This window comes from Bidens hawaiensis, unplaced genomic scaffold (assembly GCF_021521415.1).
Source record: "Bidens hawaiensis isolate Kalapana, Puna unplaced genomic scaffold, B.hawaiensis_p1.1 tig00004685_1, whole genome shotgun sequence".
NCBI classification, from domain to species: Eukaryota; Viridiplantae; Streptophyta; class Magnoliopsida; order Asterales; family Asteraceae; genus Bidens; species Bidens hawaiensis.
This window is the reverse complement of record NW_027491287.1, coordinates 479279-551210: the sequence shown is the minus strand read 5'-3', so window position 1 is coordinate 551210 and position 71932 is coordinate 479279. Positions and strand designations below refer to the sequence as shown.

General features: G+C 39.1%; 4 protein-coding genes, 2 non-coding genes and 2 pseudogenes across 8 annotated transcripts in view; 5 read left to right on the top strand and 3 right to left on the bottom strand.

Annotated features, from left to right (window-relative positions):
* Positions 1-22740: 22740 nt before the first annotated feature.
* LOC143627546 (PLASMODESMATA CALLOSE-BINDING PROTEIN 4-like) lies at positions 22741-25505 on the top strand. Its single transcript, XM_077097337.1, has 4 exons — positions 22741-22927; positions 23013-23255; positions 23434-23467; positions 25073-25505. Exons 1-4 carry the CDS (start codon positions 22864-22866, stop codon positions 25308-25310), a joined length of 579 nt encoding a protein of 192 aa, XP_076953452.1. The 5' UTR covers positions 22741-22863; the 3' UTR covers positions 25311-25505.
* An 872-nt stretch (positions 25506-26377) lies between these two features.
* On the bottom strand, positions 26378-32888 carry LOC143627545 (alpha/beta hydrolase domain-containing protein VTE7-like). Its single transcript, XM_077097336.1, has 10 exons — positions 32462-32888; positions 30060-30154; positions 28492-28589; positions 28135-28184; positions 27945-28040; positions 27739-27828; positions 27523-27615; positions 27319-27414; positions 26770-26835; positions 26378-26668 (listed from the first exon to the last, which is right to left on the bottom strand). The coding sequence occupies exons 1-10, from the start codon at positions 32651-32653 to the stop codon at positions 26540-26542; spliced, it is 1005 nt and encodes a 334-aa protein (XP_076953451.1). The 5' UTR covers positions 32654-32888; the 3' UTR covers positions 26378-26539.
* Positions 32889-38827: 5939 nt separating this feature from the next.
* On the bottom strand, positions 38828-38901 carry TRNAN-GUU (transfer RNA asparagine (anticodon GUU)). The gene has a single exon. It is a non-coding gene; the product is annotated as a tRNA-Asn (tRNA).
* Positions 38902-42661: 3760 nt separating this feature from the next.
* Positions 42662-44274, top strand: LOC143627544 (uncharacterized). The gene is made up of 4 exons (XM_077097335.1): positions 42662-43092; positions 43123-43228; positions 43365-43678; positions 43868-44274. The coding sequence occupies exons 1-4, from the start codon at positions 42778-42780 to the stop codon at positions 44219-44221; spliced, it is 1089 nt and encodes a 362-aa protein (XP_076953450.1). The 5' UTR covers positions 42662-42777; the 3' UTR covers positions 44222-44274.
* A 20656-nt stretch (positions 44275-64930) lies between these two features.
* LOC143627483 (putative LRR receptor-like serine/threonine-protein kinase RPK1 pseudogene) lies at positions 64931-66103 on the top strand (annotated as a pseudogene).
* Positions 66104-67635: 1532 nt separating this feature from the next.
* On the top strand, positions 67636-69620 carry LOC143627543 (ubiquinone biosynthesis protein COQ4 homolog, mitochondrial-like). 2 transcript variants are annotated; one of them, XM_077097333.1, is made up of 3 exons: positions 67636-67717; positions 67890-68082; positions 68958-69620. In XM_077097333.1, the coding sequence occupies exons 2-3, from the start codon at positions 67900-67902 to the stop codon at positions 69450-69452; spliced, it is 678 nt and encodes a 225-aa protein (XP_076953448.1). In that variant the 5' UTR covers positions 67636-67717; positions 67890-67899; the 3' UTR covers positions 69453-69620. The 2 variants fall into 2 exon arrangements, with proteins under 2 accessions (XP_076953448.1, XP_076953449.1); XM_077097334.1 differs by having other exon boundaries at positions 67669-67704; positions 67870-68082.
* A 576-nt stretch (positions 69621-70196) lies between these two features.
* TRNAT-CGU (transfer RNA threonine (anticodon CGU)) lies at positions 70197-70268 on the bottom strand. Its single transcript has one exon. It is a non-coding gene; the product is annotated as a tRNA-Thr (tRNA).
* Positions 70269-71633: 1365 nt separating this feature from the next.
* The window catches only part of LOC143627619 (serine/threonine-protein kinase 1-like), a 6617-nt pseudogene continuing 6318 nt past the window's right edge, over positions 71634-71932 (top strand). The window contains exon 1 of the transcript XR_013152623.1: positions 71634-71932. This exon is cut by the window's right edge and continues 454 nt beyond it. The product of XR_013152623.1 is annotated as a serine/threonine-protein kinase 1-like (transcript).

The following is a 71932-nucleotide window of genomic DNA, read 5'->3' as shown; positions in this document are numbered from 1 at the left end:
GGTATGTGATGAACGAAATCAACAAATGGGTATTGATTGTGGGGAGACATTCAGTCCCGTGGTTAAACCCGCAACTATACGCACTGTGTTATCCTTAGCTTTAACACAGTCTTGGCCGATTCACCAGCTAGATGTTACTAACGCATTTCTACACGGCAATTTAAATGAAACAGTATACATGTATCAACCGATGGGGTTTCGACATCGGGATTACCCTGATCATATTTGTCGTCTAAAGAAATCATAATATGGCCTAAAGCAAGCTCCTCGTGCATGGTACCAACGATTTACGGATTTTGTGACCACTCTGGGATTCCGTCAAAGCCGCTGTGACAACTCTTTGTTCGTTTTTAATCACGCCAATCACATGGCGTATTTATTAATATATGTTGATGACATCATTCTGACGACTTCCTCCGACGAGCTCCGTAAGAATCTTATGGCTAGACTTGCATCAGAATTGCCATGAAGGACCTCGGTCCTCTCATTTTTTTCTTGGGAATTTCGGTCAAAAGAACAGGTAACCGGATGTTCTTGTCTCAAAGTAATTATGTTACAGATCTATTAACGAGAGCTGGAATGTCTTCATGCAAGTCAGTCCCAACTCCAGTCGAAACAAAATCAAAGATGCGTGCTGAAGACGGTCCCCCATTTAATGATCCGACGTTGTTTCGTAGTCTAGCTGGTGCGCTACAATATCTGACATTCACTCGTCCTGACATATCATACGCGGTTCAACAGGTATGTATGCATATGCATGCTCCGCACGTCACACACTGGAATGCCTTAATTCGCATCCTTCGATATTTAAAGGGTACTCAAAATCTCGGTCTCACGCTTGGTACTACGGGTACTCAACAGTTACGGGCATACACGGATGCTGACTGGGCAGGCTGTCCGGACACACGGCGATTGACCTCCGGATATTGTGTGTATTTTGGTGACAACCTTCTCTCATGGTCGTCAAAACGCCAATCAACGGTCTCTCGATCGAGCGCTGAGGCTGAATACAGGGGTGTCGCAAATGTCGTAGCTGAAATATGTTGGCTCCGGAATTTACTTCTTGAGCTCTGTAGGCCATTATCGTCAGCCACACCGGTATACTGCGATAACATAAGTGCAATTTACTTGTCGGGAAACCCGGTTCAACATCAAAGAACGAAACATATTGAACTTGATATACACTTTGTGCGTGAACAAGTGCAACGGGGGAAGGTTCGAATTCTACACGTACCTACAAGATACAAGATTGCAGACATTTTCACCAAAGGCCTACCGAAGATTTTGTTCGAAGATTTCAGGTCCAGTCTCAGCATCAGAGAACCTCCCGCTTCGACTGCGGGGGTGTAATAGATAACACTCGTAACTAATAATATTTGTATAATATTTGTATAAATTAAGATGATCTTATCTTAATTTAGAGTAATCTCTTGTATTTGTAATTCCCTATTTAAAGGGCTGAATTAATGAGAATGGGAAAACGATTCCAATCATAATTCTATCAGATATCATATCAAGTCAGTTATAACAATTCTTAATAATTATTATCAAGAGCTTTAAAAAATAAACATATCTAGTTTGATAGTGAGGTACTAATAAGAGACTAAAAAATCAGTTTTGTGGCAATGTATTTGCAAAAAGATCTATGTAATGACAATGGTTTTGGTTTCGTTAATGTATATGGAAAAAAAGGTATGTAGAGCAGAGTCGTAGTTTCAATGATAGTTCTCGGCGTTTAATAATTTAATATCAAAATGTTTTGTATTCGTGTGAGTTCCAGTAGTATTAATTTTACTTATTTTCTCAATTTTGCCACGGTTTTTGCTATAGATTTCGTGTGCAGATTTTTTTCTTAGCAAAACTCTGTATTCGGTATGATTTGGATTGATGAACACATTTTGAGTGTGTTGGGTTGAAACCAGACCGGATCGGATCAAACCAAACCTAACGGGACCCGGACTCGAAATCTCTAAAAATCAAAACCAAAGACTGTAGCGATATAAAGCGGGCCCGTTTCGATATTTATTTTAAACCACTTATTAGTACAAAAAAAAAATCACATTCTTGCACCAAAACAACACCTTTTAACACCACATTAATCCAGTCATAATAATGCAACCATCTCCTACAACCATGGCTGTTTCTGCACTTTCACTTATGGTATTCTTAGCACTAATTGGTTATTCAAATAAGGTTCTTTATCCCCTTTGTTTTCTTTTAAACCCTTAAATCTCACTAATTTTTTCATGTGTGTCATTAACAGATGCAGCATATTGTTTATGCAACCCTGCATTGAACAACTCAGTTCTTCAAAAGAACATAGATTTTGCCTGTAAAAATGGTGCTGATTGTGCTAGGATTCATCCAAAAGGTGCATGCTTTAGTCCTAATACTGTTAAAGATCACTGTAATTTTGCTGTCAACAGTTATTATCAAAGAAAGTATCAAGTTCCAGGAAGCTGTGACTTTTCAGGCACAGGTTCTGTCACACAACAAGCTCCACCTGTAACTCACTCTTCATACTTATGTTGTAGGTGTACTACATGCACCAAGGAAGGAGACTACATACTGCGTTGGTAGAAGACGAAGAGTGCACGGCACGCCTGCTCTATGTCAGACGCTACCTGTCCACCACTCACAGGCAAGGCACGTGCATAGGTTACAGTTGGTAGCGTGTTCGGCCGGCTAAACCCCTTGGATACCCACCTTCGGCTATAAAAGACAGCAAATGGTATTATCATTTCATCATCTACGATCTCGTATAACTTACTTGATAACTGCTCTAATAGTATTCATATACTTTTATATTCAAAGAGCAATATAGACTGATTCTCACGCCGGAGGGTGGTCACAAGGAGGAACCCCCCCCTTCTCAGTGACGAGCTTACGGTGTCTGTTTTGCAGGTTCCCTGAAGTACAACTTACTCTGCTGGACCTAACCTTCGTGGGAAACATTACTTAGCCCCCAGATTACCTATAATCTGCCCGGGGTCACTTAGTGTTTCTTCAATACTTATGTTGTAGGTGTACTACATGCACCAAAAGATGTACACCAAATGACTAAATGAGCTTGTTTGTTTATGATCTACTACAGGTTCTAACCCTGCTTGTTATCCTGAGAAGCCAAGCTAAGGTGTGCATCTTTATAATTGGATTATTATCCTTTTGTTGATATCTCATCATGGTTGGTGTTAAAGTTTTGTCGGTATGTTTCTTGATGCAAAAAGAACCAATTTTTAGTAAGAGTGAACCGCGGTTTTTGTCCCTCTGGTTTGTCTAATAGTTTCAAATTTGCGATTTTTATCCATGTGGTTTCATTTCACTTGCAATTAAACCCGGCCCCACTATCCCCATTAAATCCGGTCGTTAAACTCATCAGCGTACCCCTCACGTGACAAACAATTTTGTCCTTTTTTCCCAAATACATAATACCAGCCCCTCACGTGAGGAGCTTGCGAATTATGACTAAAGTTTATTTGGGGAGAAAAAAAGACAAAACTGTTTTTCACGTGAGGGGCACGCTGATGGGTTTAAACGACTAGACTTAACGGGGTTAGTGGGGCTAGGTTTAATTGCAAGTGAAATGAAACCACAGAGACAAAAATCGCAAATTTGAAACCATTGGACTAAAACCGCATATTTGGACAAACCATATGGACGAAACCAGCATTTTACTCTTTTAGTAATGTTTGCTTGTTAATTTAGTATTTTTTTTTAATATAAAAAAATAGTGTAAATCTAAAGAAAGCTTATTTTTTGTTTGTTAAGTTTGTTTTTTTCTTGATTTATGATCATAGTATGTTTGTTGATGCAAAAAGATCCAATATTTAAGTTTGTTTTTTTTCAACTGAAAAATGTTGGGAATCTAATAAAAGGTTACCTTTTGATTGATCAAAGAATTAAGAAACTCATCTTTATTGGTTATGCAATTTTCTTGATGTTTCTTCCCAGAGCAAAAGTTTTAAATTCCAGATCAATCTCAAGCTTCTATCATTCTATGCATATGTACAAATAGCTTGTTCTGTTTCAGTAACTTTGAGCTCTAGAAAAAAAAAAATAAGTTGACTTTTCAGTTCAATATTTGTGGTTGAAGAGCCTTTCATTGACTTGACTTAAGAAAGCCCACATCAAAATACAGATCATACACGTGTCCTTTAGCATCCACGTGGGCCCAGTGTGTCTACACTTTCATCTCATATCGTCAACAACATATTTAATATGGTGTATTGGCGTCGGTCGAGAGTTATACACTATAATAATAATAATAGAAAAAAAAATTATAATTAATATGTTGTAAATAAGCGTCGGTCGATAGTTTTACACTATAATAGCAGTAAAAGAATTTCATACGACCGACTCCCGTACCACAAGGGTAGGTTCTACCCATATGTGTGTGTCGTAAACGGTTCCTAGACTCGTATAGTTGTTTTGTATTTAAACCTTGTAACTTGGGATAGTGAAATGAGTGTCAAGTTTAAAGTTTTACGTTATGTGTGACGTGTAAGTTAAATAAGTAACAAATCCGTGTCTTGGAATGTTACATTGTTGGAATCATATATTTGAAATATAATCAAAACATTTTATGTTAAAAGAATATTCATGTGCTTTGTATAATGAGATTCATTATTTTATGTATGTATTCAAATTTGATGTCGAGGGGCTCGTGCACCAAGTTGATGATGGCTCTGATATCAGCGATCTAGACCCATATGAAATTCGATGACCCGTAACCCATAGCAAGGATGAGAATATGATGAGATATATTTCTACAACTTGAATTTCAAGTTTAATTCCGTTTATCCTCTTTGTTATTGGTATTATTTTAGTTTGTATCTTTGTTAGTTTTATTTATTTGGCTTTCAACTATAAATAGGGATTTCAAGACAATTTTAGTGTTTTATGAAATTTATCAATTTTCTTTGATCTTGTTACTCTATTCGTTTTTCATTTCTGCTCCCACATAAGTTGGTATCAGAGCTCTGGTTTATCAAATGGTTAAATGGGGAAAATATCAACATCCTAGTCAGAGAAGATAGAACTGCTGATTGAGGAAGCCATGGAGTTGATCCCTACCGACAATATCTTAAGATCAAGAGGCAAAAAAGAATCCGAGATGTTGAATTATAACAAGAGATGCGCAATAAGGAAACCGAGTTGGATATCCTCATTTGTTCAGTGATCGGGTGAAATAGTTAGATTGAGTTTATAGCAAACCGATAACCGATTTAAATAGTTTCCTTGTTTTAAATATCAAAACTTTAGCCTTAGTCTAATATGGTTGTAGTGATTAAATTTGGGTCAATTTATCAAATAGTTTTTAGCCCACTAATGGTTTTGGGTCATTAAGATGGGCTTTTCCAAGTAAATAGAAAAAAGGTCACATATTATGGTTATAAATATAGTGAACTTATAAACTTCTGCAACATGCAATAACAATTTGTAACAAATTTGATATATTTTGCTACAATTAATTGATAGGCAACATTAATGTAATGTAAAATGTCACATATTTTCTTACTAAAGTTAATATGAATGTTACATGGAATAACATGAATGTAATGTGAAGGTAACAAAACGTCGAAAACAAATGTCAAGATTAATGTATTTAAAATATTGGTGTCATGTATTTTTAACCATAGACCATCTCATTCGACATTATGTCTGTTCTTATTATCAACTGAAATAATAAATCAAAAAGTTTAAATTTTTAATGTTAAAAACAGCTTTATGTATTAAAATTCTTAGAAGTTTAAAAACATATACAAATTAGTGTTGGCCTTATAAGATTCCAAAGTCTAGAATAGGCCATTATTTTCAATTCTTCAATGAACACACTTACACGCACTTCTTTTGTAGCTAAAGTAATGCAAAAGCCACCTCATAAAAATTGGCATATTTTGGAGAATACTTCCAACTTTTATCATTCCTACTTTTGAATTTTTAATTTTTAATGTAATTTATTCCTCTTTTGGCTATTCTAAAATGTAATTAATATTATATTCTTTTAATTGTTTAAATTTATATTCTATGGTAGGGGAACTATATATTATTATTATGTAGAGTAAAAGGAAAACACGCATAGCGGCGATGATACAGTGGGACTTCGGTCGGTAAGGATTCAGTACCGTATTATAAATTTGGGCCATCATATTAAAAACTTGTGGAGTTGGTAAGCTTAGGTTTTACGGGTTAGTCAGGTCGGGTTGGCAATTGGTCTAGAGGGGTTGAGCAATAAAAAAAACAATAATATGTAATTTATTTACTATTTATATCATTATAAATTTTAATTAATTGTTGTGCATGTTCATGACGACTGTGAAGCTCAAACATTTGGTTTTGTTCATGCATGCTCATGCCTCAAATAAAAAATAAATGTAATTAACACAACAACCTGTCCTGATATGCATTAATTGTAACATCCCGTTTTTCGGGTTTCGGTTAATAAATGAAAGTATGGGTTGTTAGGAGTTGGGCTAGTGTTGGGTCAAATGGACATGGGTTATGGACTTGGGTTATGAAAGATAGAGGAAAGGACCATGAGCTTAAGCCCATGATCCATATACATATAAACACTTAATACCCATTTTCATTCATTCACACATATTCCATACACTTCTCAAAACACACACTTAAGCTCTCTATCTCTCTCTAGCCGAAATATAGAAGAAGAAACGGATCCCGACCCAAGGTATGATAGTATTTTGTTGTATGAGCTTAAATCCGTAAGATATAAACACGAAACGACGAGCCGACACCGTTAAACCGTTTAAGTCACGAGATCCGGGTGGAATCGGGTATAAACCGAACCTATGATGAGCTTAGGGGTCACCCTAGCTCAGATCTGGATCAAACGAGACGAAAAACGGTGAAAAAAAGGTGGAAAACGAGCTAGATCTCGTTTTTCTGGTGAAACAGCGTTTTTTCGGCGGCGACGCCGGAAAGACGGCTGGTACGAGGTTAGCGTGTCAGAGAATGTTTCCGACATTCTCTGACCTAACCCTAATTCTCTAAGGGTAGTAGCGAAGTAGATGTGATTCGCCAGCCGATTCGCTAAGGAAAGATTAGCGAACTGGCATGTAATTCGTTAAGGAAATAAGGGCAAACTAGGCCATTCGCTAAGGCCATTCGTTAAGGGAGGGACGAATGAACCCCATTCGTTATAGGGTTCATTCGTTGACCAGATCAGTTCGTTAAGGTTCAATTCGCTAAAGGGACCGGTTCGTTAAGATGCCTGATTCGTTACAAAGGCAGATTCCCTATAATGGGTAGTTCGTTATGAATTCCCGTTCGTTAAGGACTGAGTGACGAATCAAAACTTTGAAAGAATGACAGAATGGTCCCTGGACTTAGAAAAGAATGATTTAATTACAAAGAAGCCATTGGATTTTATGTAGCAAATTATTTAATGATTCAAAATCCTAATGAAAATGTGTGAAGACTGTTATTGAAAATAAAATTTTTCCAAGCTGACCTGGAAGCTCGACCCCAGCCAGGGGCTCTGCCCCTTGGACCCTGCTAGGGTCTGCCGCCCCTAGACCCCGCTGCCAGGGGCGCTACCCCTGGACCCCCGTTCTTCGAGGGTTATAATTAGACTAGAAACTAAGATAAATAGTGATAGTAATTGATGCATGTAATTATTATACAGTTAGCCGTGCCCAACGGAAGAAAGGAATAACAATTAACGGTGAACGTAACCGACTTTAGGTGAGTTTCTAGCCTCATTCCTTGTTATGTTTTCGGGGTTGTGTGCATACTCGAGGTGATAGTTAATACACTTACCTTAAGTGGTAAGTGTATGCCTTGTATGTTTTATGTATGATGATTGCTTGACGATGCGTGAACGATCTTCGGATATTGCATGTACCGTCAGGTGGTAGCTAAAGATGTGATTGCTATGTATGATGTAAGATAAGATGCATGTATGAATATATATGATGAGTGCATAATGTACGTATGATATGTTAATGGTACGTGAACGCTCTTCGGAGATTGCACGTATTGTCAGGTAAAGCATTTAAGAACAGGTATAGTATGAAGCTATGGATGAAGGGTACCGGACCCTAATAATATCCGAGGATGAAGGGTACCGGACCCTGATAATATCCGAGGATGAAGGGTGACCGGACCCTAATAATATCCGAGGTATGTAGGGTGAAACGCCCTTTAGAATGTATGGTTAGATATGAATGTGTATAGACGATTGCTGATCATGATATGTATGTAATGTGTACCTTCGGGCACGTATATGTGTATGAAAAGTAAGTTATGTGATTAACTAGAACTCACTCAGCGTAGCTGACTTTTAGTATGCACGCAGGCAAATAGGTTGAGGCAGCTTGCGTGACTGAAGACACATGGCATGGAATCGAAGATACTGGCATCTCGAAGAAATGTTGTGATGTTTTAAAGACTATGTTTTGTTTTAATTGTCTACGAATGTTTTATAAGACATGATTTGATGGTTATGTAAATTGTTATGGTTGAAGTTTTATTATTCCGCGAAAGTTTTTATTAACTCTGATATTTAGAACTGCGTTTATGAGTAAATCCAACTTCCAAATGTGAGGTACCGGTAACGGGGCCCTACAAGTTGGTATCAGAGCAAAGTTCGAGAGATTTAAGCATCCTACATGCTTAGACTCGAACAGAGAATGCGATTAAAGTAAGAAAAGAAAGAAGATGCCAGTACGAGAATGCCATGTGTCACTCAAGCAAGCTAAGTAAAGGTAAAGTATGTGATTAAATTCACATGTAAAGTAGAATGATGAATAAATGTTTGCGTAGTAGCTAAATAAAGAATGTATGAATGCTAGCTTAATTGCTAGGGATAGGGTACGTGATGATATGAACTGTTTGATTGTCTAACTGTTAGAAATAGAACTAGCACAAATAGACTTATAAGAGGAAGTGTATAGGACACGGAAAGTAACGTGATAAGCTAATCACAGCTGGCCACTGTTATTACCTGTTAGCCTTACTATCCTTATACTAAATGGTTCCTTAAGTGATGATGTTTGTGTTTCCTTATAGAATACGAATGGCTGGAGCTACGAAAGCTGCTGGAAAAGGAGGACGCACGGGACGTCGTGGCAGGACACGCGTTGTTCGAGAACCGTCAGTGGAAGCAGCTACTAACAATGAGGGAGAAGGAAGTGCAGCTGGTCGAAATCCGAGTAACATCGAGGGGTATCAACTTGACCCTGCTGTTCAAGCTGCCATTGCTCAAGCAGTAGAAGCTGCTGCGAAGAACTAGAATGTTGAAGGGTCTGCTGGAGGCCGTGAAAGAACCGCTGAAAAGGCGGAAGGAGATGGTAAGAAAAATGATGACGGGGAAGGGGAAGAATCAAGCGTGGTGAAGTCAGTGAAGGTTGACGACAAAAAAAGGGGGCCGAGGTGGGTGCAACTATAAGTCTTTCAAAGGCTGTGGTCCACCGGAGCTAACCGGCTTGGGAGACGCAATCTAGCGAATGTCGTCCTCTCCAACGGATAACCGCGATGGACAAAATTATCCGAATTAGCGAATGTCATCCCGACCAAGCTATGCGGTATGCTACCCAATCATTCGGTGAGGAGGCGATGTACTGGTGGGAGAAAGTTGAGCAGAGAAAGAGTCGAGAAGAGATCAAGGCCTTGAGGTGGGACGATCTGAAGGAGTTAGTGATGAAACGATTCAGTGCTGATGTAGAGACAGAGAAGGTTGAGATGAAGTTCTTAAGTCTGAAGGCGGGTAAGATGACGCACCGAGAATACCTCACTGAATTCAACCGTCTGTCAAGGTTGGTGCCAGACATGGTGAACACCGAGGCCAAGCGGATCAAATGCTACCTTAGGGGACTGCCACTGAATGTTCGTGTCTTGGTCAAGGCTGGTAGACCAGGTACTTTTGATTCTGCTGTAGGGCTCGCGGAAACGGTTTATGAGGATTTGATAGATGAGATGGCTGTGGAAGAGAAGAAGGAAAAGAAGTGGGTCGCGCCTGTCAAACGACCTGGTACTCAGTTATGGAACCCTAAGAACAAGAAACAGAAGGTGTGGGAAAGAAGGACCTGCAAGACATGTGGAAAAGTACATGGTGGCGAGTGCAAGTGGGGTACTGGTTCGGACATGTGCCACAAATGTGGAAAGGCTCATGGTGGAGAGTGCAGGATGGGGACAAATGCCTGCTATAAGTGTGGGAAGATGGGGCATTATGCTAATGAATGCCATGCAAAACCCGCATGCTATAAATGCGGTAAGACGTGTCATTTTGCAAGGGAATGCACGGAAGGGGAGGCTGGAGGTAGTGGGAAGAAAGATGCTGACCAAGCAAGGCCGAGGACTAGGGCCTACATGCTGACCCAGGAACAGGCTAGGCAGATTCCTGATGTTGTGACTGGTACGTTCCTAGTAAATGGTATTTCTGCTTCAATATTATTTGATTCGGGTGCGAATAGAAGTTTTGTAGCTACGACGTTTAGTAAACTAGCTAAAATGAAAAGTTGTCGAGTGTTTGAAACCTTCATTGTAGAAACCGCTAGTGAGACCTCGGTGAAAGTAACGAAAATGGTTAAGGACGGTAAGATAGAATTAGAAGGACATGAGTTCCCTGTTACTTTGTATGTCATGACCTTAGGAGGGTTCGATGTAGTTTTGGGAATGGATTGGTTGTCCGAGTATGAAGCTCAGATAGTATGTAAGAGTAGTATAATAAAGCTAAAGTCCTTGGATGGTAGTGCCGTGACGGTTTATGGCGATAAGGAAAGTTCAGGATTTAACGTCATTTCAATGATAAAAGCCGAAGGTTTGTTAAGGCGAGGGTGCGGTGCCTACCTGGCGTATGTTGTCAACGCTACGGCCGAGACGAAAGAAATGAAAGATGTTCCTATAGTGCGCGATTACCCAGAAGTATTCCCTGAGGATCTTCCGGGGTTGCCACCGGAGCGAGAGATAGAATTCCAGATAGACTTAGTACCAGGAGCCCAGCCCGTCGCGAAAGCGCCTTACCGTCTAGCGGCGTCCGAGATGAAATAAATTATGTCCCAACTGCAGGAACTCCTCGATAAAGGTTTCATAAGGCCAAGCGTTTCCCCGTGGGGCGCGCCAGTGTTGTACGTGAAGAAGAAGGATGGAAGTACGAGAATGTGCATAGACTATCGCGAGTTGAACAAGCTTACGGTAAAGAATAGATATCCTTTGCAAGGATTGATGATCTATTTGACCAATTGCAAGGTTCAAGTTGGTTCTCACGAATAGATCTCAGATTAGGCTATCATCAGTTGAAAGTGAAGGAGGCAGACATCCCTAAAACAGCGTTTCGGACGCGGTATGGACACTACGAGTTCCTCGTAATGTCATTCGGTCTAACGAATGCTCCCGCAGCATTTATGGATATGATGAATAGGGTGTGTCGGCCAATGTTGGCTAGGTCGGTTATTGTCTTCATCGACGATATATTGATTTATTCCAAAAGCGAGTCTGATCATGCTGAGCATCTGCGAGAAGTATTGGAGACTCTGAAGAAAGAGAAGTTGTATGCTAAGTTTTCGAAATGCGTGTTCTGGTTGCGAGAAGTGCAATTTCTAGGTCACGTGATCAATCCTGAAGGGATTACCGTGGACCCAGCTAAGATTGAGGCGATAACCAATTGTAAGACTCCACAAAATCCGACTGATATACGAAGCTTCTTAGGGTTAGCTGGCTACTATAGGAGATTCATCGAAGGTTTCTCCAAGATAGCCGCACCGTTGACCGGTATGACCCGAAAGTCGATAGTATTCAGTTGGGGTAAGTTTCAGGAAGTGGCTTTCCAGGAGTTAAAGAAGAGACTCACACAAGCTCCAATCCTTGCTTTACCCGATGGTGACGAGGATTTGGTTGTTTGTACTGACTCTTCACATCGTGGGTTAGGTTGCGTGTTGATGCAACGAGGAAAGGTGATAGCTTACGCGTCTAGACAGTTGAAAGTCCATGAGAGTACTTATCCGAGGCATGATCTGGAGCTAGCAGCAGTAGTGCATGCTCACAAGATATGGAGACACTATCTGTATGGTACTAAGTGTACCATTTACACGGATCATAAGAGTTTAAAGTACTTCTTCGAGCAGAAGGAATTGAACATGAGGCAGAGAAGATGGTTAGAATTGATAAAGGATTACGACTGCGATATTAAGTACTACCCTGATAAAGCTAACGTGGTCGCTGTTGCGCTAAGCCGTAAGAATGAGGAAGTCATTGCAACAGTAAAGTCATATCAGCTAATTATGAACTCAAGCTTATTTGAAGAAATCATCAAGGTGCAGTCTGAAGTGCTGATAGATGAAGGGCTAGTAAAGAAAGAAAGGATTTTCGGTCAGCAAGACGAGTTGATGGAAAACACGCATGATGTTAGGACTAGGTTTGACCGCATGTGGATTCCACACCATGGAGATCTCAGAGGTCGAATCTTAGATGAAGCTAATAAGTCAAGATATTCGATTCATCCAGGAGCTACAAAGATGTACCAAGATTTGAAAAGAGACTATTGGTGTCCAGGGATGAAGAATGATGTGGTAGATTATGTCGGTAGGTGCTTAACTTGTTTACAAGTCAAGGCAGAGCATCAGAAGCCTTATGGGAAGATGCAACCTTTAGAGATACCAGAATGGAAATGGGAATACATCACCATGGATTTCATAACTAAGCTACCTCGCACAGCTAAGCATCATGATACCATTTGGGTGATTATGGACCGTTTGACCAAGAGTGCTCACTTTCTGCCTATACGAGAGGCCATCTCGTCAGAAACGTTAGCAAGCTTGTTCATCAAAGAGGTTGTGTCTAAGCATGGAGTACCGTTATCGATCGTGTCTGATAGATATACTCGTTTTACTTCGAGGTTTTGGAAGAAGTTCCAGGAAGCCATGGGAACGATATTGAACATCAGTACGTCATATCATCCTCAAACGGATGGACAGTCTGAAAGGACGATCCAAACCCTTGAGGATATGCTACGTGCTTGTGTTTTAGACTTTGGTGGAAGTTGGTATGATCATCTACATCTAGCAGAATTCTCCTACAACAACAGCTACCATTCAAGTATTGGTATGCCACCGTTCGAGATGTTGTATGGGAGACGTTGTAGAACTCCAGTATGTTGGGGAGATATTGGTCGGAAGGAGATGGGAAGTCTAGAGGTTGTGCAAGAAACCTTTTCAAGGTTCGATCAGATCAAAGCAAGAATGAAAGCTGCTCAAGACAGACAAAAGTCTTATGCTGATAAACGGCGAAGACCGATTGAGTTTAAAGTTGGTGACAATGTGATGCTCAAGGTCTCGCCTTGGAAGGGAATTATTCGTTTTAGGAAGAGGGGAAAGTTGATTCAGAGGTACATTGTTTCGTTCAAGATTTTAGATTGAGTAGGTGAAGTGGCTTACAAGTTAGATTTGCCAGAAGAGTTAGAAGGAATTCACTGTTAGGGGCTGCCGCCCCTAGACCTCGCTAGGGGCTGCCGCCCCTAGACCCTGCTGCCAGGGGCGCTGCCCCCGGACCCCCGTTCTTCGAGGGTTATAATTAGACTAGAAACTCAGATAAATAGTGATAGTAATTGATGCATGTAATTATTATACAGTTAGCCGTGCCCAACTGAAGAAGGGAATAACAATTAACAGTGAACGTAACCGACTTCAGGTGAGTTTCTAGCCCCATTTCTTGTTATGTTTTCGGGGTTGTGTGCATACTCGATGTGATAGTTAATACACTTACCTTAAGTGGTAAGTGTATGCCTTGTATGTTTTATGTATGATGATTGCTTGACGGTGCGTGAACGATCTTCGGATATTGCATGTACCGTCAGGTGGTAGCTAAAGATGTGATTGCTATGTATGATGTAAGTTAAGATGCATGTATGAATATATATTATGTGTGCATAATGTACGTATGATATGTTAATGGTACTTGAACGCTCTTCGGAGATTGCACGTATTTTCAGGAAAAGCATTTAAGAACAGGTATAGTATGAAGCTATGGATGAAAGGTACCGGACCCTAATAATATCCGAGGATGAAGGGTACCGGACCCTGATAATATCCGAGGATGAAGGGTGACCGGACCCTAATAATATCCGAGGTATGTAGGGTGAAACGCCCTTTATAATGTATGGTTAGATATGAATGTGTATGGACGATTGCTGATCATGATATGTATGTAATGCGTACCTTCGGGCACGTATATGTGTATGAAAAGTAAGTTATGTGATTAACTAGAACTCACTCAGCGTAGCTGACTTTTAGTATGCACGCAGGCAAATAGGTTGAGGCAGCTTGCGAGACTGAAGACACATGGCATGGAATCGAAGATACTGGCATCTCGAAGAAATGTTGTGATGTTTTAAAGACTATGTTTTGTTTTAATTGTCTACGAATGTTTTATAAGACATGATTTGGTGGTTATGTAAATTGTTATGGTTGAAGTTTTATTATTCCGCGAAAGTTTTTATTAACTCTGATATTTAGAACTGCGTTTATGAGTAAATCCAACGTCCAAATGTGAGGTACCAGTAACCGGGCCCTACATTAATAGACATTAAAACATATTGAATACGCATTGATATTTTTCAATCTATAAGGCCAAAAGTAGTGGGCTACAATTGAGGGCGATGAGGGGCGCAAACACCGCCCCCGGGGGCGAAAATTGGGCGATTAGGGCTGGGGCGTGGTTAGATTGTCGCCGTGTTTGTGTGAAAAATAATAATATAATATTATTATGACCGTTAATCAATGGTCAAATATAAAAAAAATAACTATTTAATTTAAACAATATATATACATATATATATATAAACATACACCCTTCTTTTCCATTTTATATCCATTTCATACACAATTCATACCCAAATTTTTCAAAAAATTTAGCAAAATGAATCCTACAAACAACCCGAACCAACCGACACTCGTGGAAGTCGCCGCTACCATGAGAGAAATCATCAAAAAACAAAAAAAATGTGTCGAGGAACTCAACGATGTCATGAACGAAACCAACAAACAACACGAAAATATTGACCAAATGTTGGAATTGCGGGAATTGAGTGAAAAATACGAATCTCTCAAAGCGGCCGGGTCACACGAAGAGGCCGCATTATTGCAACGACAACGAATTGAAAAAATGCGCAAATATTATGGATATTAGTATGTTATTTAGTTATGTTTTTTAATAATTTTAGTTATGTATTTTTTTTAATTTTAATGCATTATTAGTTATGTTTTTTATTTTTCTTGTATTTCTTTTTAATTTTAATGCATTTTTATTTAATTATTTAAATAAATTAGTTTTTATTTAATTAGTTTAGTTATAAAAAGAAAATAATAAAAAAACACACTGTGGGCCCAACTTGTAGCCCCTACACCATTACACCTCAAAAACAAATTTCCACTCCATGCTGACTGGGCGCCACGCGTCACAATTCGCCCCCAATTATAGCCCCTCCACTACACATGTCCTAAGTGCATGATCATCAAAAACATTAAATTTATAGCATATTCAACCAACTGATGAACACAATTAAAAATGAATGCAATCAAAACAGACAACTTATTATGAAGAACTTACACTTAATAATTAAAACAATTTTAAGACCATGCGTAGTTAAAACTCTCCACAAATAGGCGCTGTAAGACACGTGATATTCCCGTCAGCAATTGAGAGTTTTTCTCCCGTTGAAGATGAAGTCCCGACAATCTATTTTCGAACACAATGACAATCTTTTATTTAGACAAGTTTTAGAACTACATTTTTTTGAATTACAAGATTTTAATTTTAACTTGTTTGGCTTTATTAAGTAATAAGTATGTTGTTCAGGAAACTAGGTGTGACTTGAACAAAATCAAAAGAAGGTGACAATGATTGTTTTTTCATCTTAAAGTTTTATAATATGTAGTGATAACACATTCTCTTTTATTTTTATTGACATGTCAGTATTAGAGTGTCAAATTGACATTAAATATGTGTTAGGTGTACACCACATCAAAAACAAATTTTAACTAAGAACACAAAAGGTAAGCTTTTAAAAAAACTAAGCAGTCAAATCAAAATGTATCATGGTAGTATGGTACAAATCAGTATAATAATATTTGGTGTAACCTAAATAATACACTTAAAACCATTCTTATATTATCTGTCCACTTATCAAACCCAACTCCATAGTGTAGATAAAAAATCTAGAACGTTCGTCTAATTTAATATCTAATTTCATTTATTTTTTATGTCCGGTTTGTGGTGTCATGGTGTGCGCGTATAATGTATGTATATGTGGGCCATCAGGTAGGCAAAAGCGAAATTGCATTAATTTTGACGTTATTCTACTAATTTCGTGAAAATAACGTTAAAAGTAACGGAAGGTTAATCAGACATCATGTAGTGGCGTTGATGGCCGAAAGACAAGGGTACATGCACCGATCGGCCAGGTTCCCGATGGTTGAGTGTTATGTATCTTATCAGTTTGATGCAAAACTATTATCGAGCTAGGGGGTCTCATTGAAAGCAGTCTCTCTATTCCTACATGACAGAGATAAAGTTGTCTATATCTTATTTTTCACTACCATAACTTTATTATTGGTGAAATTTACTGAGTACGATAATTTTTTCTTATGCATGCCATTATATATTCATTTCACATCTGTACAAAACTTCAAAACAAATATATTTATAGTTGACAGAATTACAAATTTTGTCCTTTAAAAAAAGCCAAATTACGGTTCGTGTCCTTTGTTAAGTTTCCTTGCAGGCGGTGTACTTTAAACATTTTTTCCTACACGTTATGTCCTTTACGCTAACTGGGTTAGAAAAACTCAGTTAAGTATGACATGTGCCAGACATGTGATGGGCATAATTGTAATTTTAGTGTATCTTTAAATTAAAAATATATATATATATATATATATATATATAATCCCCTCCTTTCTCTCTTCTTTCTCTCTAAGCCACCACCATCACCATAAACTCCGGCCACCATAAACTCCGGCCATCATAAATTCCGGCCACCGCAAACGATCCCTATCACCCGAACCCGACCCATCCTTTTCCAAAACCCGTATCCCTATCACCCGAACCCGACCCATCCTTTTCCAAAACCCGTATCCCTATCACCCGAACCCGACCCATCCTTTTCCAAAACCCTCCACTGAGATCTGCCCGAATCTCGCCGGAAAATCATTGGTGGTTCGAGATCTTCCCGAATCTCGCCAGAAACAACCACCACCACCGTTAACATGATCAGATATAACCACATCTGTTAGGTTAAGTGGGATAATCATAACATCTTACCGGAAAATCGGGCTAATCATAACATCTTACCGGAAAATCGGGCTAATCATAACTCCGGCCGGAATTTATGGTGGCTGGAGTTAGGTTAAGTGGGCTAATATAACCAGATCTGTTAGGTTAACCCGGATCTCAGATTTGTTAGGTTAAGTGGGCTCGCCGGAAAATCGGGTTAGGTGACTGTAATAGGCGATGGTAGGGGTCGGGTGGAGACGGTAACAGGCGAACCAGTTTTCCACCGATTGTTACCGGGTTCCCTATCAGAACCCTAGGTGGCGGTTGTGGTGGTTGTCTGCTGAAGCGATGAGTGTTACCTACGGTGGTCTGAGTCATTGGCGATGGTGTTCTCCGATGGGGCAAGGTAACCTTGTATCTCTTCATCATTGTTGACCGTCGCCGTCGGGTTCTTCCGTGGAACCCTAGGTGGCGGCGATGTCGGCGTGGTAATGATGTGGTGGGTGGGAGATGTTATCGCCTGTGATTCGAAGCTTTCTTTGTACGTTCTTCTCTTCAGTGTAACATTTTATTACTAATTTTGATTTTGTTGAATGGGTAGCATCAACAACTATGAAATTCGGGCTTTACAGTCGTTGACGGAGAGTATTCGAGATGGAAGGAATTGTGTGACCGGCGGCGGGAGATTGCTGTAGAGATGTTTGAATTAGACACATGACGACAGTTGTTCAGGTGATGGTGGCGGCGGTAGGTGGTGGGTAGTGGTGGCAGTCGGCAACAGGTGGTGGTGGGGTTTTGAATGTTGAAAGAAGAAGGTGGGTGGTGATGGTGGATGCACATGAGAGGAGAGATAGGGGGAAGAAGAAAAGAGGAAGAAGAAGTTGCAGGGTAGACGAAAAGACAAAAATACCCTCACATGCGTCTCACGTGAGGGCATTTAACTGACTTTTTCTAACCCAGTTAGCGTGAAGGACAAAACTTGTAGGAAAAAAAAGTTTAAAGTACACCGCCTGCAAGGAAACTTAGAAAAGGACACGAACCGTAATTCGTCTTATTTTAAAGGACAAAATTTGTAATTCTGTCTTTATAGTTTGAGTCTCATATATTGTAGTAAACATTTGTATGGATTTTAGGAGTATTATTAGAGGGTGTGTTAATTATTAAAAAATAAAGATTTTTTTAAATAATATACTTCCATCCTTAACGTTTGCTTCACTTTCTTCCTTCTATATAATATAAACTTTTCCATTTCAACCCATCACCTTTCTATTTGTAACAACAGAAAGAAAAAGTTAAAAATCAAATGAAGCTAAAAGGTCGGCATGAAATGTATTGGTTGGACATCATGTCACACTTATCTTTTTTTAATTATGAACCCAGACAAACACGTCACACTTTGGACATTATGATCTTCTATAAATTATCCTGTATAAAATTATACTAGCAATTAAGCCCGCGCTACTACGGGGTTTGACAGGTTTTAACATAATCGACACGTGTAAAAGAGATTTTTTTATCACTATAAATATATTAATGATTGACGAATAATTTTACCCAAACCTATTTTGACCCGAAACATTTTGACTCGAACCCTAAATACCCCCTTTTTATGTGGCTTGTTCTAACACGACATGCTACACAAACCGACCAATACGTATTATAACGTGTTATTAAAAGGAGTTAAATAAGTTTAAAAATAAAATATTAAAACATCTAACTCATAAATATTAAGTATTATGTTATAAATAAAATTAATGTCACTAAATCTTATATTATACTCATTAAATATTATGTTGTTAACTATAATGTTAACTGAAATTAATATCACAAGAGGGACAAATAGTAATTAACAAGTTGTTTAGGTATCAATAGTTGTAAATTCTTTTAAGTGTCTTAAAATTAAAAGTAAATTTACCAGCCCCTCCTTGAAATATGGTTTATGCACTATATAAATATGAACAATTTTACATTATATTATTAGCCTAGTATGGCCAAAAGAAGCACAATATAAATAAAATAATGAGTTGGAAATTTAAGGTAGCATGTGAAACAAAAATGGACAGCATCTCCATACACATTACATGATGTTGAACACTATAAAACAAGTAGGAAGAATTGGGATTCATATAATTAAATCAATTTACAAGTAAACATCAATATGAAGGTTACTTATTTTACAACTGTTACTATTTTAATATGAATGTGAAGCTTGAAAGTGTCCGTTAGTTGGTTGAGCTCAAGTAGGGCCCGCCTATTAGAGTGGACCAAGTAGACTATAAACGAGTTCGGTATCGATCGGTACAAGTGGGAACATTATGAAGTGGCTGGTACTATGACAAAAAAACATTTAGAGTGGGTTAATGCTGCTAAATTTGTGACAGAAGAAAGAAGAAATGTGCCTCCTAGGGAACCAGTCGGTCCGAATCAGTTTGGCCGGTCGGACCAGAAAACCGGACATGTTGAACCAGTTTTATATGGAAAAAAATAATTATTTTTTCGAAAAATCAATTTTCTAGCCTTACCCATCATTTTCTGACCAAAGTTGTTCGGACGATCCGACCGGTTCGACCAGTTGAACATGTGAACCGGTAGACCGTTCGATTCGATGTCCGGTTCAGTTATGAAAACATTGTATACAACTCATCTAATAAAACTGGTAGGTCACACTTTATGGTCCAAATTTACAAAAACTTCTAGATTTCAACTATGTTTCACCAAAAACTTTTAGAAAATTAATAAACTTGAAAGTTGGGTCAAATGTTACTTTTCCAATTACCAAATACTCCTCTTCACCAATAAAATGATCGTCAAGCCTCTTTCACTTTGTATTCAACCTCAATTTGCATAAAAGTCACCTACTTTTTTTCCTCAAAACAAACTTAAACACACATTTTAAAGGTGTTCTTCAGAAGTCAGAACGTAACAATTGTGCAAAAAAACAAATAAAAAAAATTGAAAGGCCAAATTATATATAAGAAAAAATAATTGACAACTTACAAGTCGCAAGATGTCACACACGATACAAAAACAAAATCACAACGAAAGAAACAAAAATCAATATGAATACAAACTTCATAATTTCATAAACCTTAAACAATATTCAATAAAATTATCAAAACTAAAATGTTACTGTAGGACATGTGTCACTTTTTTTAAAATTTAAAATCAAAATAAAATAAACACTAAAGATACTCTCATTAGTTATGAGAAATATTCTAATACGATATCGTTTACAAAATTGAATAAGTGAATAAATAAAAAAATTTCATATTCAAAAATTGATCCAACGCTATGTCTTTAACGAGTCTTCATGTAATATCTTCGTTTTGTGTCATCATATTTGGTCTTCGACTAAGCTCCTTGAATCTCGTATTTTTTAAAGATCTTTTGTGTAATCTTTAATGAGAACTTGATATGTATCTTCTTGTATGATCACTTGTTACAGGTTCGAACAAACTAATGTTGATGGTTGTGACTGAGGATTCATGTTAAACACGGTTCCCTTAAAATATATTGTGTCTTTACTAAAAATTTCGTCTGTCTCCCATGATACAACAGTCGAAGCAATGTATACTGTTAGGGAAGACCACGCGCCCGAAGTTACATCAGATAGTTTAGTGTGTTAGAACTTGAAAACACGAAGATGAAGTTTAAAGAATACCCCTCTTCAATATTTCTAGAAAAGTAAATATACCAAGGTTTATTATTAGGGATAATTCCCAAAATAATCCAAAAGAGGAGAGAGAAAAAAAAAATGATCTTAAATGAGTCCACATTCCCAAAGTAACTCATGAAATATGTACTGACCAGACACTTTGGGAAAATAAACGACGAGATTTGTAATCCACTCAAAAGTTGACACGTGTAAAGGTTCTGACACACCAGACGAGATTTTTAAAAATCTCGTCTGTTCCGACCATATGTTTAACTTAATTCACTTTTTATAAAACAGTCTACCAAGACGGTTTTTTAATGTTTCTTATCTGGTTAAAAATCTCGTCTGTTCCGACCATATGTTTAACTTAATTCACTTTTTATAAAACAGTCTACTAAGACGGTTTTTTAATGTTTCTTATCTGGTTAGTTCATATTTTTTCTCCTAACTTCATCTTCTTCATCTTCATCTTCATCTTTAATTCTCCATAAATTCATAAACAAATCTTAAACTACACGAAACTTCCACCACCGAACAACTCGTCGGAGCTTTACCCCGGTTCAATTTCACGGCGTAATGACCGTTATACCCACACCCTCACCACCACCACCACCACCACCACCACAACCTTCAACCAACCCCGCCACCACCACTACCTCCATTTGCCCCACCTCCATCCCACCATAAACCCATCTTGGTTTAAACTACACGAAGCTTCCACCACCGACAGTTTTTCTTTGCCGGATGAGGTTAAGAAGGGTATAATTGGGATTATGACGGTGGTTTGTGGTGGTGATGGGGGTGGAGTTGGTGGTTAGGAAAAATGATGTGGAGAATTAAAGATGAAGATGAAGAAGATAAAGATGAAGAAAATAAAGTTGGGAAAAATAATAATTTGAACGGACCAGATAAGAAATATATAAAAACCGTCTTGGTAGACTGTTTTATAAAAAGTGAATTATGTTAAAAATATGGTCAGAACAGACTGTGTCAGATCCTTTACACATGTCACATTTTGATTGGTTTAAAAATCCTGTCGTTTATTTTACCAAAGTGTATCCTCAGTACATATTTAATGGGTTAGTTTGGGAACTTGGACCCATTTAGGATCTTTTCTCTCTCTCTCTCTTGTTTTGGATCATTTTGAGAATTATCCCTTATTATTATTATTATTATTATTATTATTGTTATTATTACTTTAGTTCCAAGACTTCTCTCCGTTTTCTCAAACCACGTAAGCATTTCATTAGTTTATACCATAAACATCGATAGATGAAGGGTCTCACTTAATTTGTAACATAAATTCTAATAAAACTCATCAACTAACATAAATAAAACTCTACTTAAAAGTTTAATTTTAATACACAATTTTAAGAGTTTCATTAAAGAATTAAATCTCCATTCAACTTACTAAATTTCCAACATTTACATTAGGGTTTTTGTTTGGGATGTAATATTCATACACTACTCTCATGGTAATTGTGCATGTCTATACGTCTCATATTAGACTATACGTGTCAAATAGGTCAAGCAATGACTGATAAGTGTATAAACTGATAAGTATATAAAGGGTACACACAAAACAACCTTTTCCTTACAAGCTGCATAGTTGTTCAACAACTCATACTCTATACCGTCACTATAGCTCTATTCAGTATAGCTCATAGCTCTATTCAGTATAGAGCTATAGTAAAAACCCATGATGATATAGAAGGAGCTTATTACTTTAATTTTACTTCAATTGGTTGTTTTCATTTCTGAACTTACTGCAAATATATCCGTTGTGTCTTGAAAAAAGTTATTATTCACCGACCCATCCTATATAGAAAAACAAACACCACTGATCACTTCTAACTCTCTCTCTCTCTCTCTCTCTCTCTCTAAACTCTTGCACAGTACACACCAAACCAAACACCTTTTAACACCACAACACAACCCATCATATTCAACCACCATCTAACCCATCTGACCACAACCAAACCATGACACCTCTTTCTTTACTTCTACTCCCCATGGCAGTCTTTCTAGCCATGGTCAACTACTCAAGTAAGAATATATTTCATCTTATAGATTTAACTCTTTTAACTCTAAACAAATAAACATAACAACTTTTATTATGTGTTATCAACAGATGCAGCATACTGTCTATGCAACTCTGCATTAAGTGACTCAGTTCTTCAAAAGAACATAGACTATGCTTGTGGAAATGGTGCTGACTGTGCTCAAATCCTTCAAAATGCTGCTTGTTTTAACCCCAACACTGTTAAAGACCACTGTAACTATGCTGTTAACAGTTATTACCAAAGGAAGGGTCAAGCTCCTGGTAGCTGTGACTTTTCAAACACGGCTGCTGTTAGCCAACAAGCACCTCCTGGTAATCCATTTTCTTTATTATTATTATTGCTTTAGTGGGTTGTACCTTGTGCATCAAAAGTTGTACACCAACAACCTCACCAAATGTGTTAGAACTTGGAACTAGTACTTTAGGCAGTAAATGTTCATTGCTGATTTTTATTTATTTATTTATTTATATTTTTTTTTGTGATCTGCAGGTGCAAATTCTGCTTGTTATGCTAGTAGCCCAAGGTGAGTGTTTTTTTTTAACTTTTAACTACAAAGTTTATAAATTTAGTCTTTTTATAACTAGATCTTGATCTTTTTTTCTTGTGGGTATGTTTCTTGATGCATAAAGATTCATTTTTTAGTAGTTTTTGCTTGTTAAAATTGGTTTTTGTTTGTTTTCTCATCATGATTGGTGCTAAAGCTATGTGGGTATGCTTCTTGATGCAAAAAGATTCATTTTTTGTAGTTTTTGCTTGTTAAAATTGTTTTTTTTTTGTTTTCTCTCATCATGGTTGGTGTTAAAGTCATGTGGGTATGTTTCTTGATGCAAAAAGATTCAATCTTTAGTAGTTTTTGCTTGTTAAAATTGGTTTTTGTTTGTTTTCTCATCATGATTGGTGTTAAAAGTTATGTGTGTATGTTTCTTGAAGCAAAAAGATCCAATTTTTAGCAGAATTTGTATGTTAAAAATTTATTTTTTGAACTAAAAAAGTTGGAAATCTAAAGAAAGTTTACTTTTTGATTGATCTAAAGATTTCAAAAAGGGTGTGATTACAAACTCCAAGAAGCTCATCTTTTCTTGGTGATGCAATTCTTGATGGTGATGCAATTCTTGATGTTTATGGGAAGCCCATTTTTCCAGACCAAAAGTATCAAAATCCAGATCAGTTTATAGCTTTTTACTTCTTTTTATGCATAATGTACAAGTTACTAGCTCTGTATCTAGTACTTTCAGCTCTGGAAACAATTTTTTTGCTTTTAAAGTTTAGTGCTTGTAGTTGAAAAGGGTCTCTCCCTGTCTTCTCACTTCACTTAAAAGTTACATAAATGTAGTTTTTTTAATACAGCTTGTACATTATGCATTAAAAGTTGTACTATGGTTGTAAAGTTGACTTCAAGAATCATTTGGTAGATCTAACATTAAGATTAGGTACAAAAATTATTCAGTACACTTAAAAGTTACAGAAATGTAGTTTTTTTTTAATATTTTACTCTGTAGAGTTAATACAGCTTGTACATTATGCATTAAAAGTTGTACTATGGTTGTAAAGTTGGCTTCAAGAATCATTTGGTAGATCTAACATTAAGATTAGGTACAAAAATTATTCAGTACACATGTGAGCTGTCAAGAAATCAAGATCATGATATCCCATATGTGTTATGTTTGTTTGTTTGTATTATTTGATAATATATCAAGCAAAGGTCATGTTAGGTCACTTTGTGCTTTCAGTTAATATAATTGAGTGTCTTTATTTTTTAAGTGGAAAACCAAAATATAATGAATGAATGGAAATCCATCTTTGACTAACTGGTCAAATGGGCCCCACCAGTATATTATTAAACATAATACCATGTTAAACATGATAAATAGTAATTAATAACATATTGTCCTTAGGCATTTATATAGGTGTGATGCTTATTTTTGTTGTGTGTACCCTATTAACTATGAACTATTAAGTTAAGTATAAACAAAACTAGATATTTACTTTAAGTGGTCTTTGATACATTAACTTTCCACTTTTAGATTTCTTTTTAAAATTTTAAAACTTTGTTGCTACTTTCTACTTTATTTAATTTATAAGCATTCTTTACTAAACTTTTTATTGTTATTCTTGTTTTTTTTTCCAGCTCTACAACCCCAACCACCTCATCACCACCCGGGACCGGGACAGGGACAGGAACTGGAACGGGCACAGGAACTGGCACGGGTACAGGTACTGGAACCGGTACTGGTACGGGCATATTGAGCCCACCATTTGGGGGCCTAGGCCCAACATCTGACAACAGTGGAGCCGAGTGTTTAAACTCATTGACCTCACTGACGCTCTTGGTTGCGGGTTTGATATTATGGTTAAGGTTGATGTAGCGACAACGGTTGGTTTTAACTTTGAACGAGTGGCTGTGATCTGTCTAAGAATCCAGATGTAATTTAAGCGGTGGATCGACGACGACTGTAGTATGGAATCGATTATGATCAGCAGCTGTATTCCATTATATTTTTTTTTTTTGTAATCTACTTTTTGTTTGTGGGGAATTTATGCCTTTTGAAATGAGGCTGTCATCTGTGAATGAGTGTTTGTGAGTGGGCTCACTAATCTTTTCATGATTCCTTTTAAGAATTTTTTGGTAATATAAAATGATGCATTGCGGAAGCGATAAAATATAACAGAGAAAGTAACTCTTGAAGACGAGTGTTTATTGAATTTCTGATTGCTGAAATGATTACAATATAGGGGATATCTAGATTTAGTAGATTTGTCGAATTTTTGAAATTACAAGACTAAAATTACGTAAGACATCGAGAAAGTCTTATTCAGCGGAATCACAGGCTAAAATGATGGATTTTGGGTCTGGCAACTTAGTCCCGCATACAGCCGTTTGCCACAATATCTTGCTCATCAAGACCTTTCTGTTGTTGTGTATGGGTCTTGTAATTTCATTCGTAATCCAAGTTATGCTCTTTTTAAGTTAAGTTGTTTCTGTCATGTTTTGACTTATCAAAGTCTTATTCAGTGGAATCATAGGCTAAAATGATGGATTTGGGCCTGACAACTTAGTCAAACCGCATACACAATATATGGCTAATCAAGACCTTTTTGTTGACTGCCTATGGGTCTTGTAATTTTATTCGTAACCCAAATGATGCACTTTTTAAGTTTTGAGCTGTTTCTATCGTGTTTTTCCTTATAAAGTTAATTCGCATGAGAGTTTGCTAATTTTTGGATTAGTTTGTAATGAAAGATGAAGATAAAGTAGTTTCATATTATGTTTACAAGTATATTTTAAAGTTTTAAATTATCTGGTTTTCGGAACCGATCAAATTAGTGTGGTGTGCTAGTAAAATCGGGTTTAATAATCGGTCCGGTCATGAAAACATATGTGAAGATTAAAGGGTAAAAACTTGTTTTATAAGTCTTATGATATAATGGACTTCTCAATTTGTAAACATATATAATCTTAGTGCTTATTTATAGAAAGATGTCATTGTTATGCTCGTAAAAGAACTCGAGCTCGCAATCAAGACACCACAAAAAAAAACGAGAGGATTTAGCTTGTTAAAATATTTTCTTCCTGCTCGGGTAATATGGGACGAGTCTAGTGGATCTTGTGTGACACAAAGTCTGTGATCAAGTTAGCTACAACATCGGGGTTTTCAACATGTGGAACGTGACCGCAGTTTGGTATTTGGCGAATGATTGCGTTTGGTAGCTCACAATGTAATCGCTGCATATTACAAGATATAACACAAATAGCATGCTAAAGTTATTAGGTGAATTTATAATTGTAGTTGAGTATTTGATATTTGAAGTCAGGTTTATACTAACCACTGCAAGTTTGCTGTCAACTATTCGATCATTTTCTCCGTATATTATAAGTGTTTTCTTGAGAACCTGATGAAGACAATATAGACATAAGTTAAAAAAATTATAAATAACAAAGTCAATATAGATTCTATGGGGGATCATGGTTTGATTTGAAACTGTGAAACTGCTTAAACCGTTTATCAGTTTGGTTTCATGTTGAATTAAAAAAAAAGTTTGGTTCATGAATTTTGGGCCTTTGATTATTTTAACTTGGACTATACACATGGAGTCATGGACTTTGCTAAACAAATACAATACATGAACTCTTTCTTTTAAGTTTGGACTACTTGAACATTATCTCATTTACTTTTGTTTGTATTTTATGTTATTTTAACTTGGACCAATAAGCGTAAACCGTGAAACTAAAACGTAGCGAATTATCAAGGGTCTGGCTCACTGTTTCACCTAAATATAGTAAAAACTGGGCCATGAACACACCTAAATTAGATTCATAATCAGTCAGATACTACAATTTTTGCGCTTTATAACTCAAATGTTTATAAGAAAAACCTGATCAATTTGAGAAGAAACATCGTATCCCCCACTTCTCATGAAATCCACTGTTGCTTCTTCCCACCACGGCAACAAACAATGTAATCGTGCAATCTAGAACCGCAACAAAAAAAATCAATACTTCAATTTTACTAGAAAATAAGATGCATCTTTGCCTTAAAAGTAATTCAAACAAATGCACAAATTAAAATTAGAACTTACACAAGTCCATTCCAAGCATGTCGCGAACGGCAAATTTGTAAATCCCATATTAGTAGCATAAAAGCGCAACGGAAGGGACTTTAATAGTGAAACCTGCCGAAAATAAATAAAATGTGTTTTTTTTGTCAAACTTACTAGATTAATGGACATATATAGTTTAATAATAATAATACACAGTGTCTTACGGGGGTTCTCATTATTCTATACAGTACTCACCCCAGCAAAGGCTACACTTCTTGGTAACGTAGAGAGATTTCCGGTGCCTTTCGCATACACACTTGCATTAATTAATATCAATTTGTCAACCTACAAAAACAACAATAAATTAATATATATATATATATATATATATATATATATATAGATATATATCCACATTTTGACTTTTTTAGAGTCAAACTAGTTACTTGTCAAACACTTACAGCTTCAGGATGGTTGATTGCAAAGTCAACCGCGGCCGAAGCTCCAAGACTCGGGCCAACTAGTAACATAGGCCTGTTAATGTAGGACTTCCAAAACTAATCATTAACAACAAGTTAGATTTGTATGAAAAACATCAAAAGAGTGGTTTAAAAAAGGTAAATATTAAACGAACGCGAAAATGATATTTACTTGGTAGAGGTGATCGCGCTTGGACTCCACGTTACAAAGTGGAAGTGTTTCTGATAGAGGCAAAAAACACAAGAAGAAAACGATAAAGAACATGAAAACACACAAGTTTATTTTAAATTGCTTCTAATTAGAGGTCGTAAATGATCGGGTTGGGTAACAGGTCAAGATGAAAAGGGTTTTTATTAGCATAACTATACAATAATTATGATTACTAAAACATATTATTTCATTACTTTATCTTGAGTTACTTACCACAACCCAAAGCGACTTGTCCACAAGTAAACAAGTTCAAAATAATATATACAATGTCACATCTATGTATAATATATAAAACTTGGAAAATAATAAAAAGGCCACCTAAGTTGGAGAAGCCCCATCCTAGAATGTCAATGGCCCATGCCTCAAAACCGGCTTGCTCTAGCAATGGGAGCGTGTATCGCCATTCTAAACACGAACTGAAGAATAAGATGTAATCAAATACAGAAACTGAACCCGAAAAATTAACTGTTAATGCAATTAAAATAACAATTTTTTTATTGCGGGTGAGCGGTGTAATATTTTCATTTTCTTTATCAGGGGGTGTCAAATGGGCTGTGTTTGGAAGTTGACGGTTTGAAGCACGCATAAACCTGATTATAACACGAGTTTTCACAGGTTGACACAAACAAGACATGTTTAACCTTAAATTTGTATTTTACTTTTTACAAATTAATGTTCTAAAACTATAAACAAAAAATTTGCATATAAAATGTTAATTATATGTAAACTATATAAAAAATGTTGCACATTTATCTTTAATTTTTAAAAACTACTATATAAATACCCAGTCTGATTAGTAAACTCGTTTGTGAGTTCAACCCGAACTTATTTAGCTCAAACAGAATCCAAACCGTGAATTATGTATGAAGTCCGTGTGGTATTAGAAATTTACACCACGTGCTAATACAAGTATACAACTTCTCTTTTTTTTATTTTTGTTTAGTAATCTATTAATGTTTTTTTTACATGTACAAATGTTTTCTCTTTTGTCTATGGAGGGTATTTTAGTAACTTAGCACTCTCATTAAAGGATTTCTAAGCCCAATAATATTAAAAGAAGACTAGCATTTCCATAATTATTACATGTATAAGTTATAAAACATGTTGCACATTTTTTTTTTACATTTTTTTGACAAAAAAAAAATCCAATCAAGTTGAGTTATGACTTCAAAAACGTGCTAATGCAACTTGCCAACTTCTTTGTCTACTTTTGTTTGATCTATTTATTTTGGTCCCAATTTTTTTTTTCCAATGTTGACAATATTGGAGGGTATTTTAGTAACTTAACACTCCCAATAAAAGATTTTTAAGCCCAATGATGTTCATAGAAGATCATAGCATTTCCCTTTTTTTCTCTTTCAAATTAATGTTAGGGGTGTTAAATGGGTTGTTTTGGTGAGTCAGCAGGTTGAACCTGACATAAGCCTTAAAATGATAAAATAGTGTCACACACATGCATCCGAAAACGACATGAGTTGACACAAACATAACTAGTATGACCCGAATTTATTTATATTTAATGCTCTAACTTTACAAATTTGAATTAAAAAAATAAATGCAAGTAAAATAATTGCATGTAAACTATAAGAGTATGTTACTAATTTTGAATTTTCAAATACAAAATATTAATACCAAACACCAATCAAACTTAAAAAATAAATTTTTAAAATTTACAAAAATAAACGAGTTAAACAAATCAAATGATGATATAACTTGTGAATTCAGCTTTTGTTCAATACACTGATTTTGGTCCACAAATTTTTACTTTTTTGTTACTATTGGAGGGTATTTTAGTAACTTAAGACACCCTATATAAGATTTATAAGCCCAATGATGTATGACTAAACATACTGCTATATTGTGGATCAAAACAAGAAGATGCATACCTGTCAAACCCATGAAGGAGAACAAGTGGGCTACCTTTGTCGTGTACTATTGGTTTCACACAACTAGTCATCACTCGGTTCTTCGACACGCTAAGCTGTAATAATATATGACAACAAAAACATTAAATCTTTTTATGGTATTTTTTTTCATGACCGACAATAACTTTTATAAAATGTACTAGGTATAATGAATATTAATGATCATGATTTTATCCAAACATTTTATAAATTTGTGTCACATCCAAACATCCCTAAAAACATAACTATTATAGTAAAATAATTGAAGAAACACTAATTGACCCCGGACAGACTACGGATAATCTGGGGGTTAAATAGATGTTTCCCACGAGGGTTAGGTCCGGCAAGATGGTTATTCTTCTGATGACCTGCAAAACAGACACCGTGAGCTCGTCACTGAGAAGAGGGGGGTACCTCCTTGTGACCACCCTCCGGCGTGAGAATCAGACTAGATTGCTCTTGAATATAAGTGTATATTAAGAGAATTAGCTAGAGCAGATATCAGATAATATATGAAGATATAAGATAATGATACCGTTCCAAGGTGTTGGAGTATTTATAGCCGAAAGTAGGTTTCCAAGCAGGTACAGCAGGCTGAATAGTATTCCTGTTCTACCAACTGTGGGCTACGCACGTGCCATGCTGATGATTGGTGGGTAGGCAGCGGCTGATAGTGACCAGGCCGGCTGTGTACTATTCCTTTTCCACCAACTGCAGGCTATGCACGTGCTACGACAGGTTGGTGAGTAGGCAGCGGCTGATGGTGACATTAAGTAGTAGAGCGTGCTGCTCGTCGTACTGTTGTCAGTGAGCTGTCGCAGCATTGGTCAGATCTTTTGTCCATACCTTGGCAGGTACAGTACAAAAGATCCTCCAGTAGCGTACGGACTGGCTCATTTGGGCGGGAGTTTTCCCGGCTTTGGGCGGGAGTATTCCCGGCTTGCTCACTCCTTCTTCAGGTGACATTGCTGAATTATTTAAGAGTTAGTGCCTTGTGCGTGTAGCCTTGCTGCGCGGGTAGCCTTCCCTGATGGCTAGTATCCGTTGCTGCGGGAACAGGCGGAGTACGTCGACCATTGGGAGGCTTTTCCTGCGGGAACAGCTTGCGTACTGCGCGTAAGGACGTCACGTCTCTGAGCATGGTGGGTCCTGCGGATCCAGTTGATTTTTGCGCAGACGTCTCTCTTCAAGGTGAGTTGCGAGTTTAGTCTTTGCGCAGACGTCCCTCTTGAAGGTGAGTCTTGCGGGTTCAACTGCGCAGACGTCCCTCTTTGAGGTGAGTCTTGCGGGTCCAACTGGGCTCTGCTGGGACCTACCTCTTCAATAATATAGTGAAAATAGCAACCAAAACCGGGGAAAATGGTAAATCATCAAATGATGGATGACCCGAACAAAAATCTTGAGCTCCAAGTCGGCTCGTTTAAAAAACTTCTTTGCTCAGTGTGGCTTTGTTAGATTGTTAGAATTAAAAAGAAAGAACTTGTCTTGATGTGAATTAGACCGAATAGCGATGGAGAGTTGAGCTTAAAAGATTAACAGTCATTTTACCTAGGCGTTAAAATTTTAAAATTTAGGGTTGATTTAATCGAGCCAACAAGCTTGCTAGCCTTGGCTCGTTACAACCCAAGTCAATACGAGCGTGCTTAGAGGCAGAAACTATTTAGATGGCCCTAGTCTTAACTTGGCAACCAAAGCAAATCCATGGGTTTTTCATAGGCAAAACAGACAATATTAGTAAGTATGAAGTATGGATGTTAGTTATTATTTCACCAGATCGATCCTTACTATCGTATTTCACATAAATAGCTCAGACGAAAATAAGCAGTATTCATCATGGAACATCCAAAAATGATAAAAAAAAAGATAAGGGTTTTGATGAACATAGTGTGACGAACAAATGTTTGAAGATTGTATCTACTTATAAACGTTTTCAAACACATCCGTGTATTAAGCATTAACTAAATACCCGCGTAAGTACTTGCATCACTCGGACCCCCTAGTCAAGAGTAAAGTGCACCGGCATGATGACACAAGTGATCCATAATCATAAAGGAAATGAAATAGTTGATATTTAGATACGAGGACACTAACAAAACTCCCATGACAACAAACTATGTTTAAGAGTTAAACTAATTCCTTGATTTAAGATATTGTACTTTAAGCACCTTAAAGTAGTTATGCTTAAATTATTGCACTTGAATCAACAAAACCACCCTTAATCATATGTTATATGACAGACAGAAATCTTTATCTTGCATGCAGATGCACATTTTTTTTTACAATATTCTTATGGAGTTGACCACATTTCCCTCCGTTGACCATAAAAAATATTCATCTAAAAGCAAATTTTGTATTAAAAAAAACAATAATAATGAAAGTTTCACCTCTACAGGCAGCATTTCAATCCTTGAAACCAACTTTCTAGCAAATGGGTCTTCAATTTTCTCCATTTCTTTGAGCAGAAACTGCGGGAAAACATCCGGTGAGGCTCGGAAAAGCCTCGAGGTTTTTCGATTTGAAACCGGTAATATTCCTGTTGATGGAACGGCTGAGGTAATGGTGGCGATTTTCAGCATGATGATAATATTATTAATGCTTGCAATGGCAGGTGAATTTAGAAAGTGATATATGTTTAGGGATCAGTTATGAAGTAGGAAGAGATTTTAAAGTGATACATGTTTGGACATTCCAACCACGACAAGTGCACATTGGTCAAATACGGTTGACATAAATGTAACATTAGTACTAGTTCTTGTATTCTTGATATTTATGTCAAGGTAGAATATTGATTTAAAAATGTACTTCATTTTGAATTTTTGATCTCATAGAGTCATAGGACAGTGAGTTCAGCTGTTCAGAATCAAGTATATACATGCGTATGTATGTGTATACGTATATCTGATATGTATGTGAAAGTTATCATACGACTCTCGGAAAATGTATCCGAGTCAACATACCCAAAATCGCTAACATGTATGTGCATGTAAAACAAAAAAACAAAAATACGAAATCTTAAAAAAGTAAAAAAACAAAATTCTTATATTTCATTCCGGTTTCATTTAAAAAAAACAAGTATTATACACATATGTATAATTTTATTAAATTTTTAGTTACGTAATATACACATATGTACAGTATATTTTTCTTAAATTATACATATGTGCATAAAAAACATGTATATGTACATATATGTATATATTATACATATGTGTATATAATTTAGCTAAACGAATTTTTTTTATGAAACCGGGATGTTAAAATAAAATTTTTGGTTTTTTACCTTTTTTCATTTTTGTGTTTTTTTTTATTTTATGATATTTTTTATTTTTGGGTTTTTTGTGGTAAAAAATGGTTCTCATAGTTCTCAATTTCAAAAAAGTTATCTCATGATCCTGATCATATATATATATATATAGGTGTATATTTATGTAACAACTTGCATACAAAACAACTTTATATGTCAACCCAATAAATTAACCACATTGCATTTCAAATTGAACTGATAAATTGCATTACATTTGCATTTGTCATATTCAAAACTATATACAACATGACAAATCTCATACATAATTTACATAATTTCAAGACCATCATTAATGCGAGTGTGTGTTAACTAGTGGATTCCTCAGCGTGTACAGCGGGAATTCGGTGTATGCATAAAAGTTACACAAGCAAAAGACCTAATTAAATAAAAGTTACAAACATAATGTTGCAAGGTATCACATTGGTACAAGTAATGAGAAAAAATATCAATGCATATTACAAATTTTAAAAAGTTTATTTACAAGGTTTGGTTACACAAAACTTGTCTTTTGTAACTCAGAAAAAAACCGTGATACGTCTAAAAGGATATTGATATTTACATTGATCGAAACCATGAAAACAAATACTAATGCCAACGCAAGTACTAATGTTTAGTCAGAATTGAGTTCGTACGATATTTAGAAGAATAGTTTACGATACTAAAAAAATGTGTTTTTCCTAATTCAACTCTATGTTTAATAAAATTTATAACAAACTATAGAAATAACAAACTAATCACAACCACGTATTTATTTTTTTTTAAGTTAATGAACGTAAGTTATTAGAAATAATTAAGTAAGTTATAAATACTTGTATTACCTGAATTTTAAACACAAACCTTAACTTTGTTCCCGAGTTAAACTTAATGCAGGAAAGGGATGCAAAGAAAGGGAGACCTTGGTTCCCGAGTTTCATTTAAGAAAGGAAAATGAAGGAAAGAAGAAAAAGTGTGTTCCCGAGTTTCATTTAAAGAATATTTATTAATAGCTACTGCAGCTATTTTATATAATTTACTATAAAACGATTACAATAAAGTGGCAGGTAAACGGACAACAAGCTGCGCCGCAACCCCATTTTGAATAGCAAAGCCAATCCTGCTAAAGAGTAAAAAAAGGAAAAGAAAGTTGGTGGGTTTTGTAGTGCAAATTCTTTCTTTTCATTTTGAAAGGAACCGGATGGAAGGAAAGGAAAATGTCCTTTTATTTTCATTTCCTTTCATTTTCTTTCCTTTCCTTCCATTTCCTTCGTTAAGTAAGCTCGGAAACACCAAATGTTGATCATACTTGGTGGCCATCTTGAATATAGATTTTGGATATTGCCACTACCACCTTTACAAATTTTTGATTTAACAATCCAAGGGGAGTTTAGACTTTTAGTAATTATACTTTATTAAGATTTTTACTATTGTAGTATGCATAATTGTGTAATTATGTGATGTAGATGTGTGTTGTATTATATTGACTATAGTAGACAATAGTCAAGTACAGAGGTGGGCCGTGGGCTGCTGCAAGCTGTGGTTGCCGGCTCTTATACGTGGAATGGTGTTGGATCATATGCCACTGGATCACAGTGGGCTCAAATAGAAGAGAAGGGCCCAACCTTTTAATTAGGTTATGTCTACTAAACTACAATTATTTAAAAATTATTTAAACTAGTAGATGCCTCGGCGTGTCTGTCTAACGTATGTATTATTTTGTTGCGGATTCTAAAAGTGGATAAAAATAAGGAAACTACGGACTTTCTACAATGGCGACAAACATAATGAAAATTCATTAAAACTTGTAGACTTTAGAGTAACATTATTAAAAATTAGGGACGATAATACAAATTAGCTTAAAGTTAAAGAGTGTTATTTATATCATCATCATCATCATCATCATCATCATCATCGTACTCAGTATATATCACCAATAATAAAGCTATCGTAGGGTCTGAGTATGGTAAAAAAGATGTAGACAACCTTATCTCTACCCCGTAGAAATAGAAAGGTTGCTTCTGGTGAGACCCCCAGCTTGATGTTAGTTTTGCATCAAGCATTGGACATAAGACACATAACACTCAATCATTATGACATCGGCCGATTTGTGCATGTACCCTTGTCTTTCGGCTATCAACGCTACCATATGATGCCTGATTAACCTTCCGACACTTTTAACGTTATTTTTACGATATTAATAAAATAACGTCAAAGTTTGTGCAATTTCACTTTTGCACACCGCAAGTATGACACTTAAACATTTCTATATATTTATTTTTAATTTAAGTTGGCCCACCAAGGATTGAGGTACATTAGCCTTACCGCTACACCACCTTCATTTCTTGTTTAAACATTTATTTGCGTTTGAATACATGTTAAAATCACATGCACATAAAAGAAAGAAACTTAGGGCCGGTTGGTAAACCGAACATTGTAGTGTTTGAAATGGCATATGTTCTCTTTTAGTTTTTATATAGTGTATTTTTATCTCACGTATTACGGTGTTGTTTTACATCATTTGTTAATAATATTTATGTATTTTTTTATTTTAATTATATTTATTTAAAGAAAGTTAATAATATACTTAGGATATAATAAAAGGGTTTCATAAATAAGTAAGATGTTATAATATAGTTTAAAAATTATATGGGTTTGATGAGATTACTATAAAGTTGTTTCTTAATTATAAATAATATTTTTTTTAAAAAAAAATCGTATATTAATTTTTAGTATATCCCTATTTGATAGAATTTTCATATCAAATATTTGATTAGATTAATTTTTAATTTAATGAGATGTTATACCCGTTAAGGGGCTATCTGGACTTGGTGAGACCCATACCCATGAATTCGGGTCAAATGCATGAAAAGCTTCAATTTACAAATAAAACAATCTGATGACTTAAGAGAATCTAGGGAGTAACAAGAGAACTTTTAAAGGTTTCGTTTATCTATATTTAAGATTTTTTAAAGTACTAAAATGAGTAATCTTGTAACGAAAAAGGATAAAAGGCTTATTAAACAAGACCTATAAATAGGAAGAAGGAAAGACCAAGACCAAATTGGTAACAAAAGTAGGTCATTTTGGTCATATAAGTGGCCCTACTCAACGACTAACAAGACACATGACTCGTGATTCATGAACCACTTTGATGTTAGATCTGGGCCCTGGACATGATGGACCACTTCATTGGTGAAATGAGTGTTAAAACGATGCAAGTTTATCGTGATTTTCAAATATACCGTCGTGACATGGTTTTTGTTTTTTCTATTTACGTTTTCATGTGCATAGTAGAGCCGCTTTCAATGAGTGGGGTCTTCGACTACTTGATATATATTTGTCCAACTTATGAACAGTGTTAAAGAGAGGGACTTAAAGTGGACAATCGTTACCGGTTGAAGTGTTTTGAGGCCTTGAAGGCTTCCATGTGACAAGCAAATGGATATGTAACTCTTAAACTATTAGGCCACATTTTTTGTCACTATATGACATGGTAGATCTGATGTGTGGGTTGAATGTCTGAACATTTATAATTTTTTTTCACATGTTGTATTTGTTATCATAATTTTAGCGGCATTCCAAAATTTCTAACAACGACAGTGCGACACTCATAAAAAATAATTTGCATGAAAGAACAAATAATTGTCAACGACACTCCCCTTCATACGAAAAGGGTGAAGATTCGAATATTTGGCGCAAACGAATAGCAACAATGCAAAAAAATGCGCGACCATTTCTTTGTAGATTTGATACGATGCTCTAAACAAGAAAACTTTTTACTTCCACGTACTTGTTTCTTCTTTTTTTGCAACCAAAACCATTTCTTATCATGTAATTTCTAATTGATTCCGTATTACCTCCATTAGACATCTGAACAAGGCCGTCTCCGATAATCATTAAAATTTTTTGGGCAAAAAGCGAAATAAAAGTTGGGCCTTAAGTAAAATGGTGTTTATTGGGTTAACTTTTAAATAAGCTTACTTTGTTATGATTTGTGTTACAAAGTTATTATTATTATTATTATTATATAAAAATGGGCTAAAATTAGTTAAGTAATTTGGTTTAAATATTAAAGAATACATATTTTTTTCAAAAAAATATAAATTATTAAAAAAAACCATTCGGGCTTGTCGGGATGATTGGGCCGGGGACAGTCAACCACCCTCCGTGCCCTGCCTCATGGCCGGCCATGCATCTGAACAGGGAAATTTCTCGATATTTATGGGTTCGCATTGCTATGCCGTGGTGATTTTTATCGGTTACATGTTTATATATCTGAAAATCATACTAATTGATGACGGGGTAATCGACTAATCGTCATCCAAAGGCTTCTTCCTTTCCTTTTTCACTTGACATGCTTACATAACCTGATAACCTACAATGCAAAGCATTGAAAAAATAGTAACCATTGCACTCGACACTCAGTCACTTGTCGTATCGGATTTCCAAAATCCTTCAAAACACTCGTTTTCATAATTTTTTTCTCCAACCCTACCAATATCCTTACACGTCCTGCATTTCCACATATTCATCACCTTTTACATTTATTTTTCGTAATCAAATCGTTTTTTATGCCAAACCATTTTTTAAGGTTGTGTCATGATCAAACAAACATCTAATTCCATACTGGTGTACATGCATTTGCATGTCCTAGAGTACACATTTATATCTTCATCCATATGCTTGAATTATTGCACCATGTGTTACAACTAAACAAGAAATTAAATACACAACATTATCATTCAAATGTGGATTGTCTAGACAACATGCAATTCTAGATTCTATTGTATTACTCAATTATGCATCTAACTACATGCTTTCTTATACTACGTATTACAACGCATTTAAATTTAGTCATTGACCTTCTGGCCCAACGACATGGAGGTAATGGTTAAGACTTGGGATCATAAGGCCTCAGCTTCGAAACCTGACTCATCGGGGTTTTCTCCTTGATGGTTTTCCTAGGTGAGTTAGGCTTAAGACTTACTCAGGTATTGAGGCTAGTTTCAAACGTTGTTAAAAAACAATGCATTTAAATTGCAGCCTTATTTTAAAGTGTTTACACAATGTACTAACTAGGTTCTATACTTCTATTCTTCAACTCATCTATGCATGTGATCCAATGCATTATTCTTCTTCTGTATGGTACAACATAATAATGCATTCACTATTTTAAGGTGGAAATTGGACATAGAAATGATATTTTTTTGTAATATGGATGAAAATACTTTTTGTATAAATCAAAAGTAAATGGAGGGTTAGGAAGGTTACTAAATAGTTGCATAGCAAAAAAATGGTATATGTAGCATATGTATTCCATAAGACCCTATAACGGCATAACCCGTTTAATTAGATGGATAACACCATGCGTGTTTAGTTTATATACGATTTTAAGTGTGTGTGGGTTAAAGTTGATCGCGCTCAAACTAACTTCTTTCTGATGCATTTGTGTAAAAAAATAATAAAAGGTCGCTAGAAGGAGGGTTTGAACCTCCGACCTTGTGGTTAACAGCCACACGCTCTAACCAGCTGAGCTATTCCAGCTTCTTGTTTCTCTTTTTATAATGTAATATATAACCAGTCATATGCAGTTAGTGAAGTGAAAAAAATACAACCCAACAATTGTGTTTTATTTATTTGTTAGAATCTATTTCAAAGTAAAGTGAAAATCAAATCAAATCAAACCAAACCTAGACAGTTTAAATTGACTTTTCTTTATTACCCGATGAAGAAAAGTCACACGCGCTTCTTGCATACGCTCTTCGTAGTCAAACAAAGAAGTTTAACTCAATAGTTGCAGTTTTAGATGTTAGTACTGTGGCTCATCAGTGAAAGCAGCTGCTTCTGCAGAGAAGATTAGAACTGTGGTTCATAGTGTCATTGCATCTGCTGAGAAAACGAGTCTATCGACAATGCGATCGGCTTTTTATGAAATAATGAGAAAGGTAATGCTTAAATTGCAGATATGTGATATACAGTTCATTTTATTATAATTTGTCTTAATGTTTGTCTCATTATATATTTGTATACAATAGACAACTGAAACACTTTTGGTCCAGTTTTTATGAAAATTTTTATTTAAAAAGGTACGGTTCGGTTGCTGTTATCGGATGAACAGAACTGCATGAGCTCCCATCTTTTCATTACAAACTTGTTACATATAAAATAAAAGTGTAAAAAACAGATTGAAATTACTCAAAACAACTGGTTTTGATGTAGCAAATCAGCAACGTACGCATTTTCTATGTTAGTTTTTTATTCACGGTTCGTAACTCGCTTTAAAAAAGCTAGGTCAAGAATTGTGTATTTATGTGATTCATATTATGACATAAAAGTCTTAAAGGTATTGTGGATTGTTAATAAGCAATCGTAGAGTCTGTTTGGGATTGAGGTAGAAAATAGCTTAAGACTTTTAGAGGAGGCAAAAAGTCCAAAAAGTCCCTCTAAAAGCACCTAAAAGCACCAAGCTTGATGCTTTTAGGTGCTTTTAGAGGGGTTTTTTAGTGTTTTTGCCTCCTCCAAAAGCCATAAGCACTTTCTCACCTCAATCCCAAACTATGTTGATATACTACGAAAACTTAATGAATTATAAACCAGTCTATATAATCGGGTTAAACCACCTATATACACAGATTCTCTAAAATCATGTTGATTTAATGAAATAAATACTATGATGATTAGCTTCACGTTAATCCAAAAGCTATGAATTTGTATATCTTTATATTTCTTGAAGCTCAAGCAGGCACATTAGGTTTGTCACTAGTTATAAAACGGTTCTCATGAATATAACTTGTAATGTATAATAGCTTTGTGACATTATGTGGAATCCATAAAGAAAAAAAACAATATTCGGATTCTTTTTCATTCTCATGTTGCTCATTTCCTGTCATTTAACGTTTCATTCTTGTGCGGTAAAATAGATAGGTATGTTAACAAGTATAACAAATTATTGTAGTGTTACAATCAAATTTTTTTCAAATTTGGTTGTATTAATTTGATTATCACATGTATAAATACTAGGTTAGAAATCTGTGTATTTACATGGTTAGGAAAATTATAACGTTAAAATTCATAAATCGTTCAGGCTTCTTAATAAATCACTTTTAAACTTCTTGACCCTTGGTTCTAACAGCTATTTTCTACTAAATGTCATTTCCTCATTGTTTTCTTTTCTTCAAAAGAATCTATGGTACATAATAATAGGCATTGGTTTCTCATTAGCGATGAAGATATACGAATATGTAGAAACTTGCATATACGACAAAGAATAAGAGTAAAACAAGAGGTTATATCAATACTTTGAGCGACACTACATATTTTTATAATGAAGGCAAGTCAACAATTGCCGGTATAGAGACGTGTAAACCAAATAAGAGGTATAAGATGGTCCACTAAGAAGCAAAAAAAACAAAATCTAACCAATGAAACTTTAAAACTTTCCGTGATTCAAAACGTTATTATATAGAATACATTCTAGATCGTATAAAAATCTTGGACCACAAAGATTAATAAGAATGCATAAAACTTTCTAAACCGTATAAAAGTGCATAAAATTTTTCAATTCTTTGGGAGTCGAACCCAGGTCTATTGCTTGAAAGACAATTATCCTAACCGTTGGACTACAAACGCTAATTCTTATATTGTTATCTTCAAAACCATATGTACAGAAAATGAAAAATATTAAAAAAAATATATTAACGCTAGAAAGAGGGCTTGAACCTCCGACCTTGCGGTTAACAGCAACACGCTCTAACCAACTGAGCTATTCCAGCTTATTTTTTTTTATTTTTTAGTTTTATATATAAACGTAATCAACATTTGGTGAAATGACTAACAACATGTATCTTTTAAATTATTACTAGGAAAGCCGGTATAATACGTATGTATACTTGAGATTTACTGATGCAACACAAGATGTTTGACACAATGCATGTTTTTAGTGTTCGCCCTAACGAGACGAGTTTCGATTTCCCTTGCTTACTTTGTATGTAGAGTTCCCTTTCTGTTAACATTGTGTTCATTAGTTATCTATCTTGAAGAAGCATGCTAAGAAATAGTGATTGAAAAATACAACCCAAATCGACCTGACCTTTTTACAAATATAAATGAGTTGAGTCTGTCACTTATGCAAGTTCTACTAGTTTTCAAAATCAGATATCCGGAGTTTCGGATAATAAATTACATTGCCTAAATTGCATTTCGAATAATAATTAAAAAAAGCTAGTATTAAAAAGTTAGTTGGATATCTAAAATATCCTAAATTTATCCAAAACTCTTAGTAAATATTTATTATTTAATAGTTTCAAAAATTATTTCGGATAATACAGATAACCGAAATACACTAAAATTTCTAAAATGCCTATCTGAATCCAAAAACTTCAAATATTTCGAGTTCCAAGTTTCGGATAATTCAAGTTCGATTACGGAGTTCAAATTTATTTGGTTAACCACATGATATAGTTTTATCATGAATGAGTAGTAAAGGCTCAAGAGGGTGATTTGCCAATCCTAATGGCCCGATTCGAGTCGGGCTTAAATCGATTAGGCCGTATCTAATATTTCATCGTCTCGGTTTCAAAGATTATGAAACAACTAACAATTTCTTTTAAAGAATTGATATATTAATATTATAATAAAAGAGATCCAATTATAATAGAGAGACAGGTAAGCGGGCAACAAGCTATGTCGTCACCCCCTTTTAAAGGGCTTAAACTGATTAGGCCGAATCTAATATTTCATCGTCTCGGTTTCAAAGATTATGAAACAACTAACAATTTTTTTTTAAAGAATTGATATATTAATATTATAATAAAAGAGATCCAATTACAATAGAGAGACAGATAAGCGAGCAACAAGCTATGTCGTCATCCCCTTTTAAAGGGCTTAAACTGATTAGGCCGAATCTAATATTTCATCGTCTTGGTTTCAAAGATTATGAAACAACTAACAAATTTTTTTAAAGAATTGATATATTAATATTATAATAAAAGAGATCCAATTACAACAGAGAGACAGATAAGCGAGCAACAAGCTATGATGTCACCCCCTTTTAAATGGCAAAATCGATTCTATTAAAAACAAAGTTATCGTCCTTTGATGTTGTTGAGTTACTGCCTAGGAAATGAAATATGATTAATTGAGGACCTCATTAATCCAATCCACAATCATGTGGTTTGGAACATTGCAATTTAATATAGAAAATGACCTTATAATAATAATATGACTCTTTCCAAACCAAGCTTTTATTATTATTATTATTATTATTATTATTATTATTCATTCATTCATTCATTCATTCATTTAACTCCAAAAATTAATCAAGGTTTTAGGTAACTGTTTACACACCTCCAGTTGTCACCACAACACAAAAACACATCAAAATCAACCCATTAATTCACTCAATTTATAAATAAACTGATCATGGAGTTCTGGGTTGTTGCAGCAGCTACTGGTGTTGGGTATGTAGCTAAACACTGGCAGAATTTATCAGGTGAAAAAAACACTTCCCCTGGGTTTTCGCCCCGGGTGAAGCAAAACGCACGCCAAGTGTTTGATAAAATGTCTGACTCAGAGACAAGACAGAAGTTATTAGGGATGAATGTTCAAGATTATACAGATGATGTTAGTGGGAGTTATGAGTGTTGTTTGCATGAGTTTAGAGGCAAGAACTCGAATAGGAAGTCGTTTTCGAGCTTAAGGCGGTTAGTGGTTAGTAAAGATTATCAAAGGAAGCAGGTGGCACAAGTTGATGGTGTTAAAGATCAGAGTATTGTGTTCATGGAGGAAAATGAAGCGTCTGCGGATGACGAATTCTTTGAACCGATTGGATCAGTGAAGCTTCCAAGAAAACCGGAACAAACGCGTTCACAAGGTTTAACATTTTGAATAAAACTTTTTAACTAATTTTATCTAAAAGAATTAGATTAGCTTATAAAAAATATAAACTTTGTAACTGTATTTGACCCGAGCCCGTTTTGACCCGTTACAGTTTCACTTGTTTGATACAGGCGATGATATGGTGCCTTTGTTCCTCGGGATAACAATCGGGATATTATCGACTATGGTGACTAATAAGCGGGAAATTGATCATCTAAATGAGTTACTAGAACAAGCTGAGAATATGGTTAAAGATTTACACAATAAACTAGAGTTAAAAGATGGGTTTAATATCACAAACAAGCATGATATCGAGCCAAACGAGCCTGCAATGTACAGTCCGAAAGGCAAAAACTTTGATTTACCGAGTGACATTGAAGCAGAGCTCGAGTCCGAGCTTGAAAGGTTGGAAGAAAATATGCAGAGATTGTCTGGTGTAGTAGAGGTAAGTTAGTTATATACGGGTTGACTCGTCAAATGTTTTATCTCTAACAGGTCATATTGGCATATTTAAAAGAGTAAATTACTCATATGTTACATAATAATAGGCATTGGTTACTTGCAGATTTTGTTTATCAAAGAGTATAAAATGTTAACAAAATTACATGTTTTGACCCGAGCCCGTTACTTGCAGATTGATTCAGACTTTGAAGCAGACATGGCTAGGGGAGACTTGAACCTTGATACACTCACATGGCAACTCGATAGTGAACCCGAGTCAGAGCGTGATGACACATGGGTCAAAAGTGAAAGCACCGGGAAGCCCATTTTAACTCCAAACTACACTGTTTCATCACTTGATTTGCGGTTACGTCTTCATGAAGTAATCGAGTCGGAACTCAGAGCCCGTATCAAGGAGCTTGAGGCGGTTCTCGAGGGTCAAAATGGTCAAAGTCAAACTTGTTTGGATTCTCCCGAACCGAAAGAAGACAACTCGTTTTGGGACTTTGATCACACGAGAATCGAATCTTCTTCATCAACACCTTAACATGCATACAAGATAATGAACTACAGCCATAGAAGTACAATGTACATAGCAAATAATATTATTTGTATATATAGTTATTTACATATTAAATCATATATATAGAGATTATTTGTATCTAAATTTGGGTACATGACAATAGAAACCACCTATTAGCATTTTTTTAAAAATTAATTATATAAATACATTGCGCCTCACGGACGTGATGCGCACCTTGCGCCTTGGTTACGGGGACCTGATTGCGTTTTTTAGCCTCGCGCTTTTTAAAACCAAGATAGAAACAACCCAAATGAATCTGTTTGGCTCAATGAGAACATCTTCAAAGTTCATGACTTTTGAGTACAAAGGTGCCTAAGTTTAGTTAAACTGATATGAGACGAAAGTTGACTTTTATGTTGATTAATTTTAGAGTTTGATTGTTATAGTAATTTGGTTTTCTTATAAAACCTTTTGTTGAAATAATTAAGAAACTATTTATGTATGCAAATAAAATAATTAAACGAGTCAAGCTATTTGTAAGTTATTTAGGATCGGGATGTTAAAAGCTTGAATCAAACATGGTATAAACTGAAGTTAGTTTAATAAAGGAGCCATATCCCGAGCTTCATATATCAAACTTGACTGGACTCGATAAGCCTATTATTTCTGTAAGTATAATAATAATTTTGTGTTTTATACAATAAATGTTCTTATGATAAAATGTTAGATATAATTAATATGAGTATGAATAATGTACAAATTAAATTAACGCACTAATTGTGCGAATTAAGTAGTGTAATTATAATATACTATGTTGTAATTACACTACAATGTGATTACATAATTACTTGTATATATAATTACATTATTTGATTCGCACAAGTAGCACGTTTTTTTAGTTTGTACGTTAACTTTTCCCTAATTAATATAAACTGTAAAATGATCACTCATCTTTTACTATCACTGTCACTTACCATAACATCATCATCGTACTTAGCAAATCCCACAAATAGCAAAGCTATAGTAGGGTCTAAGAAGGGTTAGATGTGGACAACTTTATTTATACTCCGTAGGAATAGAGAGGCTGCTTCTGGTGAGACCCCCGACTCGATAGTAGTTTGTATCAATCGTTGGACATAAGGCACATAACACTCAACCATCGGGACATCGGCCTATTGGTGCATGTACCATTGTTTTTCGGCTATCAACGCCACCACATGATGCCTGATTAACCTTCCACCATTTTTAACGTTATTTTCACGAAATTAGTAAAAAGACGTCAAAATTAGTGCAATTTCACTTTAGCTCACCAAATTGTCCACACATTTATACATGTGCGCACCGCAAACAACACGTGGTAAATCTCATCATGTATATGTCACTACAGTTTCAGTATCATTATCACTTACCATAACACATACGAATATATTAAATATATGCTAATAACTTTTCAATAAATTTACACCATACATGTTACAAAGTTGAGAAGATTATGAATTTATGATTACAACTTGAAGAGGTAGGTCCCAGCAGAGCCCAGTTGAACCCGCAAGACTCACCTTAAACAGGGACATCTGCGCAGAAACCAACTGGATCCGCAGGACCAACCATGCTCAGAGACGTGACGTCCTTACGCGCAGTACGCAAGCTGTTCCCGCAGGAAATGCCTCCCAATGGTGAAGGACTCCGCCTGTCCCCGCAGCCTCGGATACAAGCCATTAGGGAAGGCCACCCGCGCAGCAAGGCTACACGCACAAGGCACTTAGCTCTCATTCAGTGTCACCTGAAGGAATGAGCGAAGCCGGGAACAATCCCGCACAAGGGCGGGAGGGGGAATACTCCCGCCCAAATAAGCCAGTCCGTACGATACGGGAAAATCTTCTGTACTATACCTGACGAGGTATGGGAAAAAGATCTGACTAAAGATACGACAGCTTATGGACAACAGTGTGGCGAGCAGCATGCTCCTACACTGTCTCTCACTATTAGCCGCTGCCTACTCACCAACTCTTGTCATAACACGTGCGTAGCCGGCAGTTGGTGGAAAAGGAATAGTATACAGCAGGTCTGGTCACTATCAGCCTCTACCTACCCACCAACTACCAGCAGGCCACGTGCGTAGGCTACTGTTGGTGGAACAGGAACACTGTTGCAGCCGGCCATACCTCCTTGGAAACCTACCTTCGGCTATAAATACCCCAAATGGTATGACCATCATATCTTATCTGGTATCATCATAATATACCTGATATCTGCTCTAGCAATCTCTTAATATACATTTACATTTAAAGAGCAATCAAGTCTGATTCTCACGCCGGAGGGTGGTCACAAGGAGGAACCCCCCCTTCTCAGTGACAAGCTCACGGTGTCTGTTTTGCAGGTTATCAGAAGAACCATCTTCTCAGGGTCTAACCCCTCGTGGGAAACAGCTATCTAACCCCCAGGTTACCAGTAATCTGTCCAGGGTTCGGTTAGTGTTTCTTCATTGGCGCCATCCGTGCATAAAGCTAGAACTTTATTTTTCTCCAGTTTTTTCAAACTTCTACAAAGATGGTTAGAGAAATTCCGGTAACCACAACCCCAGCTACTGGGGTGAATACCGGTAACACAGTTTTTACAAACACTACCCCCGTTACCCAAGCCGGGACAAGTGAAGTAAATTTTACGAACACTACCCCAGTTACTCAAGCTGGGGCAAGTGCAGTAAATGATCGCCTACTGGGATCCACTGATACCCAGCTTGAGAAACGAAGACTCCCCCGCCAAACTCTCGATGAAGTTAAGGCATGGGCGGAGGCACGACAAAAGGAATTCCAGGCTGAGTTGGACGAACGCTTGCGTTCCGTACAACAAGCCGACGAATTCGAATACTGGGAGGATGACTCGGAGGAATCCGACTCCGACGCGAACCCTCGCCAAAGGGCAAAAGGGAAGCGTAAGGAAATGGAATCCCAACCGAAAAGGCATTTTGGACAAGCCTTCAAACCAAAAAGCACAGGTGGAAGTCCACGAGACTTCTCCAAAACGTTCAGACCAAACGTAGCAAATGCGGGAACGTCCAAATTTGCAAGGGACATTGCGGAAGCAATCGCCCCAAAGAGTGCCAAACAAATGCCTAACATAGGCACATATGACGGTATATCTGATCCAGACGATCATTTGAACAGGTTCATAGCGGGGGCAACCGTCAGCAATTGGACGGAACCCACGTGGTGTTACATGTTCCAAATGACGCTTGTTGGGGCTGCTAGAGCTTGGTTTGATCGCCTACCGGTCAACCACATCTACGACTGGGCAGACTTCCAGCAGAAGTTTAGCCAACACTTCAGCCAGCAACGGAAGTATACCGAGGAGCAATGGACAATCCTCAAATGCATACGAGAAGAAGATGAATCTCTGCCAAACTTCATCACTCGCTTCAACTCAAAGAAGCTAAGTTTGGGCAATATCAGCGAAGATCTTGTTTGCGCTGCCTTCATCCAGGGCGCCCATGACCCAGAGCTCATCCGCACCCTAACAGGTAAAGATGGCATGCCATCCACATGGGATGCCATCATGACAGCAGCAAAACGCTATGCGGAAACGGAGAAGCAACTGGGTAGAGATCTCCCACAGAGCACAAACCTCTACACTCAGAAGACAAGAGAAGACAACGTCCTCACCGCCCGACTAAATAAAAAGCGGAAGCAAGGCATTTGGCAGTCAAGGGTAAACTTTGACACCTCATCTGGCTTGCAACATCGATTGGGCGGAAGGGATAATGCACAGCCGCACCGGAACTCCAGATGGACGCCACTCAGCAAAAGCGTCACTGAGATATTCGCCACTGAGGAGCTCCCGTGGCCAAAGCCTCCAATAATCCGATATCGTCACGATGCTGATCGGAGCAAATACTGTGACTTTCACAAGACAAAAGGCCACAACACTGAAGAATGCACAGACGTAAAAGACATGGTCGAAGCATTTGTCAGAGATGGGACGCTCGCGCACCTCGTGGCGCAATAAAAGCTGAGCAGACGGGTGCGTGTAGAACCCCAGCCGGAGAAAACACGAATAAAAAATTCCAGCTTCAGTGTCGAGACTACATGCTGCGTAAAGAACGAGATCCCGAACCAGGTGCGTATCGGCTCGATGGCACTCCCATCCCAACAACATGGAAGGGAGCTCATTTACACAGTTTGCATATAGATCAATTCCAACTTGTAAAGAAAAGGCCAAGAGCCACTTCTAATGGAAATGATTTTAGAACATCGAAGCTGATGATTTTACATTTATACTTTTCTGAACACTAATATGCTGGCTTTCACCGCATAATTACGTGAAGAATCGTGACATGGGGAAGACGGCAAAAGACCGCATAAACCCAAAAAGGACAAAACCTTCACGCAGGCCAGTTGAAGGGGAAAAGTTCAGCACCCAAAAATGAAAGTGCCGGTCTATCCGCACGAATCATAATGAGGAAACTGAATAATAACCTATCAACAACCGCGCGTCGAACGGTTAAACTATGCAACACTGGTGACGGCATTCACATTACGTGAAGTCGTTGCGTGGGAAGGCGGTCCCACCCGCACGAACCCAATAACGTGACAAACCTTCACGCAGGTCAGTTGAAGGGGAAGAGTTCAATTATCCCGTTAAGTGAAAGTGCCGGTTTATCCGCATGAATCATGAAAGGAAACTGAACACTAACCTATCAACAACCGCGCGTCGAATGGTCCAAAACAAAATTCTTAAAAGGATGAGGAAAACCTACACGCAGGTCAGATAAGGGTAAAGTTTGCCATCCTACTAAGTGCAAGTGACGGTTCTACCCGCACAATCACGAAAGAGGAAGCAAAACTTCACACCTATTATCAACCACGTTCAAAGGTTAACTTATCCTCAAAGGATGAGGAAAACCTACACGCAGGTCAGATAAGGGTAAAGTTTTGCCATCCTACTAAGTGCAAGTGACGGTTCTACCCGCACAATCACGAAAGAGGAAGCAAAACTTCACACCTATTATCAACCACGTTCAAAGGTTAACTTATCCTCAAAGGATGAGGAAAACCTACACGCAGGTCAGATAAGGGTAAAGTTTTGCCATCCTACTAAGTGCAAGTGACGGTTCTACCCGCACAATCACGAAAGAGGAAGCAAAACTTCACACCTATTATCAACCACGTTCAAAGGTTAACTTATCCTCAAAGGATGAGGAAAACCTACACGCAGGTCAGATAAGGGTAAAGTTTTGCCATCCTACTAAGTGCAAGTGACGGTTCTACCCGCACAATCACGAAAGAGGAAGCAAAACTTCACACCTATTATCAACCACGTTCAAAGGTTAACTTATCCTCAGAAGATGAGGAAAACCTACACGCAGGTCAGATAAAGGTTAAAGTTTAGCCATCCTACTAAGTGCAAGTGACGGTTCTACCCGCACAATCACGAAAGAGGAAGCAAAACTTTAACCCATTATCAACCACGTTCAACAGGTTAACTTATTCTAAACACTTGGAAAATTGCTAATTTAAACTAAGTATGCAAGTCATAAGTTTATAAAGCAAGGAACCCAAAGAAGGAAATAACAATCTTATACGCAAAAAGATTTATATTTCACAAATGAATTATTACAAGAATGGCCGGGTAACTACCCGCCTACGAAAAGAAAAAATAAATACATCTGTACAAGACTATCCTAGCAGTGGGAAGGGATCTTCAGGATCAAGCTTCAGGGCCGCTTCCACTTGGACCCGCTCCATCAGAACGGGGCGGTTCGAGGAAAGCTTTAAGGATAGCTAACCCATCATCAGCAGCAGCTACTTGGTTCACCTTCTCCACCACTGGATGCGGGAAGGCAGCATATTGATTTACTGCTTGGTCATATATGGCTTCAGTATCAACATTGTACAAAGGGAAGTTGGAAGGCGGGAAGCCTTTCTCAACGAACCCTAGACCAAGCAGGAAGCCAGCCCGTTCCCCATCCTCGTGAGAAGCGTTGAGGGCTGCGCTCATAGCATCGTCGTAGGATGTCTCTGAGAAGACCCGATGCACAACCTACAAAAGAAAATATACAAGTCAAAACACCTTTTTTATGTACAAAGGAAAGCGTAAAGACATGAAAGCTTACCTGAGGCAACGCTTCTCGAAGAAGCCATTCCTTGGCAACCAGAGCTTCTTGGAGGGCGGCTTGAGCTTGGGTGCGGGCGCGTTCGGCTTCGCTTTTATTGAGGTTGGCAAGTTGCACTTCCTTTGCAGCAGCCTCTTCAACGCCCTTAAGCTTCCGCTCGGTGTGGTCAAGCACGCCCCTCTGGTCCAGGATCTCTTGGAGCTTCTTGGCATCTTCCATCGCCAAGGCATCATGAGCACGTTGGAGAGCCTCTAATTTGGCCTTGAGCTCCTCGTTCTCCACGCGTAAAGGCTCAGCAACGGCTTCAGCCTTGGTGGCCCTCTCAGTTGCGTTCCTCGCAGTCTCCTTAGCCAGCCGAAGCTGTTCGTTAACAGCTTGGGCAGCCTTGGAGCGGGCCTCGAGTCGCGCTTGAACTTCAACCTCGAGGGCCTTGAAGGCCTTCTCCTTCTCCGCAGCAGCTGCGGCCAACCGTTGGTTCTCCTCCCGAAGAGCCCGCGCCTGAGATACGTCCTTGGCGCGAGCTGCTTTCAACTTGTCGTTTTCACGACAAAGCAGCTCGACGCGCGGCTGCATCCGGGCCTGGAGAACCCGAAGCTCATTGGTTAGCCTACCCTCCTGGTAGCTAGCCATGGCTTCCCCCAACGCACCATGAGGAGCAGCATGGCGAGCCCAGTCCACGCACTCCACAGGGGTACGAAGGGTTGTTCCTCGGCGTATGTTCCATCGCGGAACATACACTTCATTGGAATCCGACACTGCAAAGAACAAAAGAGCAGTTAGGAAAAAGATGATAAAAAATAAAAGTGAAAAAGGGCCAAAGGAACCCTACGCACCTGTAGGGTCTATAACAGGCCGATAGCCGCCGAACCCATCACCTGAACCCAAAGGAAACCCATCCAAAAGGTCAGGCAGATGGGAAGGTGGCAAGGATTGGCGAGTACTCCCATGCGTACCTGATGAGCCGGCCGTCGGTGCCGGTGGCGGGGGCATGGTGGCAGCCGCCGCAGTCGCTGCCGCAGAATCCGCAGCAATCGTAACCGCCGGCTCGGTGAAGGATGCCGTAAAAATCGCACTCACGGCCGGCGGTGGCGTAAACTCGGCTGGAACAGTCGGCTCAGAGTGAGCAACTGAACCAGCGGGAGCAGGCGCAGGCGCCTGGGTCGACGCCTCAGGTAGGCTGACCAAGCCTACCGTCATCGGCGGAGAGGTACTACTAGGCACTCCACCCTGGAATGCGTCAACATCCACGCCTGCACAAGAAGATAAGTGTTTCAATAAATTTATAGTGATAAATCTACAAAGATAAGAAGAATGTTTGTACTTACGGGTTTTCTTGAGCCTGAACGTATGGACGGGCGGGGATGAACCCGATGGAGCCGGTCTCTTGATGCCGGTCACCGTCGTCGTCGTTGGTTCTCCGGAGGTAACAGTCGTAGCCTCCGGAGCAGTGGTCTTCTCGCCACCGGGGTGCCCCGCCACCTCTTCACTATCTGACTCGGTGTCAGATAGAAGCACTGGATCGGCTGTGGAGGCCACCTTCTCCTTCCCTTTCCCGCCGGCAGCCTTCTTCTTCCGCACCAGCGGAGGACCATCTGCGGATTCCTCAGAAGAAGACAGGATGTAAGGAATTCCAGCAGCGGGTACAGCATTGAGGGGTTGAGGATAGAATATCGCCTTACCTGGCCGCCGGTGGCTCAGGATCTCTTGGCCCGGCGGATAGACCTCCACAAACCGATCCGCCGTTTGCTCCAGGATGGGCAACTCATTCTCGTCTAGAGCACGAGTGCCCACCCGCACGGGACCATCAGCTTCTCGCGGGTACAGGAGCGACTCCAAATCATTCCCCTCTGAAAGAAAAGAAACAGTTAGAAGACAGACTAATATCAGCAAGAAAGACAAGACATACCATAAGGAATAGAGTTCAAACCATATTCGAGAAGAATGGGAAACCGAGACGCCTCCTTCCATACCCGGCTCATCCCCAGCATCACCATCCCGGACTCCGCAAACCGGTAAACCGGAGATTGGACCCGGGATATCTTCGCGAACCATTCCGCCTCCTGGTAGCTGGAAGCGTGAAGGCTCGGAAGCGCTTGCCCCTTCTTAAACTTCATGGCAATGGGAATGGCGCGGGCAGAAATGTAGAAGAACTCCCGCTTCCACGATCGGAGACTGCGCTCGGTCACGCAGATCTTCAAACCCTTAATACGGGTTGTGTGACACCCGGTAATTCCCAATCCCTTAAACTAAGTAATCAACCTAATAATTAGGTGATTGTAAATATTAAGCGCGTGCATTTGTTATGTGCGCCCTGCGCGAGCGCGCCATGTTAGTCAGCGCGTGCATTTGTTATGCGCGCCCTGCGCGAGCGCGCCATGTTAGTCAGCGCGTGCATTTGTTATGTGCGCCCTGCGCGAGCGCGCCATGTTAGTCAGCGCGTGCATTTGTTATGTGCGCCCTGCGCGAGCGCACCATGTTAAGAACCAGCGTGAGCATATGTTATATGCGCCATGCGTGAATGTTTTGGCTTTATGTTATGTTGTCTATGGGTTGACCATCCCGCATGATGCTAAGGCGGGTGCATCCTACATCGTTTATGCGCGTGCGGAAGGGAACTAACCTCCCCGCATGGCGGGAACATTGAGAGCTAGTTTGTCTGAAGCTCCAAGATGGAATTGACTTCAACATGACTGATCACTATGTTGAAATACCAAGACCACCTGGAGAATCTACAAATGAAACTCAATATCCCCAACTGCGAGAAGGTTACGCACCTACCCGCAGCAAAGAAATGTCCTTCACGCAGAAAGCTATGCGCACAAAGTGATGCGCACAGAACACTTAGTCTATTCTCCAGACATAAGGAGATTACTCCCGCCCAAAAGGAAACAGTAGCGTGTTTCAGAGAGTTTCCACTTTTACTGTACACTGATAAAAGTACCTGAAAAAGCACACTGTAACATGAAAAGTCAACTGTCAGCCACCCTATTCTCACCAACCCCAGACCTGCATGTCCTGTCCAAATCAAATCAAGATCTTTTGTCCACTCCTCCACTTTTAAGTAAACAATAAACAATAATAATTTCCATACTTTATCATCATTACCCCTAGATATGAAAAGATTTCAATCCCCTAAAGCAAGGGATTGTGTTCCCTTGAGTTTGCCTATAAATATGTAACCTAAGTTATCACTCAAAACACACTCCAAAGAACTGCAAACTTGCACTAATCATCTCCCAAGCATCCGTTATTTTCGATTCCGTTCCAGTTACTAGGTAAGCCGAGGTTATAAACTTGAGATCTACTTTCCAAACCTCATATTCTCCTATTTCTTGATCTTAATATATATACTTCTTGTTATTTAATCGTATTCTAGACCTTCGATTCCGAGGCCAACACCAAGAAAACCCGAATCTCGATTAATCCCTTAACAAGAACCACAGGTGAGTCTCACAGCCCCTATTTTCACTGTTTTCACTATTTTTAAACTGTTTTCGGGGCGAGGGACACGTACTTAAATAATGTTTTGTCATGGTATACTTACAAGCTATGCAAGCGATTATGTGTTTAAGTTATGTTTCATGATGAGTAATGCAAACGGTTATCTAAGGTTTTCGATGTATGTGCGCTAGAACTCGAGTAAGTGATCACTTTACCATTGGAACTCTAAGGGTAGGGACTGCTGGTTTGATCCACCCACTCGTAGGGGTCGCACCTCTTTGCATGGACGAGTGCCTAGTATGGTCATGGGGCAGTACTATGGGTTTGAACCCGCTCGTAGGGGTCGCGCCTCTTTGCATGGACGAGCGCCTTGTTTTCCGGCACAACGTCCGCGCGTAACCCGCGGGACGGTATTATTATTTTAGCTCGTAGTGGCAGCGCCACTTTGCATGGACGAGCACATGTTCCTGAAACGTTCGCGCGTAACCCGCGGGACGGTATTACTTATTTTAGCTCGTAGTGGCAGCGCCACTTTGCATAGACGAGCACAGTTTCCAGAAATGTTCGCGCGTAACCCGCGGAACGATTTTATCAGAATATGTTGATATAACTGCTACCAAGCATGTGTTTTAATGATGCTATCATAATTATGTTTCAGAATGATTTGTATCAAGATTATGATGCAATACGATTTATCAAGTTACTAAGACTTGTGAACTCACTCAGTTTATACTGATTCAAATGTTTTTACGTGTCTTTCAGGAGATAACTAGGTAGCGCATGGAGTCACACTTAGAGCACCTCACGCTGAACATCTAAACTAGCTTTTTGGAAGATTTTAGTTCTATCCCTTCTATGCGCGTGGTTGTTCCCGCCGCGCATGGGGATATGGCGTGGAAATCTTCAACAATTTTTATACTTGGATGTTTTTATGTAATTCTTAAACAATGTAATGTATTTGTATTAAACTTTTCATGCGCAATGAAAATCTTACTTTGAATGTTTGCAATGGCCCGTGCTTAAGTATCAATTCCCACTCGCGCGCGCCCGGCTGTTTCCGCCGCTCAGGGCCGGGTGTGACAGATTGGTATCAGAGCACTGGTTATAGCGAACTAGGAAAAGAAGTTTTAACCTAGACTATAACCGTTGGGGAGTCGCATGAAATATTTTTCAAAGAAAATATTTTCAAAAGAAACTATACACACACTTAGGAACACGGGTCACACTGTCTAGTAAATAATGATAACATTATGTGCTCAGAGTACATGCGCTAAGTCTGATATTTTCATTCTTTTAAAGCGAGAATGCCTCCAACTAAAGCCAAAGGAATTACCATGACACCCGAGGAACTCGCGGAAATAATCGCGCAGGCGATCGCGACGCATGAGGCCAGCAAGGCCGAATCAAGTCAGGGTCGTCAGAATGAGACCCCAGAACCCGAATCAGGAGCCTTGGACAAAGGATGCTCCTATAAGACATTCATGGCCTGTAAGCCTTGGCCATTCAAGGGAACCGAAGGGGCCATTGGGCTCTACAACTGGATTGACAAGATGGAGACAGTTCTCTCCATTAGCGGATGTAGTGAGAACCAGAAGGTCCTTTACGCGACCTGCATGTTCCAAGAGGCAGCTTCGTCTTGGTGGAAGCTTCAAACGAAAACATTGGGGCGAGAAGTTGCCCTCCACAAGACCTGGGAGGAACTGAAGGAGATGATGATGAGAAAGTTCTGCTCTCGCGCAGAAATCCAGAATCTACAACAGGAATTCTGGAACCACACCATGGTAGGAACGGATATCGACGCCTACAACAACCGGTTCAACGAACTTTGCCAGTTGGTGCCAGACATGGCAAACACGGAGGAAAAGAAGATCGAGAGGTATATTTTTGGGTTACCTCTTGTTGTTAGGGTTCCGCTCAACGCCGCAGCACCTCCAACCTTTGATGAGGCGGTAGCGCGGGCCATCACCCTTACAAGGGATACGATCCGTGCGGGTATGTTGACTACGCGCGGAATCGAGCAGCGAACCTCTGATCCCAAGAGGAAATGGAACTCTCACCACCGAGGGTCCGACACCAAGCAGCCACCGTTCAAGAAGCAGGAAAGCGCAAGGGTTTACGCGATTCAGGCCGCGGAGCCACCACGAAAAGGATACAGCGGGCCTCGCCCATGGTGCAACAAATGCAAGTATCACCACGAGGGTGAATGCGCAAGAATCGAATGTGCCAAATGTGGCAGACCAGGGCACAAGACGATGAATTGCCGTATCAGAGAAGCTGGAGCAAGCGACAACTGCTACGCATGCGGGAAGCCAGGGCATTTTAGTCGGGATTGCCCGCAAAAGGGGAACCAAGCTCGCGGGAGAGCTTTTGTGATCGGCGCAGGCGAAGCTAAAGAAGAGCCGAATGTGGTAACCGGTACGTTTTTGCTTAACGGACATTTTGCATCTGTCTTATTTGATACTGGCGCTGACCTAAGTTTTATATCCGCCGAGTTTAAAGACTCCCTAGGCCTAGCAACCAGTAGACTAGACACGCCTTATACTATAGAACTAGCCAATGGTAGGCAGTTATGCGCGAACGAAAGAACTGAACAATGTGTTATAGTCATGGGAGGTCACGGGTTCAATATTAACTTGTTGCCAATAGACTTGGGAAGTTTTGACATTGTGGTAGGTATGGATTGGTTAGTTGAGAACCGCGCGGGAGTTATTTGCCATGAGAAGCAGGTTCGGATCCCACTATTGAACGGAGAAACCTTGGTAATTCAAGGGGAAAGAAGGGGAGTTGCGACGAAACTAATTTCGTGCCTAAAGGCGCGAAAGTGCCTAAGGAAAGGGTGCTACGCCTTCCTGGCGCATGTCGTAGAGAAGAAAGGAGATGAGCGAAGAATTGAAGACTTACCAGTAGTGCGCGAATTTCCAGAAGTTTTTCCTGAAGATTTGCCCGGATTACCGCCGCCGCGACAAGTCGAGTTTCGTATTGATTTAGTCCCAGGAGCTGCGCCAGTAGCTCGAGCGCCTTATCGACTAGCTCCATCTGAGATGCAAGAGCTATCCAATCAGTTACAGGAACTATTGGATAAGGGTTTCATACGCCCAAGCTTTTCACCTTGGGGAGCTCCAGTACTGTTTGTTAAGAAGAAGGATGGTTCGTTCAGAATGTGTATTGACTACAGGGAGCTGAACAAGCTGACAGTCAAGAATCGGTACCCCTTACCGAGGATTGACGACTTATTTGACCAGTTGCAGGGATCCAGTTATTATTCGAAGATAGATCTACGGTCAGGATACCACCAACTTAGGGTCCATGAGGAAGATGTGCCGAAAACAACCTTCCGAACTAGATACGGCCATTATGAGTTCTTAGTAATGCCTTTCGGGCTAACTAATGCGCCGGCTGTATTCATGGATCTGATGAACCGCGTGTGCAAACCATACTTGGACAAGTTTGTGATTGTGTTTATAGATGATATTCTGATTTACTCACGGACCAAGGCCGAGCATGAGCAACACCTGAGATTGATTTTGGAATTGTTGAAGAAAGAAAAGTTGTATGCGAAGTTTTCCAAGTGCGAGTTTTGGCTTAGAGAAGTTCACTTTCTCGGTCACGTTGTAAACGAGAAAGGAATTCACGTTGATCCTTCCAAAGTCAAGGCCATCGAAAACTGGGAAGCGCCAAAAACCCCAACTGAGGTGAGGCAATTCCTAGGACTAGCTGGCTACTATCGACGCTTCATTGAGAACTTCTCCAAAATAGCTCTACCTCTGACCGCGCTAACTCAGAAAGACAAGAAGTTTGTTTGGGGCGAAAATCAGGAAACAGCATTTCAAATGTTGAAACAGAAGTTATGTAGTGCGCCAATTTTGTCTTTGCCCGAGGGGATGGATGACATTGTTGTTTACTGCGACGCTTCACATCAGGGACTTGGATGTGTCCTTATGCAACGAGACAAAGTCATAGCGTATGCCTCACGCCAACTCAAGACCAATGAAAAGAACTACACAACGCATGATTTAGAACTTGGAGCGGTTGTCTTCGCGCTAAAGATTTGGCGCCATTACCTATATGGTACAAAGTGTATAATCTTTACGGATCACAAGAGCCTTCAGCATATATTTGATCAAAAGGATTTAAACATGAGGCAACGAAGATGGGTGGAGTTGTTGAACGATTATGATTGTGAAATTAAGTACCACCCTGGAAAGGCGAATGTGGTAGCAGACGCGCTAAGTAGGAAGGAGCGAATAAAAACGCTACGAGTCAAGGCTCTAAGGTTGACCATTCACGCAGATCTCTCTACCCGCATCCGAGACGCTCAGCAAGAAGCCTTGAAACCAGAGTTTGTTAAAAACGAATGCCTTGGGGGTATGGTTAAGAATTTGGAACTTAAAGAGAACGGCAATCTATATTTCGCTAACCGCATATGGGTCCCTCTCAAGGGAGGATTGCGCGAGCAGGTATTGAACGAAGCTCACAAGACACGGTATTCCGTACATCCTGGCGCAGACAAGATGTACCAAGATGTTAAAACGCTGTATTGGTGGCCCAATCTTAAAGGCGCCATCGCAACGTATGTCAGTAAGTGCCTGACGTGTTCGAAGGTGAAGGCTGAATACCAGAAACCATCAGGGTTGCTTCAACAGCCAGAAATTCCCATGTGGAAGTGGGAACAAATCTCTATGGACTTCATCACCAAACTGCCAAGGACACCTGGGGGTTATGACACAATATGGGTTATTGTGGATCGGCTAACTAAGTCAGCGCACTTCCTGCCTATCAATGAAACCGATAAGATGGAAAAGTTAGCCCGACTGTATATTCGAGAAGTAGTTTCAAAACATGGAGTCCCAGTGTCCATCATTTCTGATAGAGATAGTCGGTTCACATCAAGGTTTTGGAGATCGTTACAAGGGGCTCTAGGTACTCGTCTTGACATGAGTACGGCATATCATCCTCAAACGGATGGGCAAAGCGAGCGAACAATCCAGACATTGGAAGATATGCTGCGCGCGTGCGCAATCGATTTCGAAGGTAGCTGGGATACTCATCTCCCATTGGTTGAATTTTCTTACAACAACAGTTATCACACAAGCATTAAGGCTGCGCCGTTCGAAGCTTTGTATGGGCGCAAGTGTAGATCCCCACTGTGCTGGGCTGAAGTAGGTGACAAGCAAATGACTGGTCCAGAATTGATCCAAGAAACAACAGACAAGATTTTTCAGATAAGGGATCGCCTTAAGACAGCGCGCGACAGACAGAAGAGCTACGCAGATGTGCGAAGGAAACCATTGGAATTTCAAGTAGGGGATAAAGTACTTTTGAAAGTCTCTCCATGGAAAGGAGTCCCCCGTTTCGGCAAGCGAGGAAAGTTGAATCCGCGCTTCATTGGACCATTCGAGATCCTGGAAAGGATCGGTCCGGTTGCTTATAAACTCCGTTTACCCGCCGAACTCAGTGGAGTTCATGATACGTTTCATGTGTCCAACCTCAAAAAGTGCTTATCTGACGAAACGTTGATTTTGCCGATGGAAGAGATTCACATCGACAAACAGCTGCACTTCATAGAAGAACCTATAGCAGTAACCGATTGGAAAGAACAAAAGTTACGCAGGAGCAAAATCAAGTTAGTAAAGGTCAATGGAACTCGAGGCGTGGGCCTGAATTCACTTGGGAAAGAGAAGACCAAATACGCAAGAAATACCCACACCTCTTTCAGAACATGGCTTCTGCCAGCAACGTCTCCTAAATTTCGGGACGAAATTCGTTTAACGAGGGGAGAATGTGACACCCGGTAATTCCCAATCCCTTAAACTAAGTAATCAACCTAATAATTAGGTGATTGTAAATATTAAGCGCGTGCATTTGTTATGTGCGCCCTGCGCGAGCGCGCCATGTTAGTCAGCGCGTGCATTTGTTATGCGCGCCCTGCGCGAGCGCGCCATGTTAGTCAGCGCGTGCATTTGTTATGTGCGCCCTGCGCGAGCGCGCCATGTTAGTCAGCGCGTGCATTTGTTATGTGCGCCCTGCGCGAGCGCACCATGTTAAGAACCAGCGTGAGCATATGTTATATGCGCCATGCGTGAATGTTTTGGCTTTATGTTATGTTGTCTATGGGTTGACCATCCCGCATGATGCTAAGGCGGGTGCATCCTACATCGTTTATGCGCGTGCGGAAGGGAACTAACCTCCCCGCATGGCGGGAACATTGAGAGCTAGTTTGTCTGAAGCTCCAAGATGGAATTGACTTCAACATGACTGATCACTATGTTGAAATACCAAGACCACCTGGAGAATCTACAAATGAAACTCAATATCCCCAACTGCGAGAAGGTTACGCACCTACCCGCAGCAAAGAAATGTCCTTCACGCAGAAAGCTATGCGCACAAAGTGATGCGCACAGAACACTTAGTCTATTCTCCAGACATAAGGAGATTACTCCCGCCCAAAAGGAAACAGTAGCGTGTTTCAGAGAGTTTCCACTTTTACTGTACACTGATAAAAGTACCTGAAAAAGCACACTGTAACATGAAAAGTCAACTGTCAGCCACCCTATTCTCACCAACCCCAGACCTGCATGTCCTGTCCAAATCAAATCAAGATCTTTTGTCCACTCCTCCACTTTTAAGTAAACAATAAACAATAATAATTTCCATACTTTATCATCATTACCCCTAGATATGAAAAGATTTCAATCCCCTAAAGCAAGGGATTGTGTTCCCTTGAGTTTGCCTATAAATATGTAACCTAAGTTATCACTCAAAACACACTCCAAAGAACTGCAAACTTGCACTAATCATCTCCCAAGCATCCGTTATTTTCGATTCCGTTCCAGTTACTAGGTAAGCCGAGGTTATAAACTTGAGATCTACTTTCCAAACCTCATATTCTCCTATTTCTTGATCTTAATATATATACTTCTTGTTATTTAATCGTATTCTAGACCTTCGATTCCGAGGCCAACACCAAGAAAACCCGAATCTCGATTAATCCCTTAACAAGAACCACAGGTGAGTCTCACAGCCCCTATTTTCACTGTTTTCACTATTTTTAAACTGTTTTCGGGGCGAGGGACACGTACTTAAATAATGTTTTGTCATGGTATACTTACAAGCTATGCAAGCGATTATGTGTTTAAGTTATGTTTCATGATGAGTAATGCAAACGGTTATCTAAGGTTTTCGATGTATGTGCGCTAGAACTCGAGTAAGTGATCACTTTACCATTGGAACTCTAAGGGTAGGGACTGCTGGTTTGATCCACCCACTCGTAGGGGTCGCACCTCTTTGCATGGACGAGTGCCTAGTATGGTCATGGGGCAGTACTATGGGTTTGAACCCGCTCGTAGGGGTCGCGCCTCTTTGCATGGACGAGCGCCTTGTTTTCCGGCACAACGTCCGCGCGTAACCCGCGGGACGGTATTATTATTTTAGCTCGTAGTGGCAGCGCCACTTTGCATGGACGAGCACATGTTCCTGAAACGTTCGCGCGTAACCCGCGGGACGGTATTACTTATTTTAGCTCGTAGTGGCAGCGCCACTTTGCATAGACGAGCACAGTTTCCAGAAATGTTCGCGCGTAACCCGCGGAACGATTTTATCAGAATATGTTGATATAACTGCTACCAAGCATGTGTTTTAATGATGCTATCAGAATTATGTTTCAGAATGATTTGTATCAAGATTATGATGCAATACGATTTATCAAGTTACTAAGACTTGTGAACTCACTCAGTTTATACTGATTCAAATGTTTTTACGTGTCTTTCAGGAGATAACTAGGTAGCGCATGGAGTCACACTTAGAGCACCTCACGCTGAACATCTAAACTAGCTTTTTGGAAGATTTTAGTTCTATCCCTTCTATGCGCGTGGTTGTTCCCGCCGCGCATGGGGATATGGCGTGGAAATCTTCAACAATTTTTATACTTGGATGTTTTTATGTAATTCTTAAACAATGTAATGTATTTGTATTAAACTTTTCATGCGCAATGAAAATCTTACTTTGAATGTTTGCAATGGCCCGTGCTTAAGTATCAATTCCCACTCGCGCGCGCCCGGCTGTTTCCGCCGCTCAGGGCCGGGTGTGACAGGTTGTCAGGGTGTACCACCCCTGGACGCACCTCCAAGTATAGAAGGTCATCAGGCGGTCCACATAGGGCTCAATACCCAGAATCCGGCATATACCCACTCGAAGTGCCGGATCTTGGCAATCGCCATCGGATGCACCTCGGTCAGGTGCACACCGTGCCTCTCCAGGACACGGTACACAAACTTTGTCAATGGGAACCTAAGGTTCCCATAAACAAAGAATGCAGCATATGCCCCGATCTTGCCACTGGGGGCATCGTACACAGTCTGGTGGGGTTCAGGAAACTCAGGCTCAAGAGACTCAAGCATGAATTTCCTGACGACGTACTGGTACTGATCGACAGGTAGAGCACACTGGCACTCGCCAGCAGTACTCCTATCGTCGGCTACAGCTTCAGCATCATGGGAAAACATTTTGCAGAAAGAAGAAAGTGATTTCGGGAAAATGCTTGCCTGAAAAGGGGAGTATTTGCCGGAAATCACTAAGAAGAAGAAGAGGTGAAAGTGTGGATTACAAAGAGGCCTCTCCCCCTTTATATACTAATCGCAATTAATGCGATGAATTTAATGCGGAGGAGAGAGAAATCTAAGGTGCAATGAAACTATGACACGTGGCAAAAAGCAGGCTGGCAACAGCTGTTGACAGGACGTGTGCCAGTAATTTCGCGGCCACGCACCCGAAAAATCGCGCCCACGCGCCGTAAAAAGCGTCTGGAATGACCATATAATGTCACGTCACCATAACTTCCTGCACGTCCTGACACAGTCAGAAGAAACCGTCGCACGACGTTTCAGAGGTTTGGACTGTTCCTATCTTTCCTCCAACCTTTCGAATTTCAAAATTCAAAATTTACAAAAAAATAAAAAGTAAGCGGGAAAATACCCTTTACCTTGGCAAACAAGTAACCATAAGACGGATGCGGGTACAGTGTAAAGGCAAAACCCTTCACATACCTAGCACCCGCAGGGAATTGAAGCCAAGTAAACCTTGGCGAACAAATAACCGTAAGACGGATGCGGGTACAGTGTAAAGGCAAAACCCTTCACATACCTAGCACCCGCAGGGAATTGAAGCCAAGTAAACCTTGGCGAACAAATAACCGTAAGACGGATGCGGGTACAGTGTAAAGGCAAAACCCTTCACATACCTAGCACCCGCAGGGAATTGAAGCCAAGTAAACCTTGGCGAACAAGTAACCGTAAGACGGATGCGGGTACAGTGTAAAGGCAAAACCCTTCACATACCTAGCACCCGCAGGGAATTGAAGCCAAATATTCCTCGGAAACCAAGTAACTATAAGACGGGTGCGGGTACAGTGTAAAGGCAAAACCATTCACATACCTAGCACCCGCAGGGAATTGACGCCAGGAATACCTTGGAAGTAAAGTAACCGTAAGACGAGCGCTGATACAGTGTTAAGGCAAAACCCTTCACATACCTAGCGCTCCGCTGGGAATTGAAACCAGGAAGGATCTACTGGGCAATGCTTGCGGAAACGGAAATAACATCCCCGCATAGCGGGAACATCGAGAACTACGTTGTTGGAAGCTCCAGGATGGAATTGGTGGTTTTAACATAATTGATCACTATGTTCAAAACTACCAAAACCTCATGGAAAGACCACACAAGTGGGACTCAACGCTCCTGACTTGCGAGGAGGTTACAGACCTACCCGCATCATACCCAAAGACCAAGCAGAAAACTCGGGAATTTCTGCGAGTGACAAGGACTTCCGCGGGAAGAATCCCCATGGAAAACCTTAAAAAACCCTTTTCAAAATCCTTTGCTTAAGTCCAAAAGTTCACCTCACTTTATTAAACACGCATGAGAAGAACATTGGACTGGGGGGACTTGAAGAGGTAGGTCCTAGCAGAGCCCAGTTGAACCCGCAAGACTCACCTTAAACAGGGACGTCTGCGCAGAAACCAACTGGATCCGCAGGACCAACCATGCTCAGAGACGTGACGTCCTTACGCGCAGTACGCAAGCTGTTCCCGCAGGAAATGCCTCCCAATGGTGAAGGACTCCGCCTGTCCCCGCAGCCTCGGATACAAGCCATTAGGGAAGGCCACCCGCGCAGCAAGGCTACACGCACAAGGCACTTAGCTCTCATTCAGTGTCACCTGAAGGAATGAGCGAAGCCGGGAACAATCCCGCACAAGGGCGGGAGGGGGAATACTCCCGCCCAAATAAGCCAGTCCGTACGATACGGGAAAATCTTCTGTACTATACCTGACGAGGTATGGGAAAAAGATCTGACTAAAGATACGACAGCTTATGGACAACAGTGTGGCGAGCAGCATGCTCCTACACTGTCTGTCACTATTAGCCGCTGCCTACTCACCAACTCTTGTCATAACACGTGCGTAGCCGGCAGTTGGTGGAAAAGGAATAGTATACAGCAGGTCTGGTCACTATCAGCCGCTACCTACCCACCAACTACCAGCAGGCCACGTGCGTAGGCTACTGTTGGTGGAACAGGAACACTGTTGCAGCCGGCCATACCTCCTTGGAAACCTACCTTCGGCTATAAATACCTCAAATGGTATGACCATCATATCTTATCTGGTATCATCATAATATACCTGATATCTGCTCTAGCAATCTCTTAATATACATTTACATTTAAAGAGCAATCTAGTCTGATTCTCACGCCGGAGGGTGGTCACAAGGAGGAACCCCCCCCTTCTCAGTGACAAGCTCACGGTGTCTGTTTTGCAGGTTATCAGAAGAACCATCTTCTCAGGGTCTAACCCCTCGTGGGAAACAGCCATCTAACCCTCAGGTTACCAGTAATCTGTCCAGGGTTCGGTTAGTGTTTCTTCACAACTTTTCAAACAAGTTAACATGAATCCTCAAAGCAAGTTAACATGGTCCCACTTACCAGACTATTTTTACCGTTCTATACACGTTACAACTCATCTTTTGTCTAATTATGAAATTATCCACAATGGCTGCCTAATGTTGACTATGCAACGATCCTCATAGTCTTGACTTTGACTTTCCGTGGGCCCCACCAACATGTAAACAAATCTTAACACAATAGTTTAAGTACATGCAAAATCTGACACAACAACAAACTCTTTAAAACAATGAACCTTTTAAATCTTATGTTTCATCTATTGTTTATATCTTTTGTTTCCGGTGAGATTGGATCGCGGCCACGCCACCGAAGGTTGCTCGATGGGACGAAAAACGGGTTGCGGCCATCAGAATTAGTGATGATTATAGTAGCATTACTAATTTTTCTAACTCTTAAAGCTCTAATCATTCTTTACATTTATAGAAAGAGGTTTAGACACAGTTCCCGAGTCGAGACCATCCGGTCCCCACCGCGCACGGGAACTGAACGTCTTGTTATTTTCAAACCAGTCAACGCACCGTTGACTTTCGACGTCCTTATTCATTCAACCGAAAATTTCGCTTTGAAAAATTGCATTGGGAGCGGTGGCTTCGGGTCGACGTACCGGGCGGAGATATCTCCCGGGACCACTGTGGCGGTGAAGCGGCTCACGGTGGAAATGTGTCAAGGGGTCCCGCAGTTTAACGCGGAAATCCGCAGTCTACAACATATCGAACACCCGAATTTAATAACTTTAATCGGGTACTACGCTAGCCCGTCAGAAAGGTTTTTAGTTTATAATTATCTTCCAGGCGGAAACCTGGAAGACTTTATCCGTTTGAAGAAAAACAACGTTACGTCCGTGCAAACAGTTATTAAAATAGTAGTCGACGTGGCTGCCGCACTAGCATTTTTACACAATGAGTGTAATCCACGTGTCCTTCACCGAGACGTGAAGCCAAGCAATATCTTATTAGACAATGATCTCAACGCTTGCTTGTCAGATTTTGGGTTGTCACGTCTTCTAGAGGGGTTTAGGACACATGTCACAACCGGGGTGGCTGGGACATTTGGATACGTGGCACCCGAATATGCTTTAGCTTGTCGGGTATCTGACCGAGCGGATGTTTATAGCTATGGAGTTATGTTGCTTGAGTTAATAACGAATAAACGGGCGTTGGACCCGTCGTTTTCTAGGGAACAAAATGGTTACACGATTGTCACGTGGGCAGCGATGCTTCGTCGAGAGGGGCGGATGGAGGAGGCTTTTGCGGCCGCGATGTGGGAATCGGGGCCGCAAAAGGTGTTACTAGATTTGTTGGAGTTGGGATTGAATTGCACGGTGGAAGCAGCCTCAGGAAGACCGAGCATGAGGCATGTTGTAAGGAAGTTGAAACAAATTCAAAAAGCTTTTATCTTATAATAATTCAAGTGTGAATTAATGTTACCAAAATTAATGTTGGGTAATAGAAGTGAACATATGGGTTATGGCTAGGAATTTTGTTAAATATTCTGAACTAGCGTTTTAACGGTCTAAAGCGTTGAGACGGTAAGTCGACATGAATTCGGTCAGTTTCGGTTACGTGTCTTATTGTATAGAGCTAAAACAAAAAATAAATAAATATTGAGGTGGACCAGTGGTGAGGCGACCAATTATTTTAGTACCAAAAAAAAAAATAAAACTCGAAAGTCTATTTATTACCAAATAAAGAAGAAAATTTTCAAAAAAACTCAGTTAGTAAAACTTGATCGTTGGTAAACCCAACCGTTAACGATCCCGGGCGTTGATGTGGTCAGTCTATGCGAATTCGGTCGGTCTCGTCACGTTAATTGCGGTACCGGAACTAAAAAAATCAGGATTCGGTTGGTTTTCGTTACGATACTAAAACTAAAACTAAACGCGGTGAGTTTACGTTATTCCGGTCGGTTTCCGGCACGTTCGTTATGATACCATAACTAATTTTGTTACGTATGTTATAAACCGAAACTAAAAAACGAAATATCACCACTAAGGTGCCGCAAAGTAGCTCGATGGGGACTTTGCGACACCAAACTCCTAAGTTATTATATATAACTAGTGTTCTACCGGGCGCGTTGTGCCGGGCAGGTCGGTAAAACCCGGACGGTTGTAAAACCCAAGTATTGTCTGCATCCAGTATTGAGGTGCTAGGTTGGCGCGACTTCGGTTGGTTTCGTTTACCTACTATATTGTACCGAAACCAAAACCAAAAATATAACAAACGAATTATAAAAACTAAGGTGTACCAGTGGGGTAACGTCGATTGGTAAAACTCGAGCATTGGTAAAACCCGAACGTTGTCATCCTCGTCGTTGAGGCGGTGAATCTACGCAAATTCGGTTAGTTTATGTCTCGTTCGTTACGATATCGAAATTGAAAAAAAAATCGGCATTCGTCGACTTTTCTTATGATTCTGGAAATAAAACAAAACAAAACAAAACACGGTGAGTCTACGAGAATTCGAGCGGCAATCTATCACATTCGGAACGGTAATAGTCGGATAGTGTTGACTAAGTGTGATAGTCGAATGTATGATGGAAAGTCTAGATGGTTATAAACTATACGTAGCATGATTCATGAGCTTATCATGCAAACTGTGATATTTGTTAAGTTTGTAATATCTGAGTATAATTTGGCTGATGATCTAACTTAAAGGTTAGGAAGAGATCTCGTGAACGTATTAGTGGCAGCACAATGACTGTCAAATGGTAACCGGCGGTATAGTTTTCGGAAAGAACGTCCAAGCCAACGTGAGTCCAGTTAAGACAATATAATCTATCCAAAGTGAGACAACAAGACTCTTCAAATTTAAAAAGTGTGCGTTGACGTGACACACAAAAAATCGACGTTCCATAAAAAAAGTTAAAATTAAATTAACCGTTACTAACTAATACAGATACCGATACCGATACCGATACCCAACCGGGTTCTAAATTAAATAAAAGAAGAACCGCGCTTCCCTCTTCCTTAACGCAAAACGGATCCCAAATCGGAGCCCTAATTCTCTCAATTTTAAAGGTAACGATTTGAGTTTTGCATATTCATAATTATAATTATATGATGTTCATTTCTATATGCCTTTGAGCTTATACAGTAACTCAATCAAACGTATTATTATTATTATTATTATGTCACTAATTGTCTAAATAGTTTAGATTAGAATTTAAAACCATAGATTTTACATTTTCAGATTCATCACCATGGTAGTAGGTGCCCGGGTCCGACTGAGGGGTTGGCAGCAAGCGGCAGTGGCTCTCGGATCTGCGGTTGGTGCGTTAGTGGACCCGAGGCGAGCCGATTTGATAGCTGCTTTGGGTGAAACAACTGGGAAACCGGCTTTTGAACGAGTGCTTGAAAGAATGAAAAGGAGTCCCGAAGGCAGAGTATGATTCGTTTAACTTTAACCAAATAAATGATTGTTCGTTTAGAAAGTGAATTTGCTCGTGTTTGTTTATGATCGTTTGTTAACGGTGTAAACGAACATAGATGAATGGGCAAAAAAAGTTTTAATGAATATATACTAACGAATGTAAATGAACGGAGTTTAACAAACGTATATTAACGAACATACTTGAAAGTAAATGAATGGAGGTAAACAGATTTAAATAATTGATTGTTCACGAACGAGACATGTGTTCATGTTTGTTCGTTTAACTAAATGAACAAAATTTGTTGTTCATGTTCTTTCGTTTATTAAGGACACGAACTTCCCATACGGTTCACGAATTGTTCTTTGAAAGTTCGGTTCGTTTACAGGCCTACCCATGAGTAATAACATCTTATATTCTAGGAAATATTGTTGGACCGTGCGCATTCCATTTCTAGTAACGTGGTTTATTTTGTTAGTGTTTGTTTGTTAAGAAAGTGGATATGCGTGTGTTTGTTTATGTTCGTTTATTAACAGTGTAAACGAATGATTTACGAACATAACCGAACAAACATAGATGAATGAACGTAACTGAAAACAATTTGTTGGGCTTGAAAGTTATTAAACTAAACTAAGTTGTAATGGGCCAAAAAAATTTAAATGAACTGTTAACGAACGTAAATGACGAACCTAAATGTGAACTAACGAGTATAAACGGATTTGAATAATTGAATATTCAAGAGCATAAATGAACGAACGCGACATGTGTTCATGTTCGTTCATTTTATTAAATAAACGGACGTAACCGAACTTCTCGGCAACTGGTTCACGAACTATTCACTGAAAGTTCGGTTCGTTTACACTCATGAGTAATAGCATCCTATATTCCAGGAAATACTGTTGGACCGTCCACGTGTCATTTCCAGCAACGTGGGCCATGCGTGGGACCTACCAGAAAACACATTTGGCGCTGCATATGCAAAGTTCATGGGATCAAGAAACTTCTCACCAGACGACCGACCACCCGTAAGATTCATGGAGACGGAAGAACTCGCTTACGCGGCGATGCGTGCACGCGAAGTGCATGATTTCTGGCACACCCTTTTTGACCTTCCAACAAACTTGATCGGTGAGTCAGCGCTTAAAGTCATAGAATTTGAACAAATGATGCTTCCAATGTGCTTCTTGTCTGTCATAGGAGGAACCGCACGGTTTAACGACAAACAAAGATCGTTGTTTTACACGCATTACTTCCCTTGGGCAGTTTGGGCTGGTATGAAGTCAACTGACCTGATGTGTGTTTATTATGAGAAGCATTTTCATGAAGATTTGGATGAAGTGAGGCGGAGATGGGGCATTATACCTGCTCCGTCTGTTCAACGGTAGCTCGTTTAAGTTAGTAATCGCGATAATATAAGAGGATTTTGAAATAAAAGTGTTCTAACTTTGTACTGATGTATGTTTTTATATAAAGTTCATGAGAAAATTATGTTGTCAATTAGAACTTTGAATAAAATAAGCATGTGTTTTGTTACAAGTCATAAAATCATATGAACATACACACAATAATATATGCTTAATTATTTGAATGCTGTATTCTGAAACATATGTATGTGATGATAAATGTCAATACAATTTTTGTGAAGTTTGAACATGAATTATTTATTGGGGTGAAGTGAGAAAATTAATTTTTATATATTTGGAAATTTGGAAATAATCAAATGCACCGTTCGCCATCAGTGTATATGCATTATATGCACCTAAATCGAATCATAGTTCCCAATCTCAACCTGCATATAGCGCCACAAAACCTTACAAATGTATCCAAATGAAAGGTGAACATTCCGAAATTAGAACCATGGTTAACCTTGCTATTCCACAATCCACACATTGCTTTTTAATGTATACTTCTTAGATCAATCCTGTTAAAAAAATGACAGTTTGCCTATTATTATCATTTTCATAGCATATATATATTTCTAACTTTTGGATATCAAATTTCATAAACTACTAGCAATTACTACATTCATCATCGTTGGTCTCAACAACTATACTGTCTGACTGAAAATAGAAACCTGTTCATCAAAATAAATAACAAATACAGTGCTAAATAAAAAACACAAAAAAGATAGCCCCCGGAGAGGATCGAACTCGCGGCCTTTCGCTTACGAAGCGAACACAATACCACTATGCTACGGAGGCTTTGTTTACTTTAAAACCTGTGTGAGAGATTAAAAAATGCACAACATTTTTTTTTTCCATTAAATATTTATATTCACTCTCTTTTGAAAGTGAAATTGTTTATGCTATGTTTATATATATAGATGAAAGTTAATTTTTTAATAAGCAATTTGCCTATTTATAAATCATTTAAATGAACAATACCGGACAGAGGTTAAAATCTTTAGCCGAACAAAAATTATTAAAAATAACAGTGTAGAGAACTAAAACCAGATGGTTTGGTACCAATCGTCAATACTCACGGTAACAAGTTTCATTCTTAATTGCTTGCACCACATGGTTTCCAATTTTCTACTTATCTTGACATAATCGATTTGTCACTTAATTTCTATGAAGTTGAATAGGGGTGTTCTTCGGGTTCATTTTTCGGGTTTCGGGTTTTTCGGGTCGGGTTCTTCGGGTTTCAAAGTTTTAAATCTTGACCCGAAACCCAACCCAAATCTCTCACGGGTTTTTCGGGTTCGGGTAATTCGGGTTCGGGTTTTTTCGGGTTGGGTTAATCGGGTTTCGAGTATCCTAGAAAAAAAAACACAAAACCAAATTTTTTTTAAAATTACAATGGTAAAATTAAACCAACATACTCTTCTTTGCTTATAACACAAAAAATGAAATAATAAACTAACATAACTTGATAAAACAATTCAAAAAAAGAGTGAAACCAACTCGAACCATATTCGTATTCAATCGGGCGTGTTTGGTTGTTCGATTACGGTTGCTATTAGTAATAAACAGATAACATAAATTAATAATAAACAATCGATCCATAATAGTTAGAATGACGACAATTGATTAAAGCCAGATTCTAATAAGTTTAGTGGCTAAACCTTAGCCTATTATATATAAAAATATATTTAATTTCAAAACTAAAAGTTTATTCGGGTTTTTCGGGTTGACACAAATCTTATAAATCAAACCCGATAACCAACCCGAATTACTTCGGTTCGGGTTCGGGTTAGTCTTTTCTCGGGTTCGAGTTCTTCGATTCGGGTTAGTTCGGGTTCGGGTACGGGTTTTTTCGGGTTGGGTTTCGGGTAAAAGTGACGGCCCTAAAGTTGAAGATCGAATACAGGAAAACTAAAAAGTAATCAAGCATTAGTTTTGATGTTGTAAGTATCATTCTAATTCCTTAGTCAACCGATTTTAATGAAGAAAATTACAGATCGGTTCTGATTCTAAGGTTTCAAACCAGTTTGATTTCGGATCTTTTCAATTAACCGATTTATTTGCCGCTCCAAAGTGGGCAATTAAAAATACTGAAGGACTATAACAGAAATTATTATAATGTTTAGTTAGTTGATCATTGCCGGTTAAATCCACACTCCGACAACACACACACAATAATACTCACCGGAGATATGGCTTTCTCTCCGGCGACTCGCCGTCCGGCCAAAAACCCAACAAAACCCGATATCTATTCCACCTTCGTAGTCCACAGCGACGAAGACGAAGACCAACAACAAACCAACAATAACAATAACAATAACCCACCACAAACAAACCCTAAAGACTCCAATACCGGAGACATATACGCCACAATGTTATGTAAAGACGATGAAGAAGACGAAGATCCAAACGACGATGATTCATTACCACCTCTTCTCAAGCGTCTTCCAAAGGACTTCGGC

Excerpts from the sequence above, each read along its gene's own strand:
- LOC143627546 (XM_077097337.1), top strand. The coding sequence starts at position 22,864 with ATGACACCTCTTTCTTTACTTCTACTCCCCATGGCAGTCTTTCTAGCC. Across the intron at positions 23,256-23,433 it reads TAGCCAACAAGCACCTCCTG|GTGCAAATTCTGCTTGTTAT; the intron begins GTAATCCATTTT and ends TGTGATCTGCAG. Across the intron at positions 23,468-25,072 it reads TGTTATGCTAGTAGCCCAAG|CTCTACAACCCCAACCACCT; the intron begins GTGAGTGTTTTT and ends TTTTTTTTCCAG.
- LOC143627545 (XM_077097336.1), bottom strand. The coding sequence starts at position 32,653 with ATGCTGAAAATCGCCACCATTACCTCAGCCGTTCCATCAACAGGAATA. Across the intron at positions 27,616-27,738 it reads GAAGTGTAGCCTTTGCTGGG|GTTTCACTATTAAAGTCCCT; the intron begins GTGAGTACTGTA and ends TATTTTCGGCAG. Across the intron at positions 26,836-27,318 it reads TTTCTTCTCAAATTGATCAG|GTTCTCAAGAAAACACTTAT; the intron begins GTTTTTCTTATA and ends TGTCTTCATCAG.
- LOC143627544 (XM_077097335.1), top strand. The coding sequence starts at position 42,778 with ATGGAGTTCTGGGTTGTTGCAGCAGCTACTGGTGTTGGGTATGTAGCT. Across the intron at positions 43,229-43,364 it reads GGAACAAACGCGTTCACAAG|GCGATGATATGGTGCCTTTG; the intron begins GTTTAACATTTT and ends TGTTTGATACAG. Across the intron at positions 43,679-43,867 it reads GATTGTCTGGTGTAGTAGAG|ATTGATTCAGACTTTGAAGC; the intron begins GTAAGTTAGTTA and ends CGTTACTTGCAG.
- LOC143627543 (XM_077097333.1), top strand. The coding sequence starts at position 67,900 with ATGGTAGTAGGTGCCCGGGTCCGACTGAGGGGTTGGCAGCAAGCGGCA. Across the intron at positions 68,083-68,957 it reads AAAGGAGTCCCGAAGGCAGA|GAAATACTGTTGGACCGTCC; the intron begins GTATGATTCGTT and ends CCTATATTCCAG.